The following is a 72,089-nucleotide window of genomic DNA, read 5'->3' as shown; positions in this document are numbered from 1 at the left end:
GATGTTAATCAAGTTCAAACAATGATTAAACTTGATTGTTGTTACCACCTTGGTCATCATATCTGCGGGATTATCTGCTGTCGGAATCTTCTGAAGTAGAATTTTTCCTTTTTCAAAGACTTCCCGCACAAAGTGATATCTTACGTCGATATGCTTGGTTCTTGAATGATAGACTTGATTTTTCGCTAAATGAATAGCACTCTGACTGTCACAATATAAACTTATGTGACTTTGAACAACTCCTAAGTCTTTCAACAGTCCATTAAGCCAAATAGCCTCCTTAACAGCTTCTGTAACTGCCATATATTCTGCCTCTGTAGTAGACACAGCTACTGTAGACTGTAAGGTAGACTTCCAACTCACTGGGGCTTTCGTAAGAGTAAACAGATACCCCGTAGTTGAACGACGTTTATCTAAATCACCAGCAAAGTCAGAATCAACATATCCAACTACAAACTGACCAAGTGCTTCATCCTGTTCAAAAATTAAACCAACATCTATGGTTTTTCAACGATACCGTAGAATCCATTTCACAGCTTGCCAATGTCCTTTTCCAGGATCATGCATATACCTGCTCACAACTCCAACAGCTTGTGAAATGTCAGGCCTCGTACACACCATCGCATACATCAAACTCCCAACTGCATTAGCATATAGGACTTTTGCCACATATTCTCTTTCTTCTTCAGTTTTCGGAGATAATTGAGCACTAAGTTTCAAATGAGAAGCAAGTGGGGTACTTACATGTTTTGTGTTTTCATTTACACCAAAACATTGTAATACCTTTTTCAGATATTGCTTCTGATTCAAACAAAGCTTGCCTCTCTGTCTATCTCTACTTATCTCCATGCCGAGAATCTTCTTGGCCTCACCTAGATCTTTCATCTCGAACTCTTGATTCAACTGAGCCTTCAGCTTATCTATCTCTTTTTGGCTCTTCGAAGCGATTAACATATCATCAACATACAAGAGTAGATAAATGAAAGATCCGTCATGCAGCTTCTGCAAATACACACAATTGTCATATTTGTTTCTTGTGTACTTCTGCCTTCTCATAAAGCTATCAAATTGCTTGTACCACTGCCTCGGGGATTGCTTCAATCCATATAGCGATTTGTTCAGCTTACAAACCCAATTTCTACCACCAGCATCTGTGTATCCTTCTGGCTGAGTCATATAGATCTCCTCTTCTAACTCACCATGCAAGAAAGCCGTCTTAACATCAAGTTGAGCTAGCTCCAAATTCAACTGTGCTACCAAGGCCAACAAAATTCTAATGGAGGAATGCTTCACAACAGGGAAAATACATCATTGTAGTCAATTCCCTCCTTCTGAGCGTAGCCTTTAGCTACCAATCTTGCCTTGTAGCGAATATCCTTCTTGCTAGGAGATCCATCTTTCTTTGCGAATACCCACTTGCATCCGATTGCCCTTTTACCTTTCGGTAATTGCGCCAACTCCCAAGTATTGTTCTTCCGGAGAGACTGCATTTCTTCATCCATGGCGCTTTTCCATTTATCACTTTCTAAGCTTTGCATTGCTTCTTGATAAGTGATAGGAATATCATCAACAACGGGAAGGGCGTAGGCCACCATATCAGTAAATCGAGCAGGTTTACGAATTTCTCTCCGTGGCCTTGCAACTGCAACTGGTTCTGGTGTACTTAGTGGTTCTTGGGTCAGAACCTCTTCAACCTGTAATTCCTCCATTGTGGCTGGAGAATTAGACTTATTAACTGGGCAAATCCCCATCTGCTCAAACTCCACCTGTTTTGGAGTACACTCCACCTGCTGTGGAGTATTGCTCGTCTGAATATCTTTATCTACTACCTTTTTCAATGTGGCAGATTCATCAAAGGTAACATCTCTGCTACAGATCATTTTCTTTGTGCTTAAGCACCAAAGACGAAATCCCTTCACTCCAGAAGTGATTCCCATAAAGAGAGCTTTCTTTGCCCTCGGATCTAACTTTGACTCCTTCACATGGTAATATGCAGTGGTTCCAAACACATGTAAGGAATCATAATCTGTAGCCGATTTTCCAGACCATACCTCCATAGGAGTTTTTCTTTCTAATGCAGATGATGGTAAACGATTAACAAGATGGCCAGCGTATGTCACAGCCTCAGCCCAAAATTGCTTGCCCAACCCAGCATTGGACAACATACATCGAACTTTCTCCAGCAATGTTTGATTCATACGCTCTGCCAATCCATTCTGCTGTGGTGTATCCCTAACTGTGAAGTGTCGAACAATACCATACTCTTGGCACACATCGAAGAACGGATCACTTTTATATTCCCCTCCATTGTCCGTCCTAAGCCGCTTGATTTTCTTGCCAGTCTGGTTTTCGATCATAGTTTTCCATTTAAGAAAAACTCTAAGCATTTCCTCCTTAGTTCTCATGGTATACACCCAAACTCTTCTGGAAAAGTCATCAACAAAAGTAACAAAGTAGTGTTTTCCTCCCAATGAAGGTGTCTTGGAAGGCCCCCACACATCTGAGTGAACATATTCCAAAATACCTTTTGTATTATGGATAGCAGTACCGAATTTCACTCTCTTTTGCTTTCCCAGAACACAATGCTCTCAAAATTTTAATTTGCAAGCCTTTGCACCTTTCAACAATCCTTGCTTTGCCAGAATTTGTAAGGATTTTTCGCTGGCATGTCCCAACTTCATATGCCACAACTGTATTGAGTCCAATTCTTTGTTGCCGGAAGCTGCAGCGACTGCTCCAATAACTGTACTACCTTGGTAGTAATACAAGTTATTTTTCCTGATGCCCTTCAATATCACAAGTGCGCCAGATGTCACTTTCAAAACCCCATCTCTCATAGTAACAACTGAACCATTGGATTCCAATGCTCCTAATGAGATGAGATTTTTCTTCAAACTGGGCACGTACCGAACATCAGTCAGAACTCTGGTTGATCCATCTTTATTCTTTAATTGGATTGAACCTATCCCAACAATTTTACAGGCATTGTCATTGCCCATATAAACAACTCCTCCATTTAGTTCTACTAAATCAGAGAACCACTCCCGGTTAGGGGACATATGATAGGTACAACCCGAATCCAATATCCACTCATCTGAATGGAACGACGATGATGATGCAACCAGTGATAGTTCAGAGTCACTAGTATCATGCTTAGCAACACAAGCATCTACAGCAACTTTTCCCTTATTCTTCAGCTTTGGACAATTTTTCTTCCAGTGGCCTTTCTCATGACAAAAAGCACATTCATCTTTCCCGAGTTTGGACTTTGACTTTGATCTCCCCTTTTGAGTTTTCTTCCGAGTGTATGAACGACCTCGGACTACTAAAGCTTCTATATCTCTAATTGAGTTTTTCTGTTTGTCCTTCTTTCTCTGTTCATAACTGTATAAGACCGCACAAACTTCGCTCAGAGATATATCACTCCTGCCATGAAGTAGAGTAGTTTCTAGGAACTCAAACTCCTCAGGAAGTGACCCCAACAGCATCAAAGCCAAATCTTCATCTTTGAATGTCTCATCCATATTCACCAAATCAGTGACTAACTGATTAAATTTGGTGATGTGATCATTCATTGTGGTACTTGGGACGTATGTGAAGCGAAACAGTCTTTTCTTCAAGTGGAGCTTATTTTGACTGTTTTTCTTCAAAAATTTTTCTTCAAGTGCCACCCACAACTTATTTGCAGAAGTCTCCTTTGAAAAAGCATACCTCTGCTCTCGAGAAAGGCATGATCGAATTGTGCCACATGCCAACTGATTGATCGCCTTCCAATCTTTCTCCTGTACATCATCTGGTTTCTCTTCATCAATGGCAATGTCTAGACCCTGCTGAAAAAGGGCATCTAGAACCTCACTTTGCCACATACCAAAATGGCCCGTGCCATCAAAGATCTCCATGGCCAATCTTGCATTTGCAATTGCCGGTCTTATCCACATGGACGATGTTGAAGCTCCTACACCGACCGTTTTCTCCATAATCTTTCAATATACCTAAGGAAATCTTTTCTGATGTGGAAGATCAGTTTAAACTGCAACCACAGAGCATACTACGATTAACCTTCGGCTCTGATACCACTTGTTGTTCCAATAGGGTCGGAAGCGTGTAAATTATTGTACTAAAAAATCACACAAAGTTCAATTCCCAGGGAAGAGAGGTGGATCACATGGATCTCTTAAATACCAAGTCTTTCCTTAGACAGAATATCCCTTCTATAGTAATTTAATAGCACAATTAAATACTACTATTATACCCTCAAATATTGAAAGAAAAATAGGACAAGAAAGAACACAAGAGTTTTAACGAGGTTCGGTAAATTATACCTACGTCCTCGGGCACTAACACCAGATGATAACTTTACTATCTTCAAAGTATTACAAACAAATAGAATCCCTTAAGAATTCTCAAATGGGAGAAAAAGAAAACTAAGAGAGAAAGATTGGTTAGGATGATTTGAAATGAGAAATGAGAAGGCCTATTTATAGTTGAGGTTCAAGGACCAAACAATAAATAGCCCATTATCTCAAGGACCAAAAAAAATTATCCCATGCCACTTTTTCAAAATCAACTTTAGGGTGCTAAACTTGCACCACTTGGATTGTTTTCCATTAAAATTGTCTGCCATTAATCATAATGTTAACACAACCAACATAATACAAATTCAGTTTATTATGTCAAGATATTTGAAGAGTAAAAATAAATGAAGGATAGCCGCTGCCCGAGAAGAAAGAGATTAACCACATGTATTATTACCTTGAAGGACTTCTCTTGTTGCTTTTATATTTTTTTTCTTTATAATCTTATTTTTCTTGATTTCTCAATTACAAAGCATTTGGATTAATTTAAGCAAAAGAGAGCATCTTGGAGCATAAGTTTCGATGCGTCTACCTTACCTTCATTAGCTTGCATGAATTTGATATCTAAGCCCATCTCACTTCCCTAAGTTTTCATATAACCATTTATACGCTTTTATAATACAAAATTTGGTTAGGTTTCAAACAATTACCTTTAAAGAGCTTACATATTTTCAGCCAATTTGGCTATTTCATGTTTGGGAAATTGCTGGATCTTGACAGGTAGCATGAATGTATTCAACGATGAGAAGATGACGAAACCTTACCAGACTGAGGATTTGATTGATCTACTATAATTGGATTCGAACAAAATTTGATCCTGGTGGCTCCGCACCTAATTGTGTCTCCATGAACCTTTTTCTAAATTGATAAAAGAATTACACAAACGAACCAGAAACCCAGAACGAAATCATGAACTACACCAAAAGATGTGAAGTCGTAGACTCTGATTCCATGTTCGAGTGGCAACAATGGAATATAAAATTAGTGAGAAAACAAGGGAATATGAAAAAGAATAGAGAATGGAAAAAAATGGATCTACTATTTTATGTCATTAGCTCTAACATCCTAAACAAGGGGCACGCTTAAAACTTAGACAGGAGAGTTAGAATCTACTAAGCTTGATCAAAACTAACAGAAAAATCTATATTGATCTTCTTTGCAAAATAAAGAAATTATTTATCATGTTTGCGCTTTGATGATACAATATTACTTTTAAATAAGAGAATAACGTATTTTAGTACATTCAAATTCACGTTTTCCTACACTGAATATAATATTGATGCAAATCGAATTAAGACTCAACCAATAAACTTTTAAACATTAAAAATTATTGATTTATTGTATTTTAGAATGACATAAAAAAATTAATATTTTAAAAATACGACGATATAATATTTTTTTTTCATCACGAATTTTTAAAAATACTCAACATTATCGCCATTTACAATTTTACTTATTTATTTTAAAATTAACTATGTAAAATTTAAATTACTTGTTTTTATAATAATAAAAAAGTTTAAATACAAAACCCGACAAGTAATTTAACCGATTTATATATATTCATGCGCAAAGAAGAGTTGACTATTGACTAAAAAGGTCAACTATTTGGGCACAGAAAGAGATGCACATAGTGGCATCATTCACTGATGTGTTGCCCAAGGCGTGATGAATAATAATTAATGCTCTTTTTTTTTCTCAATGCTTTGTATTTGTTTGTGGCTCTTTCTAGGAGTAATGATTCCCCAAATGAAAATAAATGAATGACTGATTAAAACTTTTTTGGACTATTTGGAATTAAAATTTTAAAAATGGCACAATATATGTTTCAAAATGTTGTTTTCATAAAAATTACTAAACACTTGTGATGTTTACAATAAACAATAGAAAATGTAAATATCTAACAACAGAAATCATGATTACGTTTTGGTTTATATGTCCCCCTCATAATAATAATACCAATTATGGCGATAATTATAGATTAAGAAATGAGAACAAATAAAGGGTAAGAAAGTGGAATTTGGAATCTTTACCTTCACAAATAAAACCACACACCTTCGCCTATACTCCCCGACTCTGACTTGGCTGTATATCCAAGAATTTTAATTAATTAGATTAGTGAATTTAATCCTAATTAAGAATAACTGAGTGTTCCTTTTGTTTGATTTTCATTGCAACTGCATATTCCTAGAAGGAGGGAAATGAAAATAAGACATTGCAACAAAATGGGATCAGACCAGGGCAAATTTGGTCTTGATTTGTCTCCAATAAACAAGATTGTGGGAAATGAAAGTAGTTTTATAGGGTGAGGTCTGCAGCAGAAGTTGGTGGAAGTGGGGCGACTAAAAGAGTCAACTGAGATATGCTGATCCAATGATAACAGCGGGGGACCTTTCTGTTAATATATTTTGTTCCTTTGTGGTTAATGTGGAAACATAAGCAAAGCTTTCTAAAGGCCATTATCAAATCTAAACCATCAAATCTCATTAAGTTTATAAAAAGTTAAACCAAAGATTATTTTCTTATAATTGAAGCAATATTTTTGCTTAAGAGGAGGAACATATAGTGTTGGATGCGAATTAAAGAATTCCTTATTTTGTGGCAATAATTAGCATTTGGACAACAAACAGTATTCCTACGTAGAGCACAAGGGATAGTACATATACAGTATTCAGAAATTTACTGTTCAATATTTATTATTATTATGTCGTCTATGTACATAGTATATATTGATGAATAAGTACACAAAATAGCTCTTTTTTCCTTTATTTCCGTGGGGCTTCCCCCTCCCCTAAGATAAGTCCAGCATTGCAATCTAGGATAACACTTAGGTTTGGTCTTCTCTCTTAAGTTTCATTGGTTGGCAAAATAAAATTAGAAGAAAAAGAAAATAATAAAATTACTACAGCTTATTTAAATAACTTTTTATATTTTTTTAGTTAAATAAAATTCTAATCTATAATCAATTGAGTCTTAGCTTGATTAATATGAATATTATTATTAATGCATGAGACTATAGGTTCGAGTGTGTTAAAACGTATTATTCAAATAATTCTAAACATTGCATAAAAAGGAGAAGATATAATATTTATCATTAAAACTCTCAAATCTAATAATTGAAGTTTTTTTTTACCTTTTATTTTATTAATTTTATTAGTTACTAACAATTTAATCTAAGTTTTTTACTAAACACATAAAATATTATTGTCTTTCTTTGTTTTTATCAACCTTCACAAGTCAAAATTCAAATAACAAGTCATAATTATATATAAGAATTTATTTTCACTAAATTAATGAAAAATTAGTTAATCTACTGGTTGATAAATTACCCATTACTAAATCAAATTTATTTGCATTGTAATGGTGGTGTTGGATGATCTTAAACTTTCAAATGCTTGAATGCTTCAATAGAAAATCATTCTATTGATATGGGTGAGTAAAATTTGATTTGATTTAAAAAAAATTTAAAATTTCGAATTAATCAAATCAAGTAATCCAATTTTTTTGAGTCAACTTGTATAAGTAATTCGAGTTTTGAATTTGAGTCGAGTTGAATTTTACAATTCAATTAACTCAAAATAGTTCAAATATGAAATTGATGTAAATATTCTTTTAGTCCCTGTCAATTTTGAAAATGAGTAAATTGGTCTCTTAACAAAAATAAAAAATATTCAAAATATTTATAAAAATTCTAAAATTTATATTTCTTGAAAATTTATAATTTTTTTAAAAAAAATCTAAAGAATATATAAAGAAAGTTAAAATTTTAAAAGTTTTCTAAAATAATAATTTTAGGACCTGAATACATTAATTAACAATTCAAGTTTATCATACTAAAGTATCTTACTTTTTTTTCTTAATTTTCTTTGAAAAAATATTCAAATTTATGTGCTCTAATATGTAATTAGTTATATTGTAACAAGATTTTAATTTGACATATTTAATTTTTTAATTTAACTTGAATAATTTCACTTGATTCAATTTAATTCAACTCAACTTGAATATCATTTCGCTTGACTCGATTCAAAAAAAATTAAAAATTGAGTTAGGATGATAAAATATGACTCGTCAACTCAATTAACTTGAATTTTTTTTATTCGATTCGATCAAGCGTTCACCCCACTCATTGGTACTCATTTTTCCCTTTACACCTTTAATTTATCTTTTTCTCCATTGTACTTATTTGTCCCTTTCTTCATTTTACCTTCTGCTTGAATAATTTTGTATTTTCAATTGTAAGAATTTTTTTATTAATTTAAAATAATAAACAATTTTCCCATTATTTTAGAATAAACTAATATACGTCAAAAGAACTTTTAGTTTACCATTTCTTGGATTAACTATTTTTAGATTATTTAGTTTAATTTTTAATTATTTTGATTTAAAAATGTTAAAAATTTCCATTTTATGTATTTATATAATTATATGCTAATTAGGTAAATCATTTAATAAATATATTAATACTTTATTAATACTTTATATTTTTAAATAAGTTATAAGTACATTTATATTAAAAATTTTAATGTCCACAATGATACTTTTGTATTTTTACAAGAATTCACCTTTATCATCATCATCGTCGTGTTTGAATACAAACACATATTCAATCATTGATTTTAATCTCACCGCAACAGTAATCAATATTACTATTATCATAATTTGTTAAAAAATTAATAATTAAATGTGATCTCATGAAACAAATTTATTTATTAATTTTTTTCAATAAATCATAATTTTATCTAAAATGAAAATACTTCTTATACTGTTTATTAATACAAAACCATCGAATTTTATTTTTAAAAAATAAAAAAGATTGATTTACTCATTTCAAGAAATGCAATATTTCATTTTAATGGAAATCAGTGAAATACTTAATAGGGTGAAAGATTCACGACCATACATTAAACTAGAAAATTACCTTGAAAACTAGAAAATAATCTTCATGTGTTTATGAACGCAACAATAAAATAAAATCAAATAAGCTTAAATTAACCTATAAATACAATAATATTGGTTATGAATTCCAAATTATCATAACACATACATAAAGTTGTTTATAGGTCAGATATCCGTTCAAGTTTAAAGGCTTGTTTTAAAAATAAAAGAGTTTAAATAAAAATACGAGACCTAAAAAATAGGTTTGATAAAAAAAATTTCGCCTAAACTCGACGTAACCCAGCCTGAATATATTATATTAATTATATATGTTGAGGCATACTTAACCAACCATTAACCCAAAAATAGTTAAATTCATTATTCAAAGTCAAAACAAACCTATCCAAATAAATAACCCTACCCAAAATTTACATTATCTAATCAATGTATTGTTTTTTAAACTTATTTTTATATAAAAAAGAGTAATTTAAAAAATTTAAATATGAATTGGATAAAAAAAGTTTTATTGAGCTAGACTTGGATGAAAAATTAGAATTATTTATTGAGCAGGATCAAACCTCACCATGAAAAAATCACTATAAACTCATTGTAGATATACATATTCAAATGTTAAAAGGATATTAAAATCGATTTCTGATAAATGGATCATCACCATATCAACGTACCAATATGTATATATATTATCATTACCAACATTAACACTAAATTATAGTAAACTCATATATGTGTATAAGATTATAATGCGTATATATTAGAAAAATAACATATGTTAACATATAATAAAACTAAGACTTTTCACAATTTCACATAAACCAAAGAAAAAAAAACCCAAAGATTTGGGTTAAAGTAGGCTGCTGGTCTGATTTTGTTGGACTAGATTGGGCCGACTAATTTATGAGCCGAATATAATGTGAGGCCTGGCTTGGTCTGGGTTGCTTCTTGAGGGCCTGCTATCCTTGCTGAACCGGGCTTCCATACGTGTCGGGTATGATCCACTTATTCTCCTAATTAGGTCAAAAGGACCTTTCTTTTCTTTTCTTTTTCTCTTAACCCTCCATTTCCTCTCTTCTTCTAAAACAAATATCTAAAAAATTTGGACAAAGTAATATGTAGTCCCTAAACTTGAAATTGTTCTCACATTGGTATTTAAATTTTCCTTTTGGTCCATATTAGTCTTGGAACTTGGTAGCTTTTTCAATTTGATCCCTGAACTTGAACTTGAATTTTGTTAAGATATGATGATGTGACAATTTAATATTGTGCTATGTCATCACTTGAAATTTTTAAAGTTTCTTTATGTGTTTTTTATTTTATATAATTTTTTAAAATTTTATCATGTGATGAGGTGGCACTCAAGGTGCCATGTCATCACTCTTGAAAGAATTTGACTTCAAGGATGGAATTAAATGTTCGAGATTAATATGGACAAAAATTTCAAAAATCGTGTAGGGAAAAGTGACAAGGGAGTTAAATGTTGTTTTATTCCTAAAAAAATTCACTCTCTCCTTTACCCTAATACCACTTTTCAAGTTGTCATTCCAAAATCTCAATTGACTTACACTGCACCACCACCATCTATAGTCATCTGAACTCCGGTTGGGCACTATCATACAATGGCTTGTTCTCTCTTTTAATTTCTTTGCAAACGAGCTACAAAACCATTAAACTTCATCTAATATATTGAATTTCTTAGGCTCCAATCAAAATATTTGACCATCATATCGTCATACAACTTCGACAATGGCTCTACCTCACCTCAATATGCCTCTCTATCGTTCAGATTTTTGAATCCGCATTAAAAATAAATAGTTCTTTTGCCACTTCAATTCCTTTAATTCTACAATAAACTGTTTTAATGAAATATTACTATATAGAATGGTTGTTGTATAAATGGTTGATCTTACTATTAAGTGCATTTTGCAAAGAATATCATAATATCATGCAAAAACCCAATCAAATAGTTGCCTCGAAAGATTCTACTTACGTCCATATAGATTAAATTCGTTAATTTAATAGTAAAAAGGCTAATATGAAGGTGGATATACTTCTCCCTATTAAAATACCGGATCAAATTGATCACTCTACTATTAAATAAAACAATTTTGTCTCTGTATTATTAAAAACATAATACCCCATACCCGTACCTGAGATCCGGGATAGGATACGAGGCATTACCGAAATTTTCAGAATAATTTCAATTAATTTATATTATTTAGTATTCATTTTCATGTTTCATGTAACATCCTTTTCATATATTCAATTCAAAATATCATATAAAATACGATACAATACTTAAATTTTCATATTTACATGCTCATTCAGAGTATCCGAACCTACCTGACTAAATTGCAGAAATACCAAGATTTAGGGGCATATTGGTAATTTATCATTTTCCCAAATTTCACCCAATCTTAAATTGATAATTTCATTCAATTTATTAATTTAGATAATAAAACAATTTATTCCCTTCAATTTAGTCATTTTTGACTTTTTACAAAATTGCCCCCTAAAGTTTTACTTTTATTCAATTTAGTCCATGAGCTTAAAACACGCAAATTAGCCATGCTAACTGAATATTCATATATATTTTTCCTCCTCCTCCTCTCCATTCCACATCCTTAATGTATATAACATTCTTGTAAGTACGATTTCACAATTTACTTATTAATGCTCACATCAATCTGTTCACACGAGTCATAATCACTCAATTATTTATAATTCGAGCTACAGACCTCAAAATTAAGATCCGTAAATTTTCCATAAAACTAGACTCACATATAATTCCACCATAAAATTTTAAGAATTTTTTGGTTTAGCCAATTAGTACAGTTTATTCATTTAAGTTTCCCCTGTTTCACTATCCAACAGTTCTGACATCTCTTCACTAAAAACTAATTATATCACAGTAAAAAACTCGGATAATGTTCCCATTGATTTCTATTGAAAATAGACTCATTAAGGATTCTAAGCATATAAATTTTAGACTCTAATTAATTTTCTCCAATTTTTGGTGATTTTCCAAAGTCAAAACAGGGGAACCCGAATTCATTCTAACCTTGTCTCACAAAATTTATTATATCTCATAATTTACAAATCTATTGCTTACACCGTTTCTTCTATGAAAAACTAGACTCAATAAGCTTTAATTTCATATTTTATTCATCTTATAATTCGATTTCTACAATTTATGGTGATTTTTCAAAGTTAGTCTACTTCTGCTGTCCAATATTGTTTTAGTTCAAGATGTTTATTACCATTTTTCCTCTAAATTTCAAAGGTCATACAATTCAGTCCTTGCTCAATTAGCCCATATATTAAGCTAATTTTTATCAATTAACATTTTATTCCATCATTCTAAACTATTACACAATCTTTGAAAATCAGAATTTTAACACTAAACCTTAATTCATAACTTTTTTACAATTAGGTCCTAAAATCAATTTCTATTGAAATTACTTGATAAAATCATCAAACAACAAAATCAAAGCTTCAAATTCATTTTATTTCATCATAAACAGCTAACACTTATCAATGATAGCTTTTAATTTTGTTCATAAAATCAAAAACTAATGAATTAAACACTTGGACCTAATTGTAAAAGTCACAAAAATATAAAAATCTCAAAGAAAAGGGTAAGAATTGAACTCAAATATGTCAAAGTATGAAAAACCAGCAGCTTTCAGACCTCCCATGGCGTTTTTGCTGAAGAAAAATGATGATATCTCTAGATTTTTCAAATTTATCTTGTTTTATATGTTTAATTTGCAAAATTTCCCATTTTGCCCTTGTTTCTCCTTGTCTTTTTTGCTGATTTTCTTGCCCAACCGTCCAGCCCATACAATTTGGGTCCAATTCCCTTTTAAATCCCTCCTTTTTAATCACTTAAACTATTTAATCACAATTTAATAAATTTCGCACTATTTTCAATTTAGTTCTTTTTAATTAATTGACTAACCAAACGTTAAAATTTTCTAACGAAACTTTAATACTAACTTAATAACACTTCATAAATATTATAAAAATATTTATGGCTCATTTTATAAATCCGAGGTCTCGATACCTCGTTTTCAACCAAATTTACCTGATTAATTCTTTTAAAATCGCAAAATTTACTAATTAAAAATAATTCATTTAAGTTCGCGCTTGGCCTATAATTATTATTTGTTAAAATTTCTAAACTTACTCGTCGGATTTAGTGATCTCGAATCACTGTTTCCGACACCACTGAAAAATTTGGCTGTTACATTGTTAGTCCAGCTGTAATGCAGTTGGAGTTGTTAGCTTCAGTTATCTCACCTTTCACGTGTATATATTCTTGCTTGTATCAGCATAGAAGATAGATATCAATTTCAGATTCAAAGATTCATTTTCTACTTCCATTCTCTTCATTGTCTATACTTTCTTTCTATTATTTTAGATCTTCTATCATTTAAATTTTTTTAATAATATATAAAATAAATTAATTCATTTAAAATAATAATGATTTAATCCAACCCTTATAGGAAATATACTCCCCATATATTTTCACCCTATTTTGAACCAATTCTTATAATAAAATATTTAGCAATATGTGGCTCGAAAAATTAATCGCAGGAAATGTTAAGGTCCTTGTACGAAGGGCAACAAACTGGGGTTTTTTTAGAGAAATAACCCAAAAAAATTAAAATATTATGAAAATGACTCTAGTAGTTGATTATTTAGAAAAATTATCTAATTTCTACAGGTTTAAGGGGTGCCTCCACTTCTCACGGCAGCACAAAAAAGTAACCCAATCATTGTTTTATAATTATAAAAATAATCGGATGATTTTTAATAATATTTTAAATTATTTTTTTTAAAATAATCTAGTACTAGAGTCATATGGGGGAAATTTTTTTTTTATAGATATTGATCACTCCATAGAAGAAGGCGTCACTTGAAAATAATTTTTTAATCTAATTTGGTGCCTCCATTAAAAGAGGCAGCACCAGAAATAATAAAAATATTTTATTTTTTTCATCAACTATGAAAATATGCATGAAAATATAAAAATTTATACGGGTGCCGCTACAATTTTTTTTTATCCTATCATTTTTGTAATAATAAAATAATGATTGAGTTATTTTTTGGGGTAATATGCTGTGGGAAGTGAAGACATCCATTAATAGGGTAAAAACTAAATTATTTTTCTAAATAATTTAATACTTGAGTATTGTCATAATATTTTAATTTTTTCTAGGTTATTTATCTTAAAAAAACCCCACAAACTGGCAAACCGGGACATACCCTTCTGTCCACCCGTGTATGCAATTTGTACAAGTAATATGTCGCCTTTAAGCTTCGCAATTGAAGTAGTTCAATGTAAGAGAGCACACAAAATTCATGTTCCATCATTGTTTCATACAATGAAAGAATAGGTTACTTTTTCGTCACCATGTTCATGCTGTTTTTATTTATTTATTTTGTAATTATGTGCTATACAGATTTGAAATTTTTTATACTGTTTTCTATTTCATCTTATTTTAATTTTAGTCGTTAATCATGTTTTTGAAATTCAAAAACTAAGATAATTACACATTAAAGTATAATTAAATATAGGGATTTAAAGGATTTGGCAATTGTGTAACTTTTGATCTGTTTGTAGATATAGTCCAAAATGGTCGTATTCTATACCTAATCGACATTTTTGATGGTGGCAAAACCCAAGGGCAAGTCAAGAGATTGATTCCCTTGCCCATTTTTGTGTATTGTTTTCTCATGGGATCCTACTCAAATTTCGTCGGCTAACAAAATAAAATCTGGTAAATTAATCAGAAACTTATTCCATCCAGATATTTTGTTTTTGTCATTTTTTAGCACTAATGAAATTTAGTAATTACACGCTGCCATGGCCATTAGTGAGTTGTACCAAAAATGACACTACAAAGGCCCGATTTCACGCCTTTCATGTCTTTCTGTTTTCTCTTTTATTTGTATTTTCCTGGCTTTGGTAGCAAATTTTTGGCATTTCACTTTGCATAATGCGTATTTATGCTTTTGTAGATAAAATAATAATAATAATTCAAAATTACCAAAAAATTATTCTCATGATATAATTTCATTATGGTCGGAAATGCAATAGAATCACTATTTGTTCTTTTGCTGGACCTTACTAGGAATAAGAAAAGTAATAACACTCTTCATAAGACTACTATAATATAAGTATGAAAATTACGTAACAAATTTAATTCAATATCTATGTCATGAAATTTTAATTTCAATTTAATTATTTATATTTATAAAATAATATAATCCACTTATTTTCATATTAAATGGTCATAAGTATTTATATATTTTTTGTGAAAATTGAACTCAAATAAAAATTATATATATAATTACACAAAATTTCAAAATGTCAAAACACGTATTAAATTAAATTTTATTCTATAATAAAATTATAAAAAAAATTACATGCCAAATACTCGTATGGATGATTAATTAGACATCACGTGGTCGATGTTAATTTACGAGACCAAAACTTTCTGTTTTAGACTTTGAATCAATCACAGTCAAATATTAACAAAGTAATCCAAACATGGAACGATTTGGTCGGGGAGCTTCAATCAAATTAGGACAAATGTATGGTTCTCTTGAGAGATGGGCGTCCAAGGTTCCTCTTAACTATTTGCGTGTAATCCACTATTCTCATACATTCAATGTGATAAAAAGACTTCCAATAAAAAGAAAGAAAGAAAATCAAAATATAAGAAACTATTATATAATATCTTAGTATTTTTATTTTAATTGTTTTCCTTAAACCAGTTTAAAGAATTGATGTGTGAACTATTTGTTTTCCTTTTTTAATAAAACTGGGTTTATATATGATTGAAAATGTTATCACATAAAAGATATAGATAAATTGTAATTAAAAAAAATTAAGAAAAGCCTGAAACGAGAAAAAGATAACAGCTATTACCCCTTACTCACAATCAAAATAAAAATGAAAGAAAAATTTAGCCACCTCTATAGAGCCTCAATCTTGAAAATTCAAAGAAATCGTTGAATTTCCTAGCTCCAGAGGAAGAAAAATCCTATCGTCCCTCTCGACAACAGACTAGATAGAGATCCATGTCTCTAGCAACAGCCCACCCAAACTCAACAACTCATCCACCAAAATACCAACCTTGGCTCCTAGTCACACCATTGCCAATTGCCCAGGTCTGAAGTATTAGTCCCCTCCACCATCATGATTGTGGAGAAATCACCTGTCCAACATGTAACAACTCCGCATGCACCACATGTGAATGGTGACGGGACCATCCTAAACCCACCAAGAATCACTGTCGGTGAAAGCCTTCCTTTGTCATAAAGTGAGCAACTTTGTTCCCAAGGTGATGAATATGCTAGAAACTCGGTGACTAACAATTTGACTTTCCAAATTAACATGTTGATGTTAGATCTATCAGTGATGGTAGACTTCATATTTGTAATTACAAACAGAGAATTACCTTCGAATTCAACCCTCTGAAAACCTATCTCCTTTGCAAACCGAATTGCTTCAAGACAAGCCCAAGCCTCGGCCTCAAGTAGAGTCGGGACGTGTGATTTCTAAAAACTGGCCACCACAGCTACCCCATCACTCGCCGCACCTATCTTGGATGACAACCCCAGCAATCGCCACACCAACACTCGCCGCACCAATCTTGGATGACAACCCCAGCATTCGCCACACCAACCCCTATAAAAACCAACATCAAAATTGACACGTATAATTCTATTGGTGGTATTCACACCCCTATTCGAGGTACCGCCTGATTTTCCGAAACGCCAAAAATCCAATCCAACTGTCAGGCATAACATTAATTAATCGTACTGTTCTATTACATGGAAGTAGAAGGATCTATGTCCATGCCAGATAAAGTACTAGTGGAAACTAGCTCAAATGAAACTGCGAAACTGTCCATTCATTGCCTAGAAATAATTAGTATTTATTAAATTTTAATTTAAAATTAACTATGTTAGAGCTATAAATAGTTTATAGTAATTATTTATTAATGTTATGTACAGATTTATTTTAATTTAAGTTTAAATATAATTGTAATTTTATTAATGCATATTAATGTGAAATTAAGTCCATCATCGTACGAAACTGCTTCCGAACGAACTCTCGAAGCTGCATGCATTTGTTAACCTTCCACCCAAAATGAAAGAAGCACCAGAGTTTAGTGTCTTGTAATTGCAACTTTTCAAAAAAAATTTTATGTGATGTATTAATTACTTTTGATTATAGTTGTACAAATTTATATTTGTAATTGTAAATCTTTAAAAATAAGGTTAGTAGTATCACACTTACTTTGAAATATAAATGATCATTTTTCTAATTTGGTTGTAAAATTAAAACATTTTCTTGTTAGCATATCAAAACCAAAATCTTCATCAAATTTGTATGATTTTATTTTCTTAAATAAAAGCTCATGTATTTGTCTCAATTAGCTTGAGAAATATTTAACTCAAATTATGATTTTAATATTGACTTTGAATATAAAATTCAATTTATTGTGCCGACTACTTAAACTTATTAATATTCTATTTAAGAAATACAATAAAAATTCCATCCATCACACAATCAAATTCAATGAAATTACAAGTTATGGTTCACTCCCCCCACGCTTTATCCGCCCCTTTGACATAACCTTTAATTGGAATTTTTAATTCCTTTAATATATTTTTTACATGTAAATAAAATGATATTTGTTATTTTAAAAAATCATGATTCTTTTTATATAATAATTGACTGGTTAGTTAGAATATGTCTCAGTAATACTGATGAACTTATTATTGATTTTACTGTAAGATAAATTAGGAAAATTTGGATAAAAAATTATGACTTTATTAATGAAACCCAAATTAAAAATAAATATTTAATAGAAAGTAAGAAATACTTGGACATCGATTACATATGCCTAATTTGAAAACCCATGTTATGTTTAAATGATTGATATTAGAGTCACTTTTATTTGTCTTAAATTATATTTTAGTTATTTATATTTGAAATGTTATGTTTTAGTCACGTATGTTATCGTTTTATTACGAAGTGGTCACTCTACCATTAAGCTCCGTTACCTCCCTAACAGCGGTCTTACATAACAGTCTAAATGGATTCTAAATGCTAACTTTGATACCCTACGTGACAATCCAAATTAAATTTATTTAATTAAAAACCTATTTTCATCTAAACAATTGGACATCTAAGTTGACATTTAAAACTCATTTGGACTGCCACTGCCGCTAGGGAGGTAATAAAGTTTAGTGGTAGAGTGATTACTTCGTAACAAAATAATAATATAAATAACTAAAATATAATATTTCAAACATAAATTACTAAAATATAATCTGACTATTTTTAAAATTTACCGTATTGGAATTAAGATATATTTTGTCATATAATACTTATTATCTTTATTACTCAATTCTTAATATCCTTTTTTAAGTAATTATATGCAATACTAACAAACATGGTAACATGTCAAAACAAGAAAAGAAAAATCCTTTTTTGTCCCGCTCTTCCAAGTAATTACAGCGTGCCTTGTGCTGAGTGCTGACCATTACACATCTTTTCGGCATCTCTATTCTTTTCTTACATCATAGTAAAATTAAACCTGACAACCTTCGAAAAAAAATCTTCTATTTAAGCATCTCTCAATCTTCTCAAAATAAACGAACCCTTAATCTCTTCTTCTCATGCTTGAATACTCGAACCAAAGCATCGCTGCTACTGCCCCAAAACCACCAAAGTCGCCATTTTTTCCTTCAAAACGGAGGAAAAAGAAAAAAAGGACGGAATAAGAAGCATCGTTATGAGAGTCTGAGACCCATGTCTGAAAACGAACATCATTAGCAAATCCGAAAATAACCCATTTCTCAGATTTAGATTCTTGCATTACCCATTTGATTAATTTTCTTTCTTTGACGTAAAGATTATGAAGAAAATTAGAGGGTTCAAGCTTGGGCGCAAGCTAGTGAAGGTGTTCAAATGGATAATCCCACCTAGAAGAAGAAACTATCGGAATTGTTTCTTGAGGCATCCGACTCGAAGTTACAACCCTTTATCAAGACTCTGCTCTTTCGCGACGTTTCTTCGACGGGGAACCAAAAGGCTGTGTAATTCGGACTCGGATCCGGGTTACATTCAATTGGGTGAAAAGCGAGTGAAGCGGGTAGGAGTGCCGAAGGGGCACCTTGCAGTGTACGTGGGGGAATCAGACGGTAACATGAGGAGGGTGGTAGTGCCTGTGATTTATTTCAATCACCCGCTATTTGGGGAGCTGTTGAAGGAAGCGGAGCTGGTTTACGGGTTCAACCAATCGGGTGGGATCACGTTACCATGTGGGATTTCGGAGTTCGAGAAGGTTAAGATGAGAATTGCCGATTGGGATCATTGTCGACGGAAACAACATCGTCATTATTTTTATTGATATGTCCCCCTAACTTTAATGGCGGGTAAAAAATTGATTTCGCTTTGTTTTTTTTTTTTTTAAATACAGGAAGGTGTTAATGTTTTTTTACAACTAAAAGAAAAGTTTAAATATTGAAAGAATGGATAAGCATTAATTTATTGACTTATTCCATGTTAGGGTCTCCTTTTTCTTTATTTATTTCCTCTTTTTAGTTTGAGTTCCCTTTAAATTAGGTAATATAATTAGTTTTTAAATTAAATATTTATTATATAAATATTAATAAAGTGCTAACATAAAATTTTATCTATAATAAATAATTTTCTTTTACAATTACATTATAAGATGATAATTGTTTATACTATATTCATTAAATTGTATTTTGATTAAGAATAACAAAATTTAAGTCGCTCCATCTATTTCAATTTATTTTGAATGGAGAGAATTTTTTTTTGTAAAAAATATGAATGCTCACCAGGGACGAAGCCAGGGGGGCTGGCATGGGCCCCGGTTCCCCCTAAAATGCAAAATTACATTTTAGGCCTTTAAAATTTTTTAAAATTTTTAAATTGGTAAAGGTAAAATTGTACTTTGGCCTCCTAAAATTATAAAAATTCGATTTAATCATTTACAAATTATAAAGATATAAACTATAAAAAATTAAAATTCCATCCAGCCTCTCAAAAATTTTTTTTGACTTCGCCCCTAATGTTTACAATAGAGTAGACCTATTTAAAAGTTGAATAATCTAATCGACTCAATTTAAGTCGCACTTAAATAAAAAATTTTGTATATCTGATTAACTCCACCCAAATTCAAATTTAGATAATAAAAATTATTTTATTAATTTTTAAACAGTAAAACAAATTTTTTTAGCGAGAGGGGCCGATCCGTGTACATATCTAAAGTGGAGTGAGGAACTGTTTTAAATGCTTGTTTTGCTCCATCCCACCCAACTTTTAAAATTACTATTTTGCTACTTACAAATATTCTATATATATTTTACAATTTTATTATATATAATATATACAAAATCATTAATATGTGAATATGTTATATTTATTTATAAATATATAATTTGATAGTATTACATTGAAGAAATTAAGAATAAAAAAATAGGTAAAACAAGCCGTAGTAGGTGTTTATGGGCTAGGTTGGGTTCAACAAAAAATTTAGGCTCATTTGTTAGGTTAAGGCCTGGTTCGAAAAATAGGCCTAAAATTTTGTCTAAGCCCAACAGGGATAAAAATGTTAAAACTTAGATCCAGCCCACCCATATTAATTTTTTATATAATTTTTAAATATAAATATATAATATATCAAAAATACTAAAAATATTAAAATAAATATTTCTCAACAAATTAAAAATAAATTTTAAAAAATATGTATACTTAAATAACATTAAGATAGATGCAATTTAACAAACAAATATCTCTAAAATAATAACAAAATTAATAATCAAACAAGTGTTATACAATATCTAAACAATAACAATAAAATAGTAGTAAGGTAATAGTAAAATGGTAGTAAAATAGGGAGAAAATAACAAAATAACAAAAAAATAGTAGATTTTTTTGTCTTTTTGTGAATTCGGGTTGAGCCGGGCCTGAATAAAAAATGCCTTACTCGAGATTCGACCTATTTTTTAAACAGGCATTATTTTTTTGTCTAGACTTATTTTTCAGACCTATATTTTACTTAAATCCTCTTACTTTTCAGACGGACATTTTCCGGCCCATGAACAGTTCTAACTATAGTTATAGATGTAAACAACATTCACGAACATGAATATTTTCAACATTTATACAAACTTAAAACGAAACCATCCATAATTTTGATAATTACTAAACTTATTTAAATATAATTTTACATCATTAAATATAAATGGTTACTAAAAATCCATACGTATCTTACTATTTTATTTTATCAAAATACGTATCTTACTAATTTATTCATGCAAAAAAAAAAACAATACGTTTTCCTTTTTTAACCTTATCTTTTGCTTTTCTCATTGAACCTTGTTCCGACATTTTCAATACTTCATTAATTAGTTGAGATACATGAGAATCTCCTCAGCCACGACTATATGTTCCATAAAAAGCATTCTTTTTAATTTTATAAAACCTAACACCATACAGTACAACAAGTTTTTACTTCGTCACGTCGAAAACCCAACACCCATGTGCAAGCTTGACTTTGCTGAACTAAACAGCAAAAAAGGAATAATTGTTAGACTAGTATGTACAACAAGAGCAACACAATGATGGGAGTTGGGCCTGTTTCCATAAAAATAATTAGGAACCGATCCGACAGATCCAGATTTTCTTAAGGTTCTTGTGGGAGTTTTATCAGGTTTGATTATAAACCTAGTTTTCTTCTTTTTTCTAACTTTTTTTTGGAAAAAATTACTGGGTCAAAAATCTCGAAAGAGAATCCCAAAAATCCAAGTTGCAGACCATTTAACCTGTCATTCCTAATTAAATAGATTGGTATCTTTGGAAAATTATATTCGGAGTCGGACTTTGTCCTTTGATGCCATTCTTCTCTTTTAAATCAATATTTAATATGATTGCAAGTTATTTAATTAATGAAATTAATAAAAGGTTTTTGGAACATATGTTGGTATATTTTATTATTTCTCTAAAAATAATTTGATTCTCAATAATAAGTTGAAAAAAATCATTTGCTAGTGGGGAAGAACATGCCTATGTATATATAGGTCAACAATCAAAGAAACGGAGGCACAAAGACTACAACAGTACAATTTCCAATCATAGGTATTTATTTTATAGTAGAGGACCAAAATATAAATTACAAACTTCAATAGCTCCTCTATAGATCTTAGCATAAGACTATGCCTTCAAACAACTATTATTTTGTATTTGGTGTACCTGTAATATTAATCCTCTATTAAGATAACAACATATCTCTGTTTACCTTAAGCTATTTAATATGTATGTGTCTACAACCCATCTGCTAGGTGGCTACAACCTTGTATGTATATGTGGGATGAAAATGCATCTAGCAGAAAAACCTAACATACTACACTAACTTTGAAAACGATTCAGATTTAATGGTAGTGAATGGCCTTGGGCACATGGATTCCTCAATCAAGCGCTATACCCATGATTTGAAGGATGCCATTGTGTTGGATCATGGCTGCTGCTGCATGCTGCAACACAAGCTTCCTCCATTGAGGATTGGGAAACATCACTGTTGCAAATGTTTGCAAATGCACGCATGTGTTTCATTCCGTACTGAGTTAGTGACCCGCAGTGTGTTTCGAACAAGCGAACCTGGATTCAAGATTTGGTTTACAACTTGATCAAACAATGAAGAAAACTAGTTAAAATTTTGAGAGGAAAAGATATAATAAATACCATGGATTTCAAGCACTGCCAGTCATCAACAAGGGGCAAACTAGGTTCCCTGATGGTATTGAGGATGACAGAGCCTTTTGCTGGTCCATACAACACTGTTCCAATCAAGTCAATGCTGCCATCCAAGTGGGTTCTATGCCTCATAGTCTCAGAAATCTGTTTCAGTATTTCTTTCTTCTTCGATCCATCTTCCGAATTTTTGTACTGTATAACAAATGAAATGACTGACATCGATATCGTTTTTTTCTCTTGTAATTTAAAGAATTTAAATAAGATACGGGGAAGGGGAAATGAAAAGAATAGAGCTCAAGCTCACCATATGCCATAAAAAGAGAATATCTGCATCTCTCTGGTTAACAGCTTCCATTTGCATGTCATGGCTAAATTCATTTGGAGGAAAGTTTACGGAAGCAGGATCAAAACCTTGATACAAATAAAGCTTTTCAGCTTTAATGCTTCTGCTACCGTATTCATACATGGACCACGGATGTATGGTTGAATGAAGTTCTTTCCTGCTTATCAGCATGTGATACATAATGCACCATTAGTAAATACCAAAACAAATGTTCGCAGAAAATTTGTTGCATGCGCTTACTGTTTTATACTGTTGCTCTATGGTTTCTCTCTTCAGATTGTGAGTTTCACTGCAGATCATGAGCATATAAATAAGCTAATGAACCAAAATACTCGGAATTGAGACTGGACTTGTGTTAGTGATAGCTGTTATTCGAGCTGATTTATGGTCTTAAGGGAGTTTCAAAGGAGAATTAACTGCATATACCTGTCCTCCATCCAAGCCACACTATACAAATCTCCTAAACAAGTGATGAACTCCGGAGGTGGAGAAGGTTCCATCCCAGGACAATACGTACCCCAACTACTCTCTTGCGCATTTGACGCTGTTGTTACATAAATGTTGAGATCTTCTGGCATTATGCCTTCAAAGATACTGCCACTCTCACAAGCTTCTACATATATAACCTGGTGGCATCAGAAATGGAATGTAAAAGATCATACAAGTATTTTCAATCATATAAGAGAGGAAAAATATATTATGCCATTCATGGAAGTGCAGAGGATGAGTAATTTTGAAACTTGAATATCTGTTACCATCTCTCTGTAGCTCCCAGCAGCATGTTTTTTCTTCAAGACATCAAGAAAATCCATAGCATACAGAAATGGCAAATTTGGCATCCCTAGAATCAAAATTTCAAATCAGTAAAGACCATAAGCATACTTTCTTAATTTTAAGATTTCACACTGAAAGAAGCCTAACAAAAGTCTTCAACGTACCGAGAACTCCGGGGCCTCCATGATCGGAGTAGTAAAGGAATATTCTGTCATCGGGTTTGCTATCAACAACCTTTCCACTTCCTCCACTCAATGCACTTCTGTTACCAAGAAGCACTGCATACAAATTTGCAGCAGTAACATGCTCACCCGTGTAATCCTACCATTAAATACAGTCCCATCAGTATTGATCATTATGGTTATATTACAGCAAATTCAAGTGAGTTAAGCTCACTTCCCTCCTTAAGTTAGCATTGCATGCCTCGCAAGGAAAAAAAATAAAAATAAATATAAAACAGACAGGACAACATATGAGAATCTACAAAGTAATTTAGAAGGCATTATTAGCAGGCTTCCCAATTAAATTTTTATGCCCATATGTTTTTCCTATGTTTAATACATTAACAAATAGCAAACTTAAGCCTCAAAATTTCATACCTACTTTGGTTGAAATGTCTTCTTTCAGTGTTCATTTGACAATAAATTAGCTCTTTTTTTTTTAAGAAATTCTTTTTATGCAACCACTTGTGAGAGGGTAAGATTAGCAAATCATCACTTTATGTTGAATATCGGATTATAATTTTTTTTTAATAATCTCATTATAGATTTGTTCTAATCATATTTGTTATTTTTGACACAATACTTAAAATTACTCTAGCCTCTCATTAACCTATAAATAAGAAGATGATGCGCTTTAGCGCCCCCAAATCCAAATCCTTCTGCATTGACAATAATACTTATACTAATCGAACTAAGACTTAATCCTTAGATTATAAATTTAAGTCATAGGATTACATCTATTAATCTACAATTATACTTCCAGAGCAACGATAATGACAAAAGGGTCGGCCCATTTTATAAAAATCAAGTTTCCCATCACTATCAAATCAATGTTGAACAACATAAAACGCAACCAACAACTCACCAACACCACAAATCATGATTAAACAATTTTTATAACCTTGACCGGTTTGTTTTTGTTAAACAAATCTGTAACCCATATATTATTATATATCAGATTTATTATTATTATTGTACAAACATTATCTGCCTGTTCTCTTCTTAGATATTAATCTTATTTTATACTATAAACTTTCTAAATCCTAACCTAAGTAATTAAACCTTAAAAAAAAAGCAAGTACACTTGACGAAATCTAAGAACTCAAAATTAAGTGGGTGGGACAGTGACCAAGTTGCCACCCATTTATTACATGTTGAGTGGAAGGAGAATTATCACCTTAGGTACGCCGGCATAAACATCATCCCCTTGGGGATGGTTGATGATGATTCCTGGCCTCGGATTCAGCTCATTCATGGCTATGTCATCGTACATAAACACAATAATGTTCTCTTCCTTCAATCCTCCTTTCCTTAACAGTTGATAAGCGTGGCATACATCTGCCTGCACTTGCACCCCAAATGAACAGGTGTTTTCCCATGTAAGCAAACCAGTATTATAAACTAATGGTAGCTAAGCAAAGACTGGGATTATAGTTGTTGATAAATGGTTTTTATTACCTGATGCCTGTAATTTCCATAGCCAGATGAACCAGCCACGAGAACAGCCCATCTGGTTCCGAGTTGCTGATCATCTTTTTCTGAAGGCAGTCGGATTATTCCAGACTCCCAGTGGTTCAACCGGGTGGCTTTTCCACCATTAGCTGCTTCAAAAAGCAATAATAGAAGGAAAAGCAAAGCCGGGCTGTTGTGGAAAACATAACCTTGTTTTGCCATGGGGTGCTTTAATATAAAACGGAACTGGTTCAGGAAAGCCAGCCACAACAAGAGAATAAGGAAACTTTGAAGCGAAACGATAATTGGGAGAGAGAGAGTATTAAAGATGGAGGTGGGTTAAAGTGTGTGAGATGCCATGCAAAAGAACAGGTTGACACGTGTGGGAATAGTTTCAGAATTGTGGGTCCAAAACTCCTCTTCTAATCCCTTTGTCTGTATATATTTTTTAGTTGGTGTTTCTTCTGGGCTTTAGTTGCTTATAAATCTAACAGAATGAATGAAGGGACAACTAAAAGCAAAGACTATTGGAGAGGTTTAAGGCTTTTAAGCTAGGTTGGGTATGGTTATCGATAGGAAGCAATGCTGTTCAAAAGTTGTCCCACAAATTCCGTAGGTAACAGTCTTGTCTGTTAAGATTTGTGTATCAGTTTCCCTGATCTATGATTTGACAAATGTATATGCTGCCAGATTTTTTTAGTCTTGCCTAGAAGGAAGTTTTAGAGGGCTAAAAAGGTGGGTGATCTGAGGAAAATGGAATAAACGAAGCTTGTCTTTATTAGTCTGTATTAATCATTATTGGTGCTTGCTTGACAAATAAGGGTGTTGTCACTTGTCGGAGGCCGAAATGCAACAAAAATTAATTAAACAAAATTGATTCAGGTAATAGAACAAATAACGTAAAACAACTTTCAGCCGTCACTTGCGGGAGTGCTCAGTTGGTTAGAGCCTATGACGGTTACCTAGCGTTCCATGGGACTGCCAATCCTCTTTTTGTAAAAGAACAAAAATACCAAAAAGCTCTGCTTCAAAAACAAAAATATTTGTATTCAATCCTCTTTTTTGTAAAAGAACAAAAATACCAAAAAGCTCTGCTTCAAAAACAAAAATATTTGTATTCAATCTTACGTGGTAAATTCAGGACTATTCCGTATCACATTTTAAATTTAATCTAAATGCTGAATCACATACTGTTCTATTGAATGTAACAGCAGACCCCGTAAACGAGGTAACCAGGAAGTGCTGGACCAACAACGATGGGATTCCTGTTCTAAAAGGATATTAATACAACAAATGAAGGACAACTTGAGTTTCCACAAAAACCAAAGGATGGAGTTTCCTGTTCTTGGTCACGAACCTATAATGTACATTGAGACTAGCCATTGACAAAGACATGGACTATTCCGCATCACAAAATTAGACATAATCTAACTCCTGGGTCTGGTTTCCCAACATTTAGTCAATAATTAGGTACACTTCACGGGGAGTGGGGGAAGCTAACTCAGAATGTGGTGTGTCACACAAATAGCTGTTCAGCTTGTACAATGATCGCCACTCGTCCATGACTGCCATTTGATCCGGAGTTAAGCCGGGAAGTGATTTTTGATGGAGGAGTTTCAGAACCTTTTCAGTTTTCCCCAGAACATGAGCTGCATGTCTCACACTCTCTTCTCTCTCTTCTATGGCGCTGGTCGAACACTTGATTGAAATGAAACATTGTAAGTTGGTGAGACAAGCGGCCAATATATCAGAAACCATGACACTTATCGCTTCGAATAGTCTTTCACTTGTCTCGTAATTTTTGTCTTTGTAGTCTAGCAAAAGGGATTGGCTTATCCTGTACATGGAATTAGCAGCCAATACCTTGATAGGCCACTTTGAAGGGCTATCCATTAGACACATATTCACATTGTTCTTCTTAAATTCCATGAATATGTTCTTTGCTGAATCAGAAAGTACTTCTAGTATTTCCTTTGTGCTTTTTCCTTGGAGGGACAGTTTACGAAGGTCCACATTTAGCCACCTATGATATAGCTCAACAGATAGCCAGACAATATCTGCAGCCTTCCCGTTGTTTACCAGCTTCCCGTGCATGTGCTCTATGCTTCTGACATACACCAAGCCTTCATTTACTCCAGTTATAAGATGTTTGATTGAGTAGCCATCGATGTTTGGAACTGCAAACGCGATGCTTGTCAGTGTCACCAAAGAAAGAGACCAACAATTTGGAGCTTCTTCAGTATCTAGAGGGGGTACTTTGAAACTGTCAAATTCTGTAAGTCCCTTGAATCCCTCAGAAGGTCTTGATAGTTCCAAAAGTTCCATGAGATGTTTTGGCTGTCTCTTCTTTGCTTTCCGCCACCAGTAATCGGTGGCATCTCGGTTTTCCTTCATCATTAGGTCAACCAGTGCATCTTCACCTTCAAGATGCAAAACAAAACGGCTGAGATCCTGCTTGTAGTTTGGGGGTGACTCTGGACCTGAGTCATTTCTAATGCTGTTAGGTGCGAATTTCATCAGCCAATCTCTACCATGGTCATAGCATAACAAAATCGTACCCATAAAGTAAACCGAGACAAAACGAATCACTTTGCTCATGAACACAATTCCAGCCTGAATTCCAATACATACATTGAGAAGTTTGATCTTTGCATCGTGGAGAATTCTCCTGCATCGCGGATGATGTATTGGTATGTTGCTCAACGGGCACTCTTTCATCTCCACTAATGCCTTAATCCAGTACTCTTCTAGCTTGTAGTCGCTGTTGCAACCCTTCTTCCTGCCTCTTGTTGGACACCTGAAATTGATAGCAAGAAACCATCTCATTGCAGGGGCAATTGTACCCATTCCAACAGCAACAGCCTGTGTAAGTAGCACTAAATTGATTGACCATTTATAATCAGAATCCCCTTTGCAGAACTCAAATGACCCACGCATCACATAAAATCGAACCATGGCTTCAGCTAATGTTGCAGCACTCAAGAGACATAAGGCACCTGAGGCAGTACATGTAACTGATCTTCCCATAACAAATTGGGGACTACAGGTATGAGCCATCATCCAATATTTCATTAGAGCTTCTCTAAGTTTATCTACTAATGGCTGGCCACTTTCTTTTGCCATTGAGCATTCTTTTTGAGCCATTTCATACTTCTTTTTGTATTTAAGTTCTAAATAACGCTCAATAGTTGGAACAGTCAAAGCTGAAAAGCTGAAAACAAGTAATAAAACAAGCATGAGAAACATTATGATAGCATGTTCCAAAACGAACACATAGATTACACCGGTACCAAGTTGAATACAGATATTGACGACAACAGTAATAACAAGTATCCCCAAAGCTACAACGTTGCTCAATATTTCTTTATTCTCCATGGTTCCTAAAGAAGGCATAGAGTTACCCATTACCGTACAGATCAAGGCGGCGCTGCTTAGTTTTGCAAGCTGATCTTGGCCACGAGGCATGGGAGTGTTCAAATCCACTGATAGTTTGACAGCGACGGCTATTATAGTCAAGGAGGTGGCATTGATGGTGGAGAATTTGCAAGGGAACCATAGTTTCGAATGGCGGAAGCCATGGATAACATCTGCGGCCATAGCAAGCGCACAGGCAAGAGATGCTGCCGCTATGTAGACACCAATCCATGGCAGTGGTTCACTGAATTTGGCTTCATTCAGGACCCCATCGATGCCGCACCCAAGCTTGCCCATCTTCGTCTTTGTTTGTATATATTTCTCCTGGACGCAGATTCTTAGTTAACCCTCTGTCATTGATTTTCTCGAGTCCCGAAAAGGAGGGGTATGCGGTTCCAACAGTCAACGGTGTCTGTCTTTATATTTAACTTGAATTACTATTTTGGTACACTGATTAGTCATAATTTATACTATTTTAGTTAACGGTGCTAAGGGTACAATTGGGTTTTCCGCAAAACCAGTCTAGGATCATGAATCATGGACATGGTCAAGTATAAACAATCGAATTTGGTATTAATCTATCTCAATTTAAATTAAATAATATAATTTTATAATTATATGAATGTGATTCAATTTTGATACATCCACAACATTCCAATGAATTTAGAATTATTACATGTATTATTCAGAATTATTTTATTTTATAAATTAAAATAATAATTATGACTTTCATTTAAAATTATAATTATGACAATCATACTTGTATTATTGTTCAACCCATTGAATCAGTGAATTTTTTTTTGTTAAATCTTCACAATTTTTTTATTTATTTCAAATTTTTAAATAAAAAAGTATAAGAATTTAAATTCTAAAAATATAAAGAATATAAAAATTTGTAAACAATTTTTTTTATATATCACCTTTGTATATTTGTAATACCATTTCTCATTTATATTAAAATGGAACTTAAATTGATTTGGATGTAATAAAGTAATTACCTACTTTAATGATATTCTAATTACCTAAATCAATTATTAACATTTCATTTTTATATTCAAACAGTATAACGTTAAATCGGCAATAAAAAATGTAATTAAATTAATTAATATAAATTCAAACTTTATACATGAATAATAGTGAAATTTAATTCATCCATTTTGAACCCAAAACTATATTCTTTATTTTTTTTAATATCAATTTAATTTGATAGGAAAAATGTAAAATGTTTGAAGTTTAGAGAAATTCTCGTAATTTGTGCACTAGGGAATTATTATATAAATGGCTGATGATCTCATGTCGGCTGATTAATTTATCTAATTATTACTACTTTCAAACTAATTTATGCTTTAATCTTCTTTCTGAAAAGACAAATTATTTGGTTTGGCCGCCTTCTTTTATTCGTCAAAACGCGGCAAATCACGCCGTTTGGATTGTGTTCGTCAAGCTTTACTCAGTAACAGACCAGTCCATCGCTCGACCGGGCCCGGCCGAAAAGTGGAATTGTGTTGTTAGGTTGTTAGGTTTTTTCTTTTGGTCTTTGTATTTGGACTTTTCTTTACATTGTTCTTCAAGCCTATTACATCATACTTTTGAAAAAAAAATTAGAGAATAAATTTGGATTAATTTATTATTTTTGTGTGTTAAGAGTATTATAAATTTTAAATTAATACGTATGCAGACAATAAATAAAAGTTACTTCATAACTCAATTTAATATTGGAAATGATAAATTTTGAGCCACATCTAACATATCGTGAAACTTGTTTTGAGAGATATATATCATTTTATTTTATCAATATAAAATATTAACTTAAAAACCCCTAAAACACTTAAAAAAAGTGACGGCAAAAAAAAATGATAAGGCCATTTTCTATAACACCACCAAATAAAAAGAAATTTAAAACTAAAATAAATAAAAAAGACTTGACATAAAAAAACAAAAGTGGTGACATCAAATAAATTGGAACCACATCAAAATTTATTTTCTCCCCCACCAAATACAGGTTATACAAGTATGGGAGGGGATATTTATATTGGTGACGTGGCATTACAAAAAAGAATTTTTTTAAACAATTGGGCCAATCATTGGCTGCCATGACAGGGTGGTGATGTTAAATACATTGACATTACTCATTTTTCCTATTCATTTCATGTCATTTAAGTACTTAATTGAAAAGATAGGTCATTTTTATAAATAATACAAAATTTTGAGTCATTTTTATAAAAAAAAAACCTATTTATTATGAATAAAACATAATATATCATATCAAATAGACTTAATCTATCTAACCCAACCCAACCCCAACCCCAACATTAGCGAAGGCAGCCCAGGCCTCATTAACAGAGGAGGCGATTCACATCAGTTGCCCAATTTACCCCTCTACAATAAATTCTGTTTTGTTTTGTTCTACCTTTCTTAATTTTCTTTTTATTTTGTTGTGAATTGGGTTCCTCTGTTTCGATTGAAATCGCAAAGCAAGGAGGCCTCTGTTTCAATTAGGTTTAAGTTGCAGAAAAGGTAAGCACACTCTTTTTATCTTATTCTTGGATCTAGGCATTCAATTTTGGTAATAACTGTAGCCCCAATAAGTTAATTGAACCCCTTATCTACAGTTTGATTTCTCTTGGTCTTGGAATTCAGTTGTTTCATAATCCCAATTGCATTCGAACTGAAATTGTAGTTCTCATTAATTTTCCTTTTGTTTTCTTGTTTAGTAATTTTAATCCTATGTTCAATTTCCGAATTAGGTCTACATTCGACAATAGTTTTGTGTTTACCCCAAATTCCAATTTTCTAATACCCGACTACAATATATGCCTGATGATTTTCCATTGAATTTTAGAATTGAGTCGCTATGGGAGGTCATGGAGGGTTAAATATTTTGCCCCAAAAACGTTGGAATGTTTATAACTACGAGAACAGAGAGAAAGTCCGGAAAGATGAAGAAGCTGCTGCCAAAGAAGAGCAGCTAAAACGTGAACAAGTAAGGAAAAGGGATGCCGAGTTCCGTCTTGAGCAGCTTCGGGCTGCTCGTGGCTTGGCTCCATTAAATAAACCTGGAAGTTCAGAGCCCGCTGCTGCTGCTACTGAGCCTGAAGAGGCTGTTGAACCGGAACCCAAATCTGGTCACATTAATCTCTTTGAAGGGATTAAGATTTTTGATCCCATCAAAAGTTCAGGGAAGGAAGAGACTGCCGAGAAAGATGGGTTCAAGAGGAAGAAATTGAAGAAAGAGGAGGCAGCACCCAAGGTTGTGGCACCTGAGGATGAGAAATATCGATTGGGTTATGGGATTGCTGGAAAGGGAGTAAAGTTGCCATGGTACCTGGAGAGGCGGAATGCGGATGTTGAAGAGGGGAGTAGCAATAATGGGTCAGATAGAGTGCGGAAGGATGAGGGAAGGAAAACTGGGAAGAAGACTATAGAAGAGTTGCGGGAAGAACGTTTGAAGAGGGAGAGGCGGGAGAAGGAGAGGGAAAGAGCATTGTTAATCGAGAAGAACAAAACAAATAGGACTGTGAAGGACACAAGGTTTTCCAGGAGGTGAATGACCTTGCAGAAGTTAAAGCTCAGCAGTTCCATCTTTCTAAATGTTCAAATTGTAGAGTCATTTGAAATTGGGGTCTAACTGGCCTTTTGATATTTGTTAGAGTAGCATATAACTTTACTCCATATTTAATTTCACAATATATTTTGTAAGAGCTACATTTGATGCTTATGAATGAAAGTGAACATTTCTTCATCAATTTCCATCCTCCCAACTCCAGTTTGATATTTACTTCCATGTCTGTATACTGTGGATGGTATCATTTGTTAGACTTGTTACTTCAATCAATAGATTAATCTTTGATTCCATCCTTACCTGCGCAAACCAATGAGAATACCTTTGAAAGCTATATTCTTATTGAGGTTTTGTTTTTGAATTCAAGAAATTACGTATGAACTTTGTGCATGCATGATGCCATCCATCAAGATGCATGAAATCTGAGCTCCTGATAATATATATTTCTCTTTTTTGACTTTGTTTAGATGAAGCATGTGCAAATTCCAACACACTTTTAAAGATGTATTTTGCAAAATTATAACCCAAAGTTTGTTGAACAAGCTCTATCAACATGACTAGGTCCTATAATAAAGATTCAAGTCTAAATATATTTAAATTGAGAGATAGGCCTTGGTCCCCATCTCCCCTGTTTTTATGGTGCAAAGCTAAAGACAAAGTCGTCAAGGAAACTTTTCGAATTCCCCCACCGTAATCTTGTTCTGTACCGTCCAACATATTAAAATATCATTTGGTCCATTACCCATTATAGCTTTTTCACTGTTGGATTATGTCAACAACTTTATATAATATGGTTTTGAGTTTAACTCTTAATCTGTGACAGAAAAACAAATCAATTAACATCAACCACGATTGTATATATGTACAGAACATGAAGGTCATAAACAATGGATGGTTTTGGTGGACATAACATGCCAAATCTTATCAAGGTATGGTCCTGCCAAGAAATTTAGTAGAATGTTAGGTGGTTAACTTCTAGGAAATATTATCTGTAAGCCTAATGCTGACGGAACTGAAGATGAACTCATTTTCTTAATAGCAACTTCACTTTTTTTTTTCTTTTTATAATGTTAGATACAACGGTTTCTTCTTGTGAAGGAGTTGATTTTTTGAAGCTTAATAGATTTCATAAATTTTGCAAAAAACCAGGTTGAGAGAAAGAGAGAGAGTTCATCATCCGTTTGAAGAAGCAGAACAGAGACTTGATTTAATTATTGCATATGGCATCGAATACAAAAACTCTCTTGCATTTCGAGGATCTGGCGCTCCCTTCGGTATGTTTTCTGGGTTCTTTTCTTTACATCAAAGTTTGTTTCCATTTATCATCATTGTCCAAGGTTTAGCTTCTTGGTTCTGCATCATTGGCTTGTTTCTCTACTTTTAGGAACACCCTTGGTGTTATACAACTTTTTGGTTTTCTTGAGTGGTCAGTATCTGCAGATTTCTTGAACTTCTTTTGGTTCTTCCTTCACGATTATATGATGTTTCTATATTGAATTTTTATTATTATCAAAGACCCTCTAACAGTTCCATCATGAACATGAAAAAAAGGGGTAACTTCAGGCTTCTGCAATCTCAGCAGCAGTGTGAATTGCACACATGCAAGTATTGCTGTTTTAGAGTTTAATTCACTAATTTAGAAATCACATTGCTTAAACTCCAGTTTCAGGTTATAGTGATGAGTGCAAACATGGGGTGCGCTCAATGCAGAGAGAAAGTCTCTAAAGTTACTTCTAAAATGACTGGTAGGAACTTTGATGGGTAAACCTCATATCATAGCAAACTAATCTCTTTAAATTGTCCAGTCTAAAAATCTTCAAAGCTAAACTCCATTTCTAAATTCAAAAGCTAATGTGAGTTCTTGGGAAGATTTCATCAACTCATAAATTGTGGATAAATTGGTTTGGAACAGATAGGAACGTTCAGAATAAAGGAAATTGTTGTTCAACTTGCAGGGCTGAGAGAGTACATAGTGGATGTAAGCAATAAACAAGTGGTTGTAAAGGCAGATTTTGGGTTTCGTTGGAAACTGAAAAATGAATTTTCTAAGACCGAAAAGAGAAAGTATTGGCATCTACTTGGAGTCTTCAAGTGTTTGGGCCGAATTTGTTTCTGTAAACAGATAGCATTAGCTGATTGAGCTAAGCATTACCAAGGAAAAAATAAAATAAGAAGAAAAAAAGGAAGGAATTCTTTAATATTATTGTAATTTGATTGGAAACTGTGCATTGTTTGTACGAATAACATTCTGTAATTCCTTGGAAACTTATTCCATTTTTAATCATATTATAAATATTCATTATTATCTTTGATGAAAACTGTATAACATCTATAACATACGATAAAAGCTATCCCGTGGTTGCTTGAGATTGCAGAATTGAAGATTGAGCAATTGTTTGGTGAAGACACGTCATTAAGGTCTACCATCCTATAAAAACAATCCCGTCCATGTTTATGTTTGACATCCATCCAGGTTTATACGATTGGCATCTGCCTTCTTTATTTATTTATTTTTTTTAACTTTAGTGAAAATGTAAAAACATAACATTTGCTTTGTTTTGTTTTAAAGCTATAGTAATAATAATAATTGTTCTTCCCAAACAGCTTGTGGCTAAGCATGGAACCAGCTGGCTTGAGCAACTCGACACATGTGCTGCAATTTGGCAACAGGTGTCCTTTTTTTGGTCAAGATGGATGGTGGCTACTTACTAGTTACGATAAAAACACGTAAAAGAGGTGGGTCAAGGGGAAAAAATGAACCAAATTCTCCTTGTTAACCAGCGGTAAACATTCATTCAATCAAGCATGTAGGATATGAATAAACCTGAAAACAATGAATTTTTTTAATAAAAAAAAACATATCAAGGGCACCATTAGTGGGCTCAGCTTTGATATAGTGATTTTCATATCTAAAAGGATCCCTATCATGACTCATCAACTAGCAAAGTACTCCCATTTTCTTAGGACAAATCATGAACACTATCATGACAATCTCAGTAGAATCTACAGCCGTAATCCTAGGAAATTGCTATATCCCCCGCTGAAGATTATACTTCTTGACCACCGGCGTAACCTTAAAACATACTTGAGAGGAAGGCCAACCCAGTGTGCTTTTAAGTACAAATGCAATAATCAAAACCTTTTCTTTATGAAAATATAAATTTATCTACAAATAAAAGTTACTCTTAGATGCAATATTGATAAATTAACTTCAGTATCTATAAACAGGAACCAACCATAACAAGTTCTGCTAATTTGCTCAAAGCTAACAAGTACCAACCAATTGAAGGTGAAGCAGTCCAACGACTACTAATTCCTCTTCCCTTTTCCTTCATCATACTTGTCCAGAGGAAGGTAAGTTGAGGGAAAATATTCAGAAGGACCAGGGACGCTTACCACTTCTTCATGATATATCCCATAATTATGCCGAGCAAGCCGATCAACATGACAAACATGAATGACACACCACCACCGCTTTTGCTGCCTTCACGCTTGAACAGATCCTAAAACATTTGAAATCTTTATGTGTAAGAAGTTTACATATGGCTCAGATCGAAAGAAAATAATAAACAAGAGAGTTTTGATTAAAGGCTCCTAAGCACTGAATACATTTTACTAACTTGGTCATTACAACAAAAGAAGAGGGCAGGGGAAGCACAGTTGAGAAGCAAGTGGGAAGGGATAGAACGGATAATACTACTCTACACATTGAGTATAATCTATATATGGTTAAAGTCGTAGTCTATTTTCCCTCACCAGTTCATGGCGAAGCTTGTTACTTTGTTGAATTGCCTTATTTTTTTCCTCAGTCAGCTTTGTCATAAGAGCTTTCTCCTGCAATTATAGAAAGTATCATGTTATTCTGCTGTATCAATATCACATGCAATGTATGCCAATTAGAAAAAGAACTCCGGGCCCCGATGCTGCAAAAGCTGGCTAGGGGCATTCAGTAGAAAGTGTAGATGGTGCCTCCTTGCTGCATGGTGCTACTACAATCTGCTGAACATTGCTTTGGGCTCAGAAGCTCACAAAGATGTCTAGTATCTCAACACATTTTGGTCTGAACAATTAGAAATGAACTTCTCTAACTATAATTCGACTTTAAACCACCCTCTTAATCATCATTCAATTAGAAATGACCTTGAAAATAAGGAACTTACACTTTCCAGATTACCAAAATAAATTACAATTATTAAGATAAATTAAAATCAATCGTGCATATGCAGAAGCACACGGCGAAATCATGATAGAGAATTCAAATTTTACCTCAGAAGATATTTCTTGAGCTTCAAGCCCTTCCGTAAATGCTCTGGCACCCTGCATTCAGCAAAATTACCAAATGAAAGAAGACAAAAAGAGAACTAATAACAAAAACACATGCAACGAGATCTTACTGAAGCAAACTCAGCAGCATTTGCATGCTTGCCATCTGAAAAAGAGACTCCCGGTGAAGGTCCCTCTTCAGACCCTTCTTGTGCTGTTGAAGGTGGAGAAATATAAACCACTTTCAACTTGCACTCTTCAACCACATTTCCAGCTTCTTTGTTGAACTATAATATGAAAGATTCCCCATAGATCATAAACTGCACATACTTGCAAATCTCGAAGTAGTAAATAATACAATGAATATAAATAGTTAACTACCATTTCTGCAGTTATATCGTTTGCCGTTAAACCATCATTCACTTTTACACTTTGAAGGAGGAATTTGTCCCGGCATTGCATATCAGGAGGAGCCTCCTTTTGCGCTTGCATTGTAACTAAATCAAAATCAATCATTGTTTTAGAAACCGCAAAGTATCAAGTAAAATACAACTGATTTACAACACCTATAACATCGCATGTGGATCGAGGCAAGACGACCCCCGTGTTTGGACGGACGCAGTACTTCTTCGGATTTGTTGTTTTCACCTGAAAACAAAATCAATTAACTCAAAAAGGAAATGTACAACATCATTTTGAGATTTAAACAATAAAAGCCAAAAATTTCAGGTGGAAAAAATATTGATTAATTCCTTCGCGTTGCATTTTTAAACGTAAGAAGCCTATGATAAATCAAAGATCAAAAGTTACAAAACTACATGTGCCTGCCTACATTGAAAGGCGATTAATTCGAAGCTGATAAAGGTGCGTACCTTGAAAGCTACATAATTATCAGTTTTATTCGACAATTGAAGCGAACACGAGATCTGCTTCTTTAGCTCAACTATTCACCAAAAAAACAAACACACACACACAACAAAAAGAAGAAACAAATCACAACAAAACATAAAAACAAAAACCGTAGATCCACGAGAAAGAAAAACAGAACTTACAAGGAAACTTGAGCTCAGAAGGCTCGCTGCTAAGAAGTTCGCCCGTGCTCATTTCAAAGCAATGAGATCATGCAATTGCGTTGGTAAGGATCTGATAAAGGATATCTTTCTCAAAGGAAAGATAATATTTTTTCTTCTGATCTGAGAATTTATGTGTTTCGCTTCTTTTAAATAGTGAACGTGCGTCGAAGAACAAATGAACTGAAAAGGAAAGAAAAAGAATCCGATATCATTCTCTAAATCTCTATCCTTAGTTTTTGATTTTTTTAATTATTATTATTTTGAAAAAAAAATATTAAAAGATATTTTTCTTAATGATTCTTTTTATAATCTTTAAAATGATTATGTTTTAATTTTTTCACAATAATTAATGTTTCAATTTTTTTTAATTTATTAATATACCTACTTGAGCTAAGTCTATAATTAATTTTCCATATTCGGTAAGATTTTAAATTTTAATTCTTCTTTATTTGGCCTAATATATTATATTATTTAGTTTAGAGTTTGATATTTCTTCTAATATGATATTTATATTTGATAAAAATTATATATTTTAATATTTAAAAGTAATTCTATTAATTTTTTAATATTTAATTTGAATTTTGAAAGTGATTTATGAAAGTTAATTGTTCGTATAATTAGGTTTGCTAATATTCTTTTGGGGCGTTTCGGTTTTTTTTTATGGGCTTTGTTTTTCTTTTGGATTTTATTTTTCTGATTTTCTTTTAATTGAGTTTTTTAGGCTCGTGTCTGTTTTGTGGACTATCACTTATATATTTTTTTAATTATTTCTGTCTAATAAAATCCAGTTAGTTTTCTTCAAAAAAAAATTATTATTAGGTTTGAATTTTTTATTATTTTGTTAGGGGTTTAGGGTTTTGGATTTAATTTATATTTAATTTGTCAAATGCAATTCAATAAATATAATTTAATGTGAGTTATAAAGTCGATTTGAAAAAAGTTAATTGTTAATTTTATCAGTTAATTATAAATTTTCATCCTATTAATTTTAAAACCTAAATTAAGCAAAAAAAAAACTTAACCATGTTATTTTAAAATACTAAAATTTATAAATTTTGTTAAAAACAAGTAAATATTAAACTAAAAAATAACATAAATATCAAATCTAAAATTCAAATTATGTATTAAACCTTTTCTCACAAATCATAGGTTAAAGTTGAAACAGTGTGCACACTTGAAATAAATTTAAGGGTTTGATCCTTGTAAATATGTGAAATAATATATATGTAATTTTTCTCTTGAATTTATAATATAATTTAATCAAATTAGGACAAGTCCATCACTATTGAGAAAAAGCTATGATAAGTCTACATATTTAAAAAGAGTTTAAATAAAATTTATATTAACATTTAAAAAGTTAATATTGAGGTTAAAATTTAGAAGTTAAAATTTAAGAATTTTAAAATGAAATTATTTAATTACTTTTACTTTCTAAATAAATTCACAATAATTATAGTGAAATAAGACTACATTGAATGTAGATTGGTGTAATTATATATTCAAGATAGAAATGTATAATTTTTTTTAAAATTATAATAAATAATTGTGTGTAATGATAAAATATATTATTCTTATAAATATATTTTTAAATTGTTAAAATAATATTATTAAAAAATATAATCATAAATTCCTGAATATCAATAATAAAATTAAGTTAAAGAATATATAATAAAAAACTTCTCTCCTCACTTTCAAAATCATCTCAACGTGACCATTAGCAACATATGGATGAGTATGGCATGATAATTAAGAAACTCCTTTACAATTGTATTTTTTTCCTGTCACATCTTCATTTATTATCCTAATTATTTTAAAGTATATATATAGAGATCCAAGTTAAGCATACACTCCAAAAAAAAGTCATAACAGATGGAATTTAGTAAGCACCAAAGTGATTAAATTATTAATAAATCTTTATTTTAATATTTTAAAAATTATAAAATAATTATTAAACTATTTGAAAATTTTCATTTAAGTTATTAACTATTTAAAAGTTTTTATTTAAATTATTAGATTTAAGTTTTTTTAAAAAGAAAAATTTTAGCTAGAGAGTTTTAAACAATAATTCGATGATCGGTACAGTTGATGAGTAGAACATATATTAGATCCAAGTTGATTTAATGGTCGGTGTTAGATATTAAAGAAAAAAATTATTTAGATTTTAATTTACGGATGTAAACGGATCAATTTGCCCAGGCCCACACCAAAACCAGATTAAAACAAAGAATAAACCCAAAATAAACAACAAATGTCCACAGTCTAGTTTACAAAATTATGACCCAAATTACAAGGGTTCAATAACCTAACAACTAACTAAACCCAAACCCAATACAAGCCAAAATAAAATAAACCTAAACCCAATTACATTGGCCCAAAGCTCAAACCATTCTCAGGAAACCCTAGGGTTTCCACTCTTGCGCCGCAACCACCCTAATAGCCTGGCTCCGTACCCTCTGTACCACCGCCTCGTGCCACTGTCCAGTTGGCCTTGTACTTGCAAATCAAATAAAGACAATAGCAAATACGTAGAAAAATATGAAAAATTGTATTTTTTTGGATTTTTTTATTCGGTTATAAAGCTGTGAATGATGTATCAATCTTTTTTTGGACACGATTATTGAATACAAACGCAATAGCAATCAAAAAACTCATATTTAGAGTTAAAAAAGGGTGATTTTGTTTTTCTTTTCTTTTCTTTTCTTTTATTTTCGTTTTTTTTCGAATAAACCCATCTCGAATAACAAACAAAAAACAAAAGGAAAGGGGAGCTTACTAGTAGTATATACTTCGCAAGTTCATTGTTGGAGGTCCTCCTCTCCGTCACCGAGGCTAGATCATAGAGGGGTTAGGGTTCTGGTCCTTCGGCCTTCTGGTCGAGAAGGCGTAGCCTCCAAACGAAAGACTTAAAATCCCCATTTTTGCGCTACTCCGGCCCCCAGCCACGGTGCACCATGGCGGAGGGGTAGCGGATCGATGACGGCGTTGATGCTAGGTGAAACCCTAGCAGAGGAAAAGGGAGAGGCTTTTTTTTTAAATCAGGGTTGGAATGAAGTTAAAAACAATGGTTTTATATAGCACTGTAGAAACAGCACCGTTTTGTGCCTTAGTTCCAGACGTCAAAACAGCGTCATTTTGACGCGAATGGCCGACCCGACCCAAGGCCTTAGGATCTGCGTGTTTTTGCTGTGAATGGGATAATTGCGCGCGCGGTCCTTCCGCATACTATTATGTTTTAATCTAGTTTTTCTTTGCTTTTAATTTCTCCCCTTAATTTCAACTTTGTTTCGATTTAGTCCCATAAAGAACGACGTCGTTTTAGGAGCAGGGGATATTTTTCCCTTTCGGTCCTTACCCTTTTCTCGCTTTTTGACTTTTGTCCTCATATGTTTATTTTTTATAGTTTTCACCTTTAATTTCGCTTTTATCCTAATTAAGTCCCAAATCTGTTGGATTTTAATTTATTTTTACCAATTTGTTATTTATTTATTTATTTTTACCCCTTTTTCTCATGTATTATTTATTTTAAATTGTTTATTTTGTTTATTTTAAGTTATATATATATTATGTATTTTAAACTAATTCAAATTATTATCCGTTTTAAAATTTTTACATATCATTTATCTAAAACTATTATATATTGTCATTTATTTTGAATTGTTTTTATACATATACCATTTGTTCTTTTTAAACCGTTTTTTGTTTTATTTAGTTTCAACTTCTTTCTACATATTATTTATTTTAAACGTTTTTTCATATATTATTTTAAGTTGTCTTATGTATTATTTTTTTAAACTGCTTTGTATATTATTCTTTTTAATTGTTTTACATACTATTTATCTTAAATTGTTTTATACTATTTATTTCAAACTGCTTTATATATTATGTCGTTTCACGTTCTTTGATTGTTAATATTGATATTAAAGTAACATGTGTTGTGTAATTATTGCCATTATATGTATTATAATTCATTTATTCGTATTCTCGTGTTATTAAGACTCATTAGCATAACATTTTATTTGTACATTATTGTTCTATGTTTCAAATTACCATTTTAATTTGTTTTGTTCAAATCATATCGAGAATTAGGTCCCAACGTATTTATCCATAATGTGCCATTTATTATACTTCAAACACAATTAATACACATCGTTTTAAATTTTATATTTGCTATTATTTCATAATAAAAAAATCAAAATAAGGCAATGTTCCGTATTTGGAAACTCGAGAGATTGTGCCCTAACATACTAGGTTTCGATTTTTCTCGTTTGACCCAAATGACCGAATATCCTTTTTAAATTAAGATGCATGAGTCTTGAAAATTAAAAGACAAGCTTATTCTCAAGGGTTTAAAATGTTGTGTCCTGACGTACTGGATGTGACATTTTATTACTTCGGGACAAAAAGGTCTTTAGCATCCGCTTTGATTTATTCAAACATTTTTTTTTGTAAAATTAACATTAATAAAAAAGGAGGATCATATTTTTAAATTCTTTATGGCTTTCCAACTTCCAACATTAAGACATTAATTAATCAATTAGGTACCAATTTTGGGCGTTACGAGGGTGTTAATCCTTCCTCGTACGTAGCTGACTCCCGAACCCGTTTTCTTGAATTCGGAACAAAAAGGTCTTTAGCATCCGCTTTGATTTAATCAAACATTTTTTTTGTAAAATTAACATTAATAAAAAAGGAGGATCATAGTTTTAAATTCTTTACGGCTTTCCAACTTCCAACATTAAGACATTAATTAATCAATTAGGTACCAATTTTGGGCGTTACGAGGGTGTTAATCCTTCCTCGTACGTAACTAACTCTTGAACCCGTTTTCTTGAATTTTGTAGACCAAAATCGCTACTAAAACAAAACATTTTATTAAAACAATCAAAATACGAGGTGATCCGATCACGCCTAAACAAAAAAGATTGGTGGCGACTCCTATGTTCGTTTTCATTTTCAAAATCAAAGTTGACCCCGTTTTTCGCCAATAAAAAAATGGTTTCGACAACGGATACATGACGTTCAAAACTGTTAATTAAAAAAATTGAATTGTAGAAGAGAATGAGAACAAGAGCGAGAGCTTTCGATTAGTGTAAACGATACAAATAGAAAAAGGCTATCCAACAGCAATTTTGAAATTAAATGACCAAAACATAAACTTAATAATAATTTAATAACATTGTAATTTATCTATTTAATAATGGATGGGTGAAAATACTGTAGATTAAGCATGTTAAAACATGCAGTCTTGGTTGAATAGGAAAGAAATGTGTTAAAAAATCTGAGTTAAAATCATTTGATTCAGATTTATTTTTACAAATTGTTCCAAGAATATATTTTGGTTTATTAAGTTCAATAATTGCAAGTTTTAAATAAAAGAAAAAAAAGGTATTTTCTTGGGTATGTTGTATTTTTTACTACAGTTAGAGAGTTCTATCTGTTTGGGTGGCAATTATTCCTGGGTTCCCTAATGTATCCTAGATTTCTACATTGGCCTACTTTAATGGCGTTCTAGAAAATACACTGAAATATTGTTTGAAATTTGCACCATCAAGTTTGGGACTTTGATTGGCTTTCATCAACAATCACTCCTAAAGTGCATACGAAATGCCTTTGACTTCCCATTTGAACTCTGCTTAACAATGTAACAAGCTTGCTGGTAACCAACAATCCTGAGGAGAAGAAAAAAAACCCATATGGCATCATAATTCATGGGTATTTACAGTGAAAGCAAAGTAAAATGTCGTTAAATATTTTCAACTTGATCATACTTGTCAGCAAGTTCAAATATTAAGATCTTTAATATGTTGTGCAAGCCCTCTCAACACCTGTCAAAAAAATTCCTAATAAAATGATCTGATTTAAAGTGGCAAGCACAAGGAAGGTGTTTTTTTATACTCACCATCTTGGTATCCTCAAGTGCCACTTCCAATGCATCAATTTTCTGTCCCATAAAGATGATAAAAAATATTTCCATTGAATCTCTTTTGTTTTGTCAGATACAAGAGGTGAAACTGTACTACTTACTTTATTGGTGTCTACAAGTGAAGCTTCCAGTGCCATTACTTTTTGTGGTGCAAACTTATCACTCATTCCCCTTTCCTCCTTTCCCATGTCTTCTTTACTTTTATCATTTTCCTGTTTTCACTCCAATTTAGCCTTCAACTTCAATCTATATACACATACATAGACACACACACATACATAGAGATGCTCACCATATTATGCATCAAAGCATCTCCTGAAGCTAGGTCAACGTTTCCTTCATTATTGGTATCTTCTGTTGTAGAAATTGCCTGTGATAAAAAAAAGGGGGGGATAATATTTGTAGTGAATCTGTGAAACCATGTTCACATTTATTCATACAAATGGAACATTAATAATTAGAGAGAATGCCTTTCTACTAAGCATGAGTCCACCTGAAGCATCTCTGTAATTTCTGGGTTCTTCCAGGGTCCTTTATCACTTAACAAGCAACCCCCATAATCAGCACATGTACAGCTTCCACCAAGAAACACCGACAAGTTACTGTTGAATTAAATGATAGCAATAATTAGTGGCTTATATGCATAAATATAGACGTCAACTGCTAACTTTACTACATGAATATCTATACCATACCTTGGATCAATGACTTCAATGAGATTGCCAAGGTAATTAGATCCCTGCACCTGAAACATCATAATCACTTCCCTAATTAAACATTTCCCTTGTTTGAGAAGGATATATATATATATATAGACTTCAATGCCACCATATGCAATAAAGGAAATTGAATGCTTCAATCTGTACATGAATTTTAGCCAAAGTTCGAGTATCGATAAACGCCTTGAGAACCTTCCAAAGCATCCGAAACCCAGAACCAGCATTGATAATGAAGAGCTGGTTTAAAGTCTACAAGAACAAATGTCATTTACCAAAATTTGTGTCTGATTGGAAGAACAAGCTGTGTTTGCATACTGAACAAATTTTCTACTATAATAAAAGCTAATGAAATAGAGATTCTCCTACTAGTTGCCTCAAATAATGTTTTAATAATCCGTCACAAGCAGTATGCATCCCGATCGGACACTTTGGCTATCAGTCAACATATCATTGATTGTAACCTGGCTTCACAAGTTGACCATTCCCACTATTTTCTTCTCCCTAGTTTATTAATCTTAGTGAAAAACAAAATGGAATTGAACTTACCTCTGGGTAGTAGTTGCTGTCAATCTTCTGAATTTCCATGAAAAGATATCTTGCAGGCTTTGAGAAATTAGACATCCCCTTGCCAAAGATAACATTCACATAAATTTAGAGCTTACTAGTAGGAAGTGATCAAATTTTCTAGAATTCTCCAAAATGGTTTTATATATATATTGTCATGATTGCGAGTAAAAAAAGGAAAACATCGATCTCGATTCATATGCATCATACTATGATGCAACTTCAATACAAGATTATATACAAGTAAAACTCTTTCAGCTAGAGAAGCAACATTTTCATGTCCCTCCCTTGAATGATGAACAAAATTGTGGAGGAATTAAGAAGGGAAGAGATGCTTACAACTCCCTTCACATCTAAGATACTTGTGGTGGATGCTATATGCCTCTTGGCTACAATTGAGCATGCAGGGTATCTCAAATTTAGTGTTTTCTCTTGTTCTGATACATGATATTTTACAAATCTGTCTATGCTGGTTGCTTGAAGTAATGCATTCAGGTCTACCATCCCAACCCTTTCTATGTATACCGGTCTACCACTTCGATCGACACCATGAAATCCATGAGGGTAGCATTTCTTCACCTCTGCGAGCTCAGTAAACTTAAATTCCTGGATGACAAAGATTTACATTACTAGACAATGAGAAATTTAAGCAAACAATGCATGTGGTCCTTAGCTTATCAATGTTATGTTTAAATTTCATGTATAAAAGGATAAGATATAGTTTGAATTATACTTGCCTTTTGGATTGCATCAACTCCATAGTCCTTGCGCCATTGAAGATAATTCAGAAACATTTCTTTTGCTTTTTGCAGATCAAAATCTCTCATTCTTAGAAACCTAAATGCACAAGGAGAGCTCCATCACTGATCAATATATACATACATATATATGTATATATATTTGTTACATTTAATAATAACATTGCGTTCACTTTACCGTAGAAGTGTATGATAGTCATTGTGTTTTGCAGGAAACTGATCCTCAAGGAAAAGTAATTCACGGAACGACTGAACAATTTGTTCATCTTTTGGATCATGAGTCCCTTCAAGGATCCTTTCCATGCTTTTGCTCTTTCCGAGTTTCTTCAACGAATCTCGAACCTTGAGCGGATACGAAAGCACGGACTTAAGTCCCGATGAAGATGGCTTCTCCGCTTCTTTTCGCGGAGGAGGAGGAATGAGGAAATGGGTTTCAATGGGCGGATGGATAGGCCTATTCATCACCTTCGAAAACTGAGATGCATCTCTATGGGGAGAGTCATTGTCTCCTCCACTACCTTTGTCTATAATTATTTCCCTATATTTTTCATCTGATTTATTCATATGCGCTCTGATTGAAATTTTATGTTTCAACTCAGAAAAAAAAACACTTTTAAAGAGATCCCAATGGTGTTAAAGAAAATTAAACAATCAATGTTCTGACCTGCTGCGATTACAACATATGATTGAACAATGATCAATGTTGAACATGCTCTTGTCTTGAAGTTCAAGTCTGAACAATCATTAGCCAATATGAAACGTGTAAGGAATTTAGAAAGAAAAAGTTGGAAATTTCTTGTTATGCAAAATTTGTTGAGAATCTAACTAAAATTAATGCCAAAAGTGGCAACCAAGATATGAAGAGAATAAAACCACAAGGAGAAACAAATGAAAAGGAAACAAATAAAAATATATAAAAAGTCAAAAGTGAAAAGAAAAAGTGAACAGAGAAAATGAAAAATTGTTATTGAAACAAGTAAATTTGAGGAAAGGAATGTGATACTTTGTTGTAATAATATATATATGTGTGTGTGTGTGTTTGCATTAATCTGATTGACAAGGAATCTTATAACAGCCTAAAAGCAAGTAACTCAAAGTTTTACACATCTGAATTCTGATTTTTTGGGCTTGGTTTTTTTTCTTTTTTATTCATTTTTTCCTTACGTATAGGATCAATACTTCGGTATCTTTGTTTCCTCTCAAAGCAGCAAAACATCTAAAAACCAATGTTGTTTGAATCAAACCAGATCATTCGGGGTGCCAAATCAAAGAGGAGTTATGTAATATTCCGAAAATTTTTACAGTAAGATATTATCTTTGATATAGTAAAATAAGGAAATAAAGTGACAAAAAGAGCAATTTTATTATGTCAACATTGGGAAGTATATTATTATATATTACATTATTAATTTAATAAAGGACTAAATTGTACAAGTGAAAAAAGTTTTGTTGCCCAAGAGTAAATACTCAAAATTTGATGGGTTAGTGTAAATATGAAAAAGTTAAAGGACCAATAGTGAAAATATTTTAGGGGTGGAATAATCTAGAAACTAAGGAAAATGGATGAATTTGGACCAAATTGAATAAGTGAAGAATTATGAGGGACTAAATCATAATTTCCCCAAATTAAGTGATGACTCAATGATGGAATTTTAAAAGATTATATAGGGCAAAATGGTCAATTAGTAAGAGAGAGAATTCTAGAATGTGATGATTATGTTGATGATATTTTAAATTAATTAATTAGATAAATATTATTTTATTAATATTTTAATAAGATATTTATGATTATTTTATTATTTTATTTAGTATATATATATGTGTGTGTGGAAAAAAAACACAAACACACACGCGCGCACACACACACACACACCCCATCCATCTTTTCCATGCAACCAACGTTAGAAGAGAAGAAAAGAATTTTTTTTTCTTTATAATTTGGTCCTTTCACCAAAAATTCACCATTTTTACTTTGAAATCAAAAGAAGTTCCATAGCCATCAAGAGAGAAAGATGACAAGGAGACTATGAGGAGCTAGAATATCAAGTTAGATTCAAGAAATATAAGCTGGAGGAGAAAGAAAAATTAAGTTGAAGATTGAAATCCATAGGACAGGGTAAGAACATGAAGATTTCAATATATTTTTAAGATTGTTATTATTGAAAAAGCATGAAAATAATGTTATAGTAGAGTTTTCTTATATATGGTCTTATGTTCTTGATATGTTAGTGAAGAGAAAATAAGAGAAAGTAATGAGAAATAGTGTAGAGAAAGAAAATAAGGATGTTATAAACATGATAAATAAACATCTTGCACTAAAACAGTTTTGGACAACAGCAGTAGGATAACTTTAAAAAATCACCATAAATTGTGAAAATCGAATTAGAGGATGAAAAAAATATAAAATTAAATATTATTGAGTCTAGTTTCTTATAGAAGAAATTATGTAAGTAATGGAATTGTGAATTGTGAGATATAATAAATTTAGTGAGACAAGTTCAGAATGATTTCGGGTTCCCCTGTTCTAACTTTGGAAAATCGTCAAAAATTGGATAAAAATAATTAAGGGCTTAAATTTATATTTTTAAAATTATTAATGAGTATATTTTCAATATAAATAAGCAGGAACATCATTTGAATCTCGTACGATGAGACAATTAATTCTTAGTGAAGAAGGGTCGTAACTATCAGACAGCAGAATAGGGGTAACTTTAAAGAATAAACTGTACTTATTGGTTAAACCAAAAATTCTGAAAATTTTATGGTAAGAAGATATATGAGCCTAGTTTCATGGAAAATTAGAAAATCTTAATTTGGAGTTCTGTAACTCAAGATAAAAATAATTTAGTGACTATGACACGGATGGATAGCTTTGAATATACATATAAGTCAATAGTGAAATTATAGATAATGTTACTTATAAGCATGATATATACGTCAAGGACGTGGAATGGAGAGCATGAGGAGGAAAATATTTATGAATATTCAGCTAGAATGGTTAATTTGCATGTTTTAGGCTCAAGGACTAAATTGAATAAAAGTAAAACTTTAGGGGGCAATTTTGTAAAAATGTCAAAAATGACCAAATTGAAGGGAATGAATTGTTTTATTATCTAAATTAATAAATTGAATGAAATTATTAATTTAAGATCAGGTGATATTTGGGAAAACGATAAATTACCAAAATGCCCATAAATCTTGGTATTTCTCCAATTTAGTTAGGTAGGTTCGTATAACTGGAATGAACATGTAAATATATCAATTTAAATATTGTATTGTATTTTATATGATGTTTGAATTGAATATATGAAATGTATGGATGTTGAAATGAAAGAAATAATACATGTTCTGAAACTACTTGAAAATGATAAAATATGTTTGAATATTGGGTTTCGGATGTATATAGGTGATTTCCCAAATTAAAGAGTTCTTGCATGTGTTGCAAAAATAGATAACCTGGACGGTTAATCTGACAAAAGCCTTCTCGAGAATATAAAGTGGATAAGATTTGTTCCTGATTCACTATAATACCTCAAAGTGAATAGGATTTGTTCCTGATTTTAATTCTGATTCACTACGGTAACTTAAGGCGGATAGGATTTGACCTGAAAAGGTAATCCTGATTAGCTACAATCACATGAGAGAGTGCTTGATGATTAAACGTCCTAAGGGTTATTTTTGAATATGAATTGATAGAATATGGAAATGTACGCTTTGAGTGTACTGTTGAAAAATCCATCGGAACTCCAATGATTCAATGGATAGAATATTTGATATGATACGAGGATTATAATATGAAAAGGATGTTACATGATACATGAAAATGGATACTAAATGTAACACACTTTGCCCGTATTCGTCGCCGAAATAGGGTACGAGGCATTACCGGAGTTTACCGAATTAATTTTTTTCGTTAATACGAGTTAAATACTATTCATTTACTAAAACATGTCATGACGTCCTTTAGATGGGCCTCCAAAGCCCAAAACATACTTCGAGACCAAACCAGAATTAAATCGAAACCATAGGGAATTTTTCGCAAAATCCCAAAGTATTTTTTTTTGTTCAATATAACCCTTTTATAAATATCTAACCTTCCCTGCAAATTTTAAAACCGAGACCAATTCAAGCAACCAATTCATTTCAATCAATTTGATACCAAATTATACTTCTATTATAATCATACTATTTAACATATTCATCATTCTTTACTTTAATGTATATTCATTAAACAAGTCTTAGCATTTATATAATCATCAAACCTTATACATGCCATATAAATCAAAAAGGAAATTTACAAAAGCTACCGGAGATAATCTGGATAGTGTGATCCTTTGTGTTAATCCGATCCTCCGTATACTTCCACGTCAATCTACAAGAGACATTGAATACACTCAAGTAAGCTTATAGAAGCTTAGTAAGTTCATAGGCATAAAACATAAATCTTACCAAATATTTATACACTTATACAATATACACAATTATTAAGTTCACTTGTCAACCACAGTCATTGGTGAGTTCCCTTGTATAAACTTACTACCACTTATCCATTTCCTTTAATTCTTTTCGGCCTATTTGTCACATATCATTCTTTAACCAAATTAGGGAACGGTTACGGAAAATTGAGTACTTCACTTTCACTTTGCCATAGTATAACTATGGTCTTGCGTATGATCACTTATCACTTTTTGAAGTCATAGTCCTGTCACGGTCTTACACTGATCACATTTATCACTTGTCACTGATCAGATAAGTGTAGTTAAAACTACCACTTATCACTTATCACTTGTCATTGATCAGATAAGTGTAGCTAAAGCTACCACTTATCATTTATCACTTGTCACTGATCAGATAAGTGTAGCTAAAACTACCACTTATCACTTATCACTTATCACCTGTCATTGATCAGATAAGTGTAGCTAAAGCTACCACTTATCACTTGTCACTGATCAGGAGTACTCAAATCCGACGTTCCACTCAATTTGATCATTTATTCGATTTTCGGGTTGTTATTTTATTCTCTATTCATCAATAAATATATTTTATCATACATTATATAATTCATAAAATAAACATATAATCATTAAACTTCAACCATATGAACTTACCTGGGTCGATTTGCAAAATTTGTGAAAGTTCAGGGACTAATCAGCTACCTTTTTCTTTTCCTCGACTTGCTTCGGGTTCTCGATCTATCATTGTAAAATCATTCAATTATCAGTATTGACTTCATCTTCAACCCGCTTATAAGTAATATTATCTATAATTTCATTATTTACTTATGTATATTCCAATGCTGTCAATTCGTGTCAAAGTTACTAAATTATTTTTATCTTTTGCTACAGAACTCAAAATTAAGATCTGCTAATTTTTCATAAAACTAGACTCACATATATTCTTACCATAAAAATTTCATGATTTTTGGTGGGGCCAATTAATACAGTTTATTCATTGAAGTCTCCCTAATTCTGCTGTCTGATGGTTCCGATCCTTCTTCACTAAAAATTAATTATCTCCTTGTACAAGATTCAAATGATTTTCCCGTTTGTTTCTCTTGAAAATAGACTCATTCAAGATTCTAAACATATAAATTTAAGCCCCTAATTATTTTTATTAAATTTTTTATGATTTTTCAAAGTCAGAACAGGGGAACCCGAATTCATTCTGACATTGTCTTACAAAATATATTATATCTCATGATTTACAATTCTGTTGCTTACACTGTTTCTTCTATAAGAAACTAGACTCGATAAGCTTTAATTTCATATTTTATTCATTCTATACTTAGATTTCTAAAATTTTTGGTGATTTTTCAAAGTTAGACTACTGCTGCTGTCCAAAACTGTTTTAGTGCAAATGTTGATTTCGATTTTTGCCCCAAATTTCACAGTTCATACAATTCAGTCCTTGATCAATTAACCCCTCAATGAAGCTAATTTTTCCCAATTAATGCTTTACCTAGACATTATAAGTTATTTCAAAATTATTTAAATTCAGAATTTCCACATAAAACCCTGACTTCAAACTCTTTCACCATTAAGTCCCAAACATTCACTTTCTATTCAATTCTTTCAATAAAATTAGCATATAAACAATTTAAAGACCTAATTCCATGCTAAATAATCATATACTTCCAGAAAATATTCATAGCAACTTCCAATTTCTTTCATAAAATCAAAAACTAATGAATTCAACAAGTGGACCTAGTTGTAAAAGTCATAAAAACACAAAAATTTCAAGAAATAATCAAGAATTGAACTTACTTGCAGTAAAAATATGAAAAACGAGCTTAATAAAACCCTTCTATGGTGTTTTTTCTGATGAGAATGCAGAAAAATAATGAGAAATCTAGATAATTCCACTTAGTTCTAGCTTTATTGAGTAAATTTTACAATATTTCAATTTTGCCCTTAATTCATCAATTTTCCTGCTTATTTCATGCCCTTGCCATCCAGCCCAAATAGCCTTGGGTTTATTTGCCTTTTAAACCCTCTTTCTTTTATCATTTAAGCTATTTAATCATTTCCCATAATTTTACATTTGTTACAATTTAGTCCTTTTTATTCAATTAACTATCGAAACTTTAAAATTTCTTGACGAAACTTTAATACTAACTTATTAACACTCCATAAATATTTATAAAAATATTTATGGCTCGTTTTAAAATTTTCAAACTCTCAATATCTCGTTTTCGATTTTAATTTTTTAAATATTTATTTCTAGTACACTATTCGCTATTTCAAAAATTTTACTAACTTTACATTTAACTTATATTCACTAAATTATTAATATTTTCTACTCATTTTTCGGATTTAGTGATCTCTAATCACTGTTCCGACACTACTGAAAATTTCAAATTTAGGGTTTCAAAGGAAAATAGCTTAACCATGACCCCTTTCTGGCATATATCTGTGTTGGCATGTTCAATATCACAATAAACAATTAGTTCAATCTTCTCCGTTTCAACAAAAGATTTCATCGTTCTAACCTTGCAGTATAATACACTTTTGCTTACAATTTACCACCATATCATGTAGAATTAACTATTCCGTTCTTGAAATCACATCAAACAGTAATAACATCAAATCAATCAGAAAATAGTAGTATCATTATCAAACAGTTCTTGCAGATCTTATCAATCCATAAATACTAATCGGGAAAATTTAATACTTCAACCCAAAAAAATTTCAGCAAACTCAACAGGCAAATCTTTAATTAGAGGTGTGCATGGGCCGGGCGGCCCAGCCCGGCCCGAAGGCCCGCCCGAAAAATGGGAGGGTTTGGGTAAAAATATAGGCCCGAAAAACGGGCTTGGACAAAAAACGAGGCCCGTTTAGAAAATGGGCCGGGCCTCGGGTAAGATTTTTTTGGCCCGGGCCCGGCCCGGCCTAGCCTGATTTTAATATTAAATTATTTTAAAATTTTTTTATTTTTAATTTTAAATAACTTTAGTACTTTTACTTTACTTTTTTTGTTGTTTTGATGTTATTTTGATATTGTAAAACTTTTGTTATTAATATAATTTAATTCTTAATTTAGTTTTAATTTGTTTCAATTTTTCAATTTTAATATAATTACTTTTTATTATATTTTTAATTTATGTATTATTTTAATAATTATTTTAGTCCCATTATTTATTTATTTTTTGTTTTAATATTTGTTTTTTATGTTTTAAATGTATTTGATTTGTTATATTTTAAAGTTTTTTAAGCAAAAAAAAATATGACCGGGCCGGGCCGGGCCGAGCTCGGGCCTACCATTTTTTTCTCGGGCTGGTCTTGGACAAATTTTCAGGCCCATATTTCGGGCTGGGCCGGGCCCGGGCCTTGAAACGGGCCGAAATTTTTTATGGGCCCGGCCCGGCCCATGCACACCTCTATCTTTAATAGATACTGAACTTATGTAATCATATGAATAGTCAAACCAAGATCAATTTAGAATAATCATATTAGTGTCGATAAAGAAGAAAGTACCTGTAATGACATCCGGTAGAGATAAATCTTCTTATATACAATTAACATATATATACCATGGCTGATATTCATTCTCCAGATTTTACAGGGAAATCCTTTGTCACACTTCGACTATTACTCGCATTTCTGGGTTATAGAGTAATCTACCTCTGATAACTGTGGTACTCTGTCTTGCAATTTAAATAATATTTTTTTCAACTCTCTTCAATCAATCACTAAGATAATGATCAAAAGAATCATATCTAACTCATATTTTGCTCTTTATTCTACATTCTTCGACTTTATGTTTTCATTTAAACCATCTTCAAACCACTTGTACATTATGGTTTCTATTGGAATATACCCTTTGATATACTTATTCAATCAAACAAATTCCATTTTATACTCAGTTACAATCATATGACCCTGTTTAAGCTTCAAAAATTTCTTTGCATTTCTAATAATGATTCTCTGACTAACATATACTTCTTTCAGAACTCATTTCAAAAAATTTCCAAATAGTCATTTCATAGTCACAACATAAATCAATATTTCCATTACTGGCAAGCTAAATCTTTCAGTAGAATATCATACCTTTCTATCATTTATTTGACGAACCAAGCAATTCATTTATAGCCTTGATAATATTCTCTTACCAAATTTCAATTCTTTCAAGATCATTTTCAGCTGTGATTTTCAATTCTTCCACACTATATGTACATAATATTAACAACAGATATGTTACCCATTCAGACAAACTCTGTACCTTGAAACACTTCGGGAACCGATTGAAAAACAGGAGGGCCAGATATCATAACAAATACAGTTTCTTATATTCACTAAAGAATATCAGTTATAATTCCAAACATTATGTATCATTTCTTTCTCTATCATTTCATCATTCAACATTTAGTGGTTAATTACTCATTAGGGTAATACTCAATGTTAACGATTCAGTTTTTATTTTATCCACAAAACTCTTCATTTTCAGCATACATCTTATAATCAATTCTATCAACATATTCTTCTAATATTTACACTATAAAACAAAAGCAAACAATTATATCAGCATCCGATCCCGATTCAATTTCAACTTAACTTTTGGCATGTACCTCTAGACTCAATTTCGAGCTCAATTTAGTCCGAGAATCGGCTAAACCTGATAGCTCTGATACCAAAAATTATAACACCCCTTAACCCCAAACCATCACCAAAAGAGGGTTATAGAGCATTACCGGAGTTTACAGAATAATTACACACATTTCCATTATTTTCTTATGTTTATGTCAAAGTTGTCTTCTTGAGCAGCAGTCACTAAAATATTTATAACTGGAGCTATGAAACTTCAAATTAAGTTCCGTTAATTTTCCTTAAAACTAGATTTATATACCTTTCTACCATAAAATTTTCAGAATTTTTAATATTGCCAATTAGTACAGTTTATTCCTCAAAGTTACCCTTGGTCTGCTATTTGACAACTTCGACCCTTTTTTACTAAAATTTAATTATCTCATAGCATAGGACTTGGATGATGTTCCCGTTTATTTCTCTTAAAAATAGACTCATTAAAGATTCTAAGCATATAAATTATAGCTCATAATTATTTTTATACAACTTTTAATGATTTTCCCAATTCAGAATAGGGAATTCCAAAATCAATCTGACATTGTCCCATAAAAATTCAAATTCATACCAAATTAGTCAAATCCTATTTTATACCATAACCAGACCTAAATTTATTTATTTCATCCTTACATTTACAATTTCAAAATGACGCACACATAAGACATCCTAGGTACATGCCATTACCCATAATTAACACACTTTACCTCATTGAATTCGGGATCGGCCTGGGATGCTGATTCAACGTTCTATCTTTACTTTACCTGCGCATGGAAACAAACCGTACGCTGAGTATGGTATACTCAGTGATATTTCTATAATCCAAACACTTGATAATATAACAATTAAACTTAAAATCACAATAACAAATATAACTATTCATTTATTTATTTTATAGATAAGTTTCATTTACTTACCATAAAAATTCTATACAAGCCATATAACAAACAAAACAACATATTTGCTCAATTCTTTTCATTTGCTTACCGTATAAATTCTTTACAATATATTCACAATTCATTTGTATTCACACTTTACTTCTTAACAATATACCATTTTAATTCATTCTAACATCAATCATCATCCATTTGAACTTCACTCATTTCATGAACCTTTTGGTTCATGTTTTCAATCTCATATCTCAATTTCAATTCTCAATTCAATTTCTCATTTCATTCCAATAGCTCAATCAATCAAATTCACTCGATTTATCTTTTCACTTATTTACCGCTATTAACAAGACTCAGACTCTGATAGATACGCAGATTCCTCCCAAACACATTAGAATATCCAACCAAAACACACCAGAATTTCCAACCCAAACACACCTGGAATATTATAAATCCTCCATAACACACCAGTATATCATATCCTCCCAAACACAACAATAAGGCATTAAATGCCTCTTCGGATAAACTGAAGTATATAATAACAGAAATATCTTCTCGGCCGAACTACAAATCTCCCCATCACATCACAAATCCAATGGCATGCCATTTGTATCCAATCTGGTCCGATACTGTTAATAGGGTATTTGATTCACTTTCTCAATTTAATAAGTCTTTCATCAATATACCATTCTAATAATCACATATATTCATATCAATTCCCTCATATTTCCAATCAATATAATTTTTTTTTCAATATAACATTCATTCAATATTCAAATTTTTACATAAATCATATATATATATTATATTTCAATTAATATAAATTCAATCAAAATGATTTCAATCAATATAAATTTGATAAATTCATCACATACCAAAATCAATCCATTTCAATTGTAAAATATCATAATTCTAACACTAACAATTGTCATCTGTATATAAATATAACAAATAATGACTGAGTTCGGATTATAGAAATACAAACCGTATTTTCTCGAGCTAACTCCCGTTGTCTTTGCCATTTTTCCTTGCTTAACCGAGATTTCCCGAGACAACATTAGCTATGGGAATTAAAACAATTCATATTCGTTAATTCTCTACTAATTTATATCTAATTAATAAATTTTGATTCAATTTCTACTTTAATTTCAATTTAATCTTAACTAAATTCACTTACTTTTTCTATCTCAATTCATACTTCATTTCTATTCAAATTTTGTCCAAACTCATACTTAACTATTAAATTTTCAGCATATTTTCCTAATTTCGAAAGTTTCGTCAATTTAGTCCCTTCAACATAAAACTTATGAATTACTTTACAATTCAATCCTTATTTCATTTCTAACTTGAATTCCTATCAATCTAACCCTAATTCATTTTTTTATTCAACATGAACAATATTTAGAATTCTAATAACTTTCAAAATATTAATTTAATTTCATCACAACTTTGTTCTAAAGCTTTTAAAACATCAAAATTAAGTAAAAAGGGCTAAATTAACTTACCTATTAAACTTCCAAACCTTCAAACCCTAATTCTCCCTTTTTCTTTTCTTTCTCCTTTCTTTCTTTCCTTCCCCTGCTTTTCGTTTGCCTATTCTGTTTCTTTTCTTTGTTTCCTTTCTCTTTTCTTTATTTATTTACTATATATATATATAATATAATAATAAAAATAAAATATCTATATTTAAAATCTATTTAATAACAAATATTTATTTAACACTTGTATGCATTTTTTATTATTACACATGTCACAAATTTTACCATACATTTGTCATAATTTAATATATTTATTACATAAAAATCTCATAATATAATTATTTAATTAATAAATATCTTATTTAATATTAAATACTAATATTACAATTGTACACACTTATATTTCACATTTGTACCAATAAATTCATTACAATTGTCATTATTTAATTTACTTAATCTCATTATTTAATTATTTAATTAATAAATATCTTTTATTCTAAAATTAAGTAAATATACAATTATATTCCAAGGGTTCAAATACATATATTACACTTGTACAATTTTATCATCACACATTTGTCTTTATTTCAATTTATTTCATAATATAATAACTTAATATCAATTAAATAATAATAACCATAATAATAAATTAATTAATTAATATAAGAAAATCCTAGACTCTTCCATCTTTTGCCGCCTAAATTCATACATTAGGCATAATTGCCTATTTGGTCCCTTTTTATTTTCTTTTAATCTACAATTTAACTTTCATCCTTTATTCAATTTAGTCATTTTTCCTAATTACTCTTAATTAAGCTAAATTCACTTAATTAAAACTCTAATAACCACTCCATTAACTTCATAAATATTTTTAATAAATATTTTCTAATCCATTTTTCAGAAACAGTGATCCGAAAATACACCTTTCTAATAACCTTAAAGTTCGGGTCGTTACAAATTATAAAATGGATTGGAAATGAAATATATGCTAATAAATGAGTAATTTTATATTTTAGATCAAGATCCCGTAGATACTTGTGGAAAAGGAAAAATAGCGGAATAGTCCATGAACTTCTGCAATTACTACAATTCAGTCTAGTTAAGTTTGTAACATTTGTATAAATTGATGATTGGAATTATGCATATATTCTATTGTCGGAAATGAATTATTATTTGAATTGGATATTCGGTTTGAATTGAACGCGAGATTTGAGTACATTCGTGATTTGGTGTATGATAGGGGTTTGGAGTGGAGATGGTATTGGAGGGAGATATCTGCATTTTACCCAAGTAAACTAGGGTTCAGTATTTTTTTGCGAACTTTTGTGTTTTACTTTCTGTTTGGCGTGATTGGGTGGATCAGCTTTTATGAACTTCTATTCATGTAACACCCCCACGCCCGAAACCGTCACCGGAGTCAAGCTTGAGGTGTTACTAAACTTATCTTACCTTTTAAACAACTCTAAACCACTTATTTTAATTTTTGGAATAAACTATTTTTCTGCGTCATGGTTGCTTAAAAATTCATTTATCGAGTTTCAAAACTCAAAATTAAGATCCGTAAATTTTTCCTGAAACTAGACTCATATATCTATCTACTAATTTTTTTCTAGAATTTTAACTTGGCCAATTAGTACAGTTTATTAGTTAGAGTTTCCCCTGTTTCAAAACTCAACTACACTGACCTCTTCTTACTACGAGCCATGTTTCTTCCTGTAAAAAAATTCATATGATTAAGCCGTTTGTTTCTCTCAAAACTAGATTCAACAAGGATTCTAACCATATAAATTACACCTTCTAATTAGTTTTGTACAATTTATGGTGAATTTCCAAATTTGAAACAGGGGATCCAGAAATCGCTCTGACCCTGTTTCACTAAAACTCAGATATCTCATAAAATATAATACCTTTACCTGTTTTGCTTATTCCATAAGAAAATATACATAATAAGCTTTAATTTCATATATTATTCATCTTCAAACTATGTTTCTGTAATTTTTAGTGATTTTTGAAAGTTACGTCATTTCTGTTACTTGAATCTGTTTTTAGGTTACTTTCACATTTTTCATAATTTTCATGTGATAATCATCAATCAATCATACATATTAATAAATATGTATATCATCGGCTATTTTATTAGCTAATCACTAGCAAGTATTTACACATCATTCATTGTTCATATTATACCAAAAGTAGCAAGTTTCTATACATGCCATACCCAAAACAAAACGTCTAGTTATACCGAGTTATTTCTTTGATAGTGTGATCGGCCTCCGACGTTTCCTTCGATCCCCGAGTGACTAGATAAGTACTATAAGAAGAAGAAAATAAAGAGATTAAGCACTAGGCTTAGTAAGCTTACAAGCAAATAAATCACAACATTCAACATAATGGATAATTATGCATAATATCATCTAACATCATAAATTTCTTTACTTCTCAATTTGTATCTTCTTCTTTATTCCCTTACCTTCTTTCTTACCTGACCTCTCCTTTTTCATAAGTATAATCTACTTTTCCTTTGCTGTTAATTCACTGTAATTTAACTCGTATCCTGACCCGTTGAACCACTCGGAATACTAAGGATACTAGGGTCGTTCCTGTCTATCAATATCCTGCCAATGCCATGTCTTTAACATGGACTTACATGAATTATTCCTGTCTCCAATGCCATATATAATATGGACTTACATGGCTCAATCCTGTCTCCAAAGCCATATTTCTAATATGGACTTACATGGCTCATTTCTGTTCTGTCCTGTCAACTCTAATATCCTAACATTCCTAGGGTTCAACCGGGGCTTTCTAACACTTTTCCTCTATCACTCCACCTTAAATTCGACTTTACATATTTTCATAACATAAGTATATAAATGCTGGAAATTGACAATAATAATGTAAAATAAAAGAATATTGCATTTATTTACTGTAACTTACCTTGATACAAAATGTGACTAAACTTTACAATTTAGTCCTTTACTTTTTCTTTTCCCCGATCTACTCCCGAATTTCGTTCTTCTTGATCTATAATAGCAAATTTAACTTATAAAACAGTCCTTGACCCAAACTTTTACAAAATTATATTTTTACCCCTAAACTTTCACATATTTGCACTTTTGCCCCAAGGCTCGTAAATTAAACTTCATCCTATTTTCTTATGTTTTATGACATGCTGATCATTTTTCCCTTCTATGGCAATATCAAAATCACACTCTAACATATACTTATGACTATTGGTATTTTTTTTCCAATTTAAGCCCTTTTACTCGTTTTCACTTAAAACCGAGTAGCATAAGTTGTTTAACATAATTTAAAACCTCATATTCTATCATAAAACACCAAAATACACAAATTTCAGCCATGGGTATTTTTCCAAATATGAACCCTAGGCTGAATTATTGCTAGAATAAGCTTAATCAAGTTACCGGGACTCCAAAAACGTAAAGATCATTAAAAACGGGGCTTGGAATCACTTACTATGAAGCTTGAAAGTTGAAGAAACCCCAGCTATGGAGGAGAGCAAAAATCGGCAGAAACTAATTGAGAAGATGACCATTTTTGTGTTATTTTTCCCTATTTAATTCATTTAATATCCAAGTGACCAAATTACCCCTCCTTACTAAACTTTCAAAAATTCCTTCCATGTCCTAATTTTTGTCTATGAACTTAAAATTGGTCAAATTGTTATTTAAACCCTCCTAATTAATATTCCAAAGTAATTTCATACTAAAAACTTCTAGAATGCAAGTTTTGTAAATTATTCAATTTAGTCCCTAACCTCAACTTAAGCACTTTATGCATGGAATTTCATCACGAAATTTTCACACAATCATGCAATCATACCATGAACCTTAAAATAATAATAAAATAAATTTTTCTACCTCGGATTTTTGGTTTCGCAACCACTATTCCGTTTAGGCCCTATTTTGGGATGTTACAATTCAGCTCTTACAAGCTTCTGTTCAGCTTTAGTGCTTCTGATGGCATATTCGGGAGGACCAACTCTTATGAACTTTTGTTGATGATGTACACTTATCCGTAAGTCGTTCTTCGAATAGAAAAATCTCGGTAGGATTTTTGTTTATCTCGTCGAACTTACTAAGCTTCATTAAGCGTACTTATGCTGTTTAATGTCATTGTAGATTTTCAAAAGGTTGGACGACCGGATCGGCACTCAAGTCACCCTATCCAGTTTATCTCGGTAGTTTTTGAAACTTTAAATTTAGATTATATGACATGTATAGGCTCTTGTGCTATTTTGGTTAATGTTTGGCTTATGTAAATGTTATGAATAATATTTTGTGCAAATAACCAATTTGCAAAGGGTATGAAAATGAGGTATAGTTGTTATGCTAATATGTGTGGCTTACATATATTTGATTTGTTGTGGTTGTGATAACTTTGTTAGGTATTTTGGATTGGTATTGCTTGAATAAGTTGATGAATTGAATTAATGTGTATTTTGAGATTAAATTGTATATAATTGTGGTACCAATGATGCTACATTGGTTAGGCACATATTAGGTTGGTTTTGATGTGTTTTTGACCTGATTAATGTCATTTTGATTTTATATTTTTGTTAGTATTTGAGTTTTTTAAGGTCCAAGCAATTTGATTATGTTTATATTAATGTATGTTTTGAATGATTTATTATTCCGTTGTCTTGTGATACTCCGTAACCTTATTTCGATGACAGATATGGACTAGAGGTGTTACACAACCGACCATAAGGTCATCACCGACGATTAAAGCAAAATAAGTTTTGTAGGACTACAAAGCCTTGCATAGACGAAACTCGTGAAACATAAATCTTGGCCCAAGCCAAGAGCAGAGGTCTTGTATAGACCTAATTTCAATAAAGACTGATGCGTTTGACATTTTTAAGATGTCTTTTGCCAAATCCCTCTTCCTTTGTTTGTCTCTTTCTTATAAGGAGTATGACATCTATTATACACATTTTTTCGATTTTGTCTTTTCTTTACAACTTTTTCGATGACATTCTTTAAACTAAGGTAATCATTAGTAATATGATCTATATCACTAATCATTTTTTAAGCAAATATTCTATCTTGGATTTCTTTTTTTTTGTGATCAAATCACATGAATGACAAAGCTCCCAACATTTTTTATTCTCACTAAGAATTTCTCTTTACGGGGCGTTTAAAAGGGTTTAGTGGCAGTACTCCTTTTAGGTTTTTTTGGATGGTAATAGTTGTGATACCTATCGCTGGTTGATTTTTCTCCACTGAGCAAAGCGACAATTTAAGTCTTCTCTCCTAGGTCAATGTCGCGTTGCTGCCTTAAGGAACCGTCTTTGGTCCTAATACATACTCTTTTTGAGGGTTGTTCTTTGTTGTTCTAAGGTTTCCTTTCGATGAGTGGTGAAATTAAAAACAATGGTAACAGTAAAATTAAATACTATAAAAGTAAAATTAAAACAAGTGATAGGATTTGTGTTTGGACTCAAATGTGACTATACCGCTTGATGAGAATAGAAATGAGTATTGTAGACATTAGTTTAAAATGTTATTATAATATAATAAATAATTAAAATTCATATCTATATTCAATAATAAAATATAAATTACAATTATATTTTTTAAAAATGATAATTAAAAATATTAATATCATATTTATATTAAAATAATTTACAAGTATTTATAAATTTACAAGAATTATATAATAACATAATTTATAATATATTTACTTTTTATATTTATATTTATATAATAAGTTTCATTTGTACAAAACCCATGTTTTTATAACTTTCAATTACATATGTAGTTTTATTTTAAATTTGTAATAAAGTAGAATAAAAAATCAAAGTTAGGAAAAATATTTCCACTGGAGGGGCTTTTACCCTATTGGACAATTGAACTCCAATTCACTTCACTGGTGTTATCCAAACACCACTCAATTCTTTTGTGAGGTGAGTTGTTGTCTTGAAAGTTGTGAAACATAACTCCAATGAGCTCAAAAAAACTTGTTTTGTGCTTGCAACTTTCGGTATTATTGTATAGTTGGTTGGGAGTCTTTTTCTTCAAGACCACAACAATTCTCTTTTTTCTCGATAGCTAACTGGGGGCCAAAAGAGAGAAAATGGGCAGGTCCACCATTTCATTGCCGAGGTTGTAGATAACGGGGTAATAAACCTCCATCATATTGCTCCGGTCTCATTTCTCAAACTTGTTTAGCTTTGGATTGTGAGAAGTGTTTCATCCTTCTAACACTTAGGGTTAGTTTGATAATATTTTTGAAAAGTATTTTTTTAAAAATATTGTGAAAAAATAATTTTAAAAAGTGTTTTTGAAAAATTTAATTTAAATTTTGAGTGCTTAGTATTATTGTAAAAAAGTACTTTTGAGAAATAAAATGTTCATTTTATAGATGTTATTATTAAGTAACAAATATGCATTTAAATTATATTTAAATTAGTTAATATTATTATATTTTAGTAAAAATATAAAAAAATTATTATAAGTTATTAATATTTTAATATATAAAATATAAGTTTTAAATATTTTTAAGCAATAAATATTAATTATTTATAAAATTTAATTAGAATATATAAACTATATTTTAATTATTTAAATATAACCATTAAATATTTATAATTAGTATTTAAAAAATATTTTTTTATTTTTAATTAATAATTTTAACACATTTGTAATTAAGTACCAAGAAAAAAAAAAAGGGGAAAATGTTATATTATTGAAGTGGTGAAAAAGTAATTAAGCATTAAAAGTGTTTTTGAGAGAGAAAAAACTAAAAATTTCAGCCAAAAACAATTTGTTTAGCATAATTTTTCTTTGAGAAGTACTTTTAGAACTAGAAGTGTTTTTCTTAAATACTGTAGAACAAGCCCTTAGTAACTAGGCGATTCACATCGTGAAAGGTGTAGAGAATTATTATATTTAGAGATTTCAAAAGGTAGACAAAGTTTTAGTAGAGTAAAGTTATATCTCTCTCTTTTTACCCAAGTGATAAGGGATATTTATAAGGTGACAGGAGTTAGGCATGAGTTTCAACCATTGAGTTCTTTTCTTTTAAAGTATAGTGATAAGTTGACGTTTATTAATTTAAAGTATTGTTAGAGTCTATTTAAATGATATTAGACGGAATCAAACGGATGATAAACTAAAATTAAAAAAAAAAACATAGATTATATCTTTCCTATGTAGTCAACTTGGGACTGGAGTTTCATTAGGCTGGTCTCGTTTTCATTGTCCTTTGTCGACAGTCTTGGCAATGATAAAGTGCAAGCCTAAGCAATGTCGATCCTTGTCCGTTAATATTATTATTAACACAAAAGATATTTGAAACACTATAGTGCATCTGAAGCTTCCAGGAAATTTCCTAGAATGCCCCACTTTTCATTCAAACGTGAACCCACAGATATAGATTAATGATTTATCATGATTTTGCTTCCCATCGAGTTTTCGCATCACGCTCTTATCATTTTCACCAGTAACTGCATATACGTATGTAGTATTGAACAATGAATAATGAACAACGAACAACGAAGAAACAGCGCAGAAGATATAAAAAGTCCTAATTGCTGAAATTTTCGAATTTTACTAATATTAGCATCGATTATGGATCAAACGTTTTAACATAAATCTCAAGAAAGCTTGGTTACATGTTGAAAATTTTCTTTATTGTTTCAATAACTCTCCGAATTAACGAAAATCCTTGAAATAATTAGACATAATCGATGGTAACAAAGTATGCTAACAAAGGTTTGGTCTTTGGTTAGTGTTGGGTTCAGCAAATTGATTCTCTCGCCTTTCATATCATTGGCTCTGATCCTACATTCTGTCAATATTTCATTGGCAGCCAAATCCACATTCCACACAATATAAACCAACTTTACTCTTTTTTTTTTCTCTCATCTTCCATGGCGCTGCACTTAGTAGCACTAGCGAAACTCCACTTGTTATCTCCTTCCCATACTGCTTCCCCTTTAATTGCAAGCTTGATTTGCTCCTTCTTGCTCAAGATTTCTTCTAGATTGAGCGTTCTTCGTCGGGTTTACATCGATGTGTTCCATGCAACAAGACTCTTCTTTTTTCAGTTGAGTCAAATAGCCTTGGACGCTGATCACCCAGCTACCAGCAATGGCCACAGATGGCAACGAGCTCTTCGGTTAGTTTGCCAGAGGATAACCCGTGTGAGAAGGTCCCCGCCGGCACAATCTGATGAAGCTAGCTTCCATACTCTCACCATGCTTTCACTTTAAGCTAATCTTAATTTCGGGTGAGAAACTCAAGTTTATACTTTATAATGACCAAAAGTTGTAGTCTAATGTTCTTATGTAAATAATATATCTGGGTTATCTCTTCTTTTTCTTTCTTGATTTATATTTTTTAATCTTAAGATCACAATGTGAACAAAAGTTTGCGTTGCCTTAATCAGTTTATGTTTCTGGATTCTGCATGTCTAAGTGTTCCCACTTCTCATTCCTAATTTGCCTGCAAGCATATGCCTTCTTTACAAAGAAAATTTAAAACTTCTTTAACACAGTTTCTTTTTTTTCAATATAAACCCAAACTAATTCTGGATCTGTTATCAACTTTAAAATCCTTTGCTTTTAAGAGAAAATAAGAATATTAACAGTGATCAAAGCCAAAACCCAAATTTTCATTTCCCAAATTGTAAGGTGTATTACTATGGCTTTGGAAATGGTGGTTTTGGCTACCCTTCTATCCTCCTCGCATGGCATGAGTCCCATTTTAGCTGGTTTGGCATGCTCTTTTCTATTTAAACTCTCTTTGAATTTCAACCTTATTCATCAAGGTTGCATCGATCTATGCCATGGCATTAGGCTTTTAATGTATCAGATGGGTCTAATACCAGCTGTTAGCATCAGCCGCGGATGGCAGCAAACTCTGCATATATGCTACGGCAGAGTAATGAATGCGAGAAGGTCACCTGCAGCTGTTGAGACTAGTCTCCATGCCCTCACTATGCTTTCACTTTGACCACATCAATTGGTCCTTTAATGTAAAGTGGTCACTAAATTTGTCGAGATTAGGATCTATAGGTTTTTAATTTTTCATATGATCCTTTTTTTCGGCATATACTTTTATGGGAATTGCACGTTTTTTAATCCACAACTGCTCAATATTCAACCTTATTAGTGGGAAACAGCTAAAGACATAATTCAGTGCTGCTTCAAGGTTTTTTGGGTTATCCCAGGTGGGTGAGATGTAATGCCAAAATAGCAGTGCCTTCTGCCCATTTGAAGTAGGAAAGAGCCCAAATTAGGAGAAAACAATGAGTCCTTATTTGGTGGTCTAATTCTATTTTAGCATCAGCAGGCTTAAAAGTTTTTAGCCCAATTCTAATGAACCTGCACGAGGTCTGGACCTTCCTAATTTATGCCCCTGCTAACCAATGATGTTTGAATTAGATTAATCCGTTGATTAAACTGATTAGATTGTGATTTGTTGAGATATTGATTTGGAGAATAATATTGAATCGGCAGGATTAAAAATTAGTACAAATCAGTTGAATCGAATTTTTATTATTTTTAATCAAATCAATCAAATTGGTTCAACCCAACAAACCAATAACTAGACCAATTCGACCACATATTTGATTCTAAAAATATTGCAACAAATAAATCATACTTGATACCTTGTAATTAGAGCTTTAAAAATAACTATATAAAACTGTTCATGACTTTTAAAAACTTCTCATTACATAATAATAATTTAGAATTTGTTTTTATATACTGATTCCAAAACTTGTCAATTGTTTATTTTTTTACTTTTTACTATATGTTAAGAAAGATATATCATCCTTCTAATTTTACCTTTTTTTGGAGTTTAATGATAATTGCATGGTTAATAAATGGGATCATTTCTATAATATACTTTTAAAATTTTCATGATAATTAAGTTAATGAGATTTGGTCAGTCAATTAAAACGAGAAATGATGACAACTAGAAGTCCAATAGTACGTACCGCCAACCTTCCATTCAATGACAAAAGTTGTGAGGAAACGAGTATCAATTTTCAACGCACTCTCGCCATTGGGCATCAGCCTCCTTATTTGATGAAATAGACAGTGTCAATGAATTTGTTGACTTGTGATTTAAGGTTAAATTTTGTTATTAGTCCTTATATTAGGACTAACTTGTTGATTTAATCTCTGTACTTTAATTTAATCAAATTTAGGCCCTTTACTTCTTAAATTGATCCATTTTAGTCTCTATTTTTTTGAAATCTGAAATTTTAGTCTTGACCTAACTATGCACGATTAAGTCTATTTGGTTAAATTATGCCAATAATTGTGTATCATGTATAAAGTTGTAGAATTTGGCCTATCTTATCCAATTTGATATTTTTAGTATTTATATTTTTTTGAATTTTGAAATTTTCATATTGACACACACACAAAAAATTATTAAATCCATTAACTAATTTTTTGCGAGTAATATATGAAAATAACAAGCTAACATGATATTATATATGTGACAATATTTTTGTTAGATAAGATTTTGAAAATAACATAATTTAACTTAAAGAATTTAAGGATTGAAATTTCAAAATTAAAAAAAAATCAAAAAATCAAAAAAATTAAATTAAAGCATAAGGATTAAATTCATCACTTACACATAATATATGGACTAATAACAAAATTTATCCTATGTTTTAATATAAAAGGCTGACGAATTCTTGGCTATCTTGATTAGGTATATCGACTTGGAGTACATTAATCATTTTAAAAGAAAATGGTGGGGGAGTAAGGGATAATGGCAGCCCCGAAAGGGGAAATTTTTTTTTGATAAGAGTTAAAAATGTAATTTTATAATTGTATTTTAATATCTTTATGATTTAATATAATAATAAAAAAATGGTAAAAGAATTTTTTCAGTTCTTTTTAATTTTTATCCATTTTGAAAGTGGGTAACTAAGACAATTAATCACGATATTAATGTCTTTCATTAACTGCACATGATTTTTATTGATATAATAATAATTTTAACTTTTAATGTTTACATATTTGTCATTTTTTTCTTAAATTAAAAATGTTCAACAAATTCAACATCAACATTTACATATTAAAGCAACTGTCATGGGATGATTTTGTTAAAATTAGGACTAATTTGATAGAATGTATAAATTTTGAGGGCTAAATTTGTTAATATATTGATTAAGAAAATATACAATTGATGAAAAATATTAACATCGTGATTAATTGTCTTTAATTGTTCATTTTTAAAATTGATAATGATTAAATTGATATGATTTTTTTAAAGGAACTAATTCACTCAATTTTAAGAGGAGGAATAAGAGTTTTTTAAAAAAAAAAAACTAAAGCCAGAATTCCACCATATAAAAATCCTGTCTAAACTTGAATAGGTCCCTCAGAATTTTAAGTAAAATGACCACTTTAAAATAAACTTTATATAAATAGTAGTGAAATAACAGTCAAAAACAAAAGAAAGTAAGTTCAAAGCACCCAATTTTAGTTCAATTCAATAAAGGGAGAGGAATAGGCAAACAAAATATAATAAAAAACAGGAACCTCCAAATCAGATACTTTAGTTGTAGAAAAGTAAGAGTTCAAACGATTACACCACTTTGTTCTTAATTAACACGATTGCTTAACGCGTCTTTTATACAGTCCATATACCTTTACCAAGTAAAAAACAACGACAAAAAAGACAACCCCCTCCATCTTCATTTTGAGTTGTAATTTACCCTCTACGACTACGTCTGTCGTTTATGGTATAGAACCAGCTGGCAGAGCGTATTGGGTCGACTGGGACAATGGCGTAATTATCGTCTCCCTCTCTTTGACTTGACTTGTCAACTTTTTTGTGTTTTGTTTTGCCTGCCCATTCTCATTCTGTCACGTGGCGCATTGGTTTCTCTTGTTTGTGTTTCTCTACCCTTCAGTTTTCCTATTCTAAATAGAAAATTATTAAAATATTTTTTTATATATAAAGTAATAAATATTAATATAAGAGTGTTTATCTTTTTATTTTTAATAAAATAATATTATAACGAAATTTAAACCCGAGGCTGCTGAGTTTTAAGCTTTCAACTTAATAATTTCAATCCAACATCACCTGGTTTTAAATTTTTTTTTTATAAATATAATTTTTGCATAGAATTTTTTTTACACATTTCATAAGTGTGTTATAATCTATTATTACTCAATTAGAATTTTTTTTTAAATTTTCGTAAATTACAACGATCAAACTTTAATAAACTAAAATAAAATGACTAAATTCCGAATATTCATAAAATAAACGAATGAAATTTATGACGTTAATTCATTTAAAATATCACCATAAAATATGCTTAAATATCTGCCAAATCTTATATATACATATATATTATTAAAATCGAAACCTCTCAAGAAATTCCTTTCCATGGAGGTCCTAAAATTTTTGACAAGTGGATAGTTAGTAATTAATTTTTAATACAATGATTTTTAGAAATTTCAAACTACATGTACTTTTCACAAATTATACTTATTTATTTTCGCTTAATTTTTTATTTCATCTTTTTTAATTATTTTTTGGATCGTATTTGATGTTTATTAATTTTTAAATTTATGTTTAATTTAATTATGAAAAGGTTTATTTATAATGTATTAATATTTAGGTAAATAACAAAATTTTCAAATAAAAGAAATTTATCAACCATATATAAATAAATAGGCTTAATATCTCATTTGGTACTTGAGTTTGACAATTTTTTTCTAATTAATGTGGTATTTGTATTATTTTTTTGGTCCAATGTGATACATATATGTGACAAAAGTTATATATTTTGGTTCATAAGGATAAAAATGTCTATTTAAAAATTCAAATTTAAAGAAGTATATTTAATTTTAATCTTCTTGAAGCTTAATTGCATAACCTTCTCTTTTTCTTTTTTTTTCTTTTTGTTCTAAATCGCATAATCTTCGATTTTTCATTAATTAGAAGATATTATAAACTTAAATAAAAATTTCACCATTCTAGTTTAGCAAGTGTCGAATATCACGGCTGTTTCATCTATTGGGGACTAAACATTAATGATAAAACGTTAATAATATTAGCTTTTTTTAATATTAATTTTATTATAAATTTTTATTATATATTTTTTTATATATAGTCTCTCCTCAATATTTAAATAGAAAGCTCAAATTTATTTCTTCTTATATTAATAATAATACCGATACAAATTAAGTTAAGAATAATTCCTCAATAATATTGTATTTTAATTAAGAATAATCGGTCAATAATAATATATTTTGGGGTTGGCAATTTAGATACATTTTATATGTATTGATATTTAGAAAAAAAGGAAAGTAGTAAGTGGAGACGAAAATATCCAAAATGCCCCACTTGCACCTTCTCTTAAAGGGCTTTCCTTGTCTGCTTCCTTACTACGATGCTTTTATTCTCCCCTATTTATGTGCTTTGGAAAGCCTGAATACTTCCCATTCAAGGCCACTGAGAGAAAATCTTTATTGTACTTGTAGTTCTTTTTTTTTTCTTTTTTTTTGGTATTTGAAGTCCTTAACCTAAATTCTCATATAAAACAAAAGAGAAAAACGAATGGGTTGGAACGGAGAAAGACGAAGATATGTGGTAACATTTTTTAGAGTCTTGTTAGTGTTGCTGGCGGTGGTGCAAACGACGGCGTTCCAAGGGGTTAAACTGAAGAAGAAGGAGCATCGGAACGCGTACGCGACGATGATGTACATGGGGACGCCCAGAGATTACGAGTTCTACGTCGCGACACGTGTCTTGATTAGATCCCTTGTTAAGCTCCAAGTGGACGCTGATCTCATCGTCATTGCCTCCCTCGACGTTCCCCTCCGTTGGGTTCGTGCACTGTAAGTCTCCATTAACATTAATGCCCTTTTCTTCTTCTCCTTTGGTTTTCTTTAAGTTTCCTTTGTTTTCTTTAAATGCAATTCAAGTTTTCCTTATTTTTCTTTTATGTTAGAAAAAAACAAATATTATACAGAGCATCATCTTGTTAATGGATGTTAGATGGATAATGGAGATTGGATATCCGAGTTCGGGCACCACAAACGAAAATTTCTTTAATCGATAGAACTTTGTTATTTTATAAGTTGTAACGGTCGGTAGTTTCTTCATTAATTTAGTTAATTAATTAAGACAAATGGTGAAAAAACGAAACGGTATGTTGGTAAGAAATAATGAATCAGATGATTTTTTTTTTTTAATTAAGGAGTTCTTACCGGTCATGGTCAAGTTTAATTGTTTGCTTTCCTTAGATTAGTGCCTTGTGACGTTACCTACTCACGTCAAACCGTCGAACCAAAGAAAAAAAGAAACCTACATGTCAAACCGCGGGTCGAAAACACTGTTGGAAACTGTAACCAGTTTTTGAAACTCAAACAAAGTAGGTTCAAAGGGTCAAGAACCGGTAAGAATTAGGGGACTTGACCCAGACACGTTTACATTTAAGTTACTTTCAGAATCTCGTAGGTGTTTTGTTATTTTCATAATTAGATATAGATTGGAGAAAAATATAAGAAATAGGTTGCCC

General features: G+C 31.4%; 7 protein-coding genes, 2 long non-coding RNA genes and 1 pseudogene across 15 annotated transcripts in view; 4 read left to right on the top strand and 6 right to left on the bottom strand.

Annotated features, from left to right (window-relative positions):
* The first annotated feature begins 18,808 nt into the window (after nt 1–18,808).
* LOC121211136 (auxin-responsive protein SAUR36) lies at nt 18,809–19,827 on the top strand. The gene has a single exon (XM_041083475.1). The coding sequence runs from the start codon at nt 19,187–19,189 to the stop codon at nt 19,679–19,681; it is 495 nt and encodes a 164-aa protein (XP_040939409.1). The 5' UTR covers nt 18,809–19,186; the 3' UTR covers nt 19,682–19,827.
* Nucleotides 19,828–22,424: 2,597 nt separating this feature from the next.
* On the bottom strand, nt 22,425–26,353 carry LOC121211135 (vacuolar-processing enzyme-like; annotated as a pseudogene).
* Nucleotides 26,354–26,937: 584 nt separating this feature from the next.
* LOC107886085 (uncharacterized) lies at nt 26,938–29,670 on the bottom strand. Its single transcript, XM_016809910.2, has one exon. The coding sequence runs from the start codon at nt 29,551–29,553 to the stop codon at nt 27,298–27,300; it is 2,256 nt and encodes a 751-aa protein (XP_016665399.2). The 5' UTR covers nt 29,554–29,670; the 3' UTR covers nt 26,938–27,297.
* A 1,726-nt stretch (nt 29,671–31,396) lies between these two features.
* LOC121211134 (leukocyte receptor cluster member 1 homolog) lies at nt 31,397–33,002 on the top strand. The gene is made up of 2 exons (XM_041083474.1): nt 31,397–31,773; nt 32,099–33,002. Exon 2 carries the CDS (start codon nt 32,111–32,113, stop codon nt 32,801–32,803), a length of 693 nt encoding a protein of 230 aa, XP_040939408.1. The 5' UTR covers nt 31,397–31,773; nt 32,099–32,110; the 3' UTR covers nt 32,804–33,002.
* Nucleotides 33,003–33,512: 510 nt separating this feature from the next.
* LOC107886083 (uncharacterized) lies at nt 33,513–35,824 on the top strand. 4 transcript variants are annotated; one of them, XR_001680636.2, is made up of 4 exons: nt 33,513–33,747; nt 33,968–34,092; nt 35,194–35,291; nt 35,423–35,824. XR_001680636.2 is itself a non-coding variant. In XM_041083472.1 (3 exons), the coding sequence occupies exons 1-3, from the start codon at nt 33,710–33,712 to the stop codon at nt 34,956–34,958; spliced, it is 348 nt and encodes a 115-aa protein (XP_040939406.1). In that variant the 5' UTR covers nt 33,513–33,709; the 3' UTR covers nt 34,959–35,170. The 4 variants fall into 4 exon arrangements, 2 of the variants coding, with proteins under 2 accessions (XP_040939406.1, XP_040939407.1); XR_001680637.2 differs by lacking the exons at nt 35,194–35,291; nt 35,423–35,824 and adding an exon at nt 34,482–35,170; XM_041083472.1 differs by lacking the exons at nt 35,194–35,291; nt 35,423–35,824 and adding an exon at nt 34,774–35,170.
* A 123-nt stretch (nt 35,825–35,947) lies between these two features.
* On the bottom strand, nt 35,948–38,374 carry LOC107886082 (vesicle-associated protein 1-2). Its single transcript, XM_016809907.2, has 8 exons — nt 38,134–38,374; nt 37,954–38,024; nt 37,648–37,729; nt 37,463–37,578; nt 37,213–37,368; nt 37,085–37,135; nt 36,575–36,652; nt 35,948–36,321 (listed from the first exon to the last, which is right to left on the bottom strand). Exons 1-8 carry the CDS (start codon nt 38,183–38,185, stop codon nt 36,211–36,213), a joined length of 717 nt encoding a protein of 238 aa, XP_016665396.1. The 5' UTR covers nt 38,186–38,374; the 3' UTR covers nt 35,948–36,210.
* Nucleotides 38,375–40,368: 1,994 nt separating this feature from the next.
* LOC107888014 (uncharacterized) lies at nt 40,369–41,210 on the bottom strand. Its single transcript, XR_001681242.2, has 2 exons — nt 40,928–41,210; nt 40,369–40,647 (listed from the first exon to the last, which is right to left on the bottom strand). It is a non-coding gene; the product is annotated as an uncharacterized lncRNA (long non-coding RNA).
* Nucleotides 41,211–43,425: 2,215 nt separating this feature from the next.
* On the bottom strand, nt 43,426–47,002 carry LOC107886081 (phosphatidylinositol/phosphatidylcholine transfer protein SFH11). Of its 4 annotated transcripts, XM_016809906.2 has the most exons (12): nt 46,297–47,002; nt 46,098–46,197; nt 45,700–45,966; nt 45,343–45,420; nt 44,944–45,045; nt 44,773–44,822; nt 44,571–44,679; nt 44,370–44,447; nt 44,179–44,289; nt 44,054–44,095; nt 43,923–43,979; nt 43,426–43,823 (listed from the first exon to the last, which is right to left on the bottom strand). In XM_016809906.2, the coding sequence occupies exons 1-11, from the start codon at nt 46,680–46,682 to the stop codon at nt 43,935–43,937; spliced, it is 1,368 nt and encodes a 455-aa protein (XP_016665395.2). In that variant the 5' UTR covers nt 46,683–47,002; the 3' UTR covers nt 43,426–43,823; nt 43,923–43,934. The 4 variants fall into 4 exon arrangements, 2 of the variants coding, with proteins under 2 accessions (XP_016665395.2, XP_040939405.1); XR_001680634.2 differs by having other exon boundaries at nt 44,054–44,289; XM_041083471.1 differs by lacking the exon at nt 44,944–45,045 and having other exon boundaries at nt 46,297–47,000.
* An 8,906-nt stretch (nt 47,003–55,908) lies between these two features.
* On the bottom strand, nt 55,909–57,639 carry LOC121211133 (uncharacterized). The gene is made up of 3 exons (XR_005906494.1): nt 57,588–57,639; nt 57,068–57,143; nt 55,909–55,956 (listed from the first exon to the last, which is right to left on the bottom strand). It is a non-coding gene; the product is annotated as an uncharacterized lncRNA (long non-coding RNA).
* A 13,321-nt stretch (nt 57,640–70,960) lies between these two features.
* The window catches only part of LOC121211132 (putative glucuronosyltransferase PGSIP8), a 3,171-nt gene continuing 2,042 nt past the window's right edge, over nt 70,961–72,089 (top strand). Inside the window, exon 1 of the mRNA XM_041083470.1 lies at nt 70,961–71,406. Coding sequence (XP_040939404.1) covers nt 71,126–71,406 — 281 coding nt within the window. The 5' untranslated portion in view covers nt 70,961–71,125. The remainder of the gene's footprint in view (nt 71,407–72,089) is intronic.

The sequence above is a fragment of the Gossypium hirsutum genome, chromosome A12, assembly GCF_007990345.1.
Source record: "Gossypium hirsutum isolate 1008001.06 chromosome A12, Gossypium_hirsutum_v2.1, whole genome shotgun sequence".
Classification (NCBI taxonomy): Eukaryota; Viridiplantae; Streptophyta; class Magnoliopsida; order Malvales; family Malvaceae; genus Gossypium; species Gossypium hirsutum.
The sequence above is the reverse complement of the archived record's forward strand: the minus strand, read 5'-3'. Positions and strand labels throughout refer to the sequence as shown.

Bases quoted from the DNA above. Each gene is read 5' to 3' on its own strand.
- LOC107886085 (XM_016809910.2), bottom strand. From the start codon at position 29,553: ATGGGCAAGCTTGGGTGCGGCATCGATGGGGTCCTGAATGAAGCCAAA.
- LOC121211136 (XM_041083475.1), top strand. From the start codon at position 19,187: ATGAAGAAAATTAGAGGGTTCAAGCTTGGGCGCAAGCTAGTGAAGGTG.
- LOC107886082 (XM_016809907.2), bottom strand. From the start codon at position 38,185: ATGAGCACGGGCGAACTTCTTAGCAGCGAGCCTTCTGAGCTCAAGTTT. The intron at 37,579-37,647 runs GTGTTGTAAATC...ATTTTGATTTAG, and splicing joins ATCCACATGCGATGTTATAG to TTACAATGCAAGCGCAAAAG. The intron at 36,653-37,084 runs GTAAAATTTGAA...CTATAATTGCAG, and splicing joins CTCAAGAAATATCTTCTGAG to GAGAAAGCTCTTATGACAAA.
- LOC107886081 (XM_016809906.2), bottom strand. From the start codon at position 46,682: ATGAATAAATCAGATGAAAAATATAGGGAAATAATTATAGACAAAGGT. The intron at 46,198-46,296 runs GTAAAGTGAACG...TTGTGCATTTAG, and splicing joins GACTATCATACACTTCTACG to GTTTCTAAGAATGAGAGATT. The intron at 45,967-46,097 runs GCAAGTATAATT...TTTGTCATCCAG, and splicing joins GAGTTGATGCAATCCAAAAG to GAATTTAAGTTTACTGAGCT.
- LOC121211134 (XM_041083474.1), top strand. From the start codon at position 32,111: ATGGGAGGTCATGGAGGGTTAAATATTTTGCCCCAAAAACGTTGGAAT.
- LOC107886083 (XM_041083472.1), top strand. From the start codon at position 33,710: ATGGTTTTGGTGGACATAACATGCCAAATCTTATCAAG. The intron at 33,748-33,967 runs GTATGGTCCTGC...GCAAAAAACCAG, and splicing joins ACATGCCAAATCTTATCAAG to GTTGAGAGAAAGAGAGAGAG. The intron at 34,093-34,773 runs GTATGTTTTCTG...TTCAACTTGCAG, and splicing joins AGGATCTGGCGCTCCCTTCG to GGCTGAGAGAGTACATAGTG.